This window comes from Oncorhynchus masou, chromosome 12 (assembly GCF_036934945.1).
Source record: "Oncorhynchus masou masou isolate Uvic2021 chromosome 12, UVic_Omas_1.1, whole genome shotgun sequence".
Classification (NCBI taxonomy): Eukaryota; Metazoa; Chordata; class Actinopteri; order Salmoniformes; family Salmonidae; genus Oncorhynchus; species Oncorhynchus masou.
In genome coordinates this window covers 80,721,510-80,793,598 of record NC_088223.1, presented here as the reverse complement: position 1 = coordinate 80,793,598, position 72,089 = coordinate 80,721,510, and the positions used below count along the sequence as shown (strand labels likewise).

Genomic DNA, 72,089 nt, shown 5'->3' with positions numbered 1-72,089 from the left:
CAAGCCGCAGAGTCGATAGAGCGCTTCCTTGGGGTAGCTTGCTACTCAATGTAATAAAGTAATGACTTTTCAAATAAGTTTCCTTACACGTTATGTTGGCTGACAATTTGTTAGCTACGCTGTCCGAACCACATAGCATATCATTACAGCAGTATGTACCGGTATGTTAGTTATCTACCTAACATTAGTAGTTATACATCAAACTTAACAGTATATTAACTGTAGGCAATCTAGCTACCCAACGTTTATTGACTTGATTATTCCTGTCATTCTTAGCTTAGCTAAATGGTATTGTCGTTGTGCATTCTCAATGGACATTCCGGTGCTTTCGTAAATTTGCTCTGGCTATCTACACCGATTTCAGAGCACTCTCATCTGAGTACCAGAGCGCAGAATAATTAATTTACGAGAGCTCAACACCCATTGAACATGGCCGTTGTCAGTAAACATCAGCAAAAAAACATAAATAAATTGTTTCCAACAGCACAGTTACAGTCACCAACGCTCTGGTTAACACAAAAACTGCCTAACCAGCTCTGCTAGGGCGAGTAAAATGGTCAGAGTGGTCTCATTTGTGTCTGGAAGTAGCTAGCCAGCTAGCCAACGTTAGCTTGGGTGCTTGACAGCCATTGTAGGGCCAGAACGCTCAAATCAACGCTACAAAATGGGAGCAAAACGGTCTGAATTTACAAACTGACAATCTGACAACGTTCTGAAATTATGAGAGTCATGTTGTACAGTGCCATGTTTTCTGTTCCATACTAAGAGAAACCCAGAGGGTTTTTTGTTTTTCATGGAATAGGAACACCATAATATTAATCAAATGAATTAAGCAAGTACCAGTCAAAAGTCTGGACACACCTACTCATTCCAGGATTTTTCTTTATTTTTACTATTTTCTACATTGTAGAATAGTAATGAAGACATCACAACTATGAAATAACACATATGGAATCAGTTAAGAACAAATTCTTATTTACAAGGACAGCCTACTCATTCCTCCCTGTCGGGGAATTGAACCCTGTCTCCCGCGTGACCTCCCCATCTCTGGTAATGCCAATATGGAAGACTATTAAATGCTTCTCAAAGATGCCCTCTGGTGGTCAAACTAGCACTAACTTGCAGTAACAGAAAAAATGGCTGACAATTAAATGACGTGCCACAGAATGCTGCAGCAGCACGCATGGTGTGCCGCAGTCTGACACAACATTTAAAGGAGGAACCACTGTAGCTGCTGCTTTTGCAACAGAAGGAAAAAAATACCCCCAAAAAACATTCAGTGAAAGTTATTCAAAAACCTCAAAATAACTTATAGTTTACATTCTCAGAGCGGAAAACTTTCAAGGAACCAAAGTAAAACGTTCTCAGAACCTCCCTACAACTTAAAATAAACATTTCCAGAACAGACATTTTTAATTTCTGTTCTCAGAACGTATGGCTTTGTTTCCAGAACCAATGGAAAACCAAATATGTACTTTCCCACAACTTCCAAGGTACCAAATGTGCTAGCTGGGGACAGCTTAGCATCACCTGTGAACCACCCTTGTCCATCTGATGGCCTGTGTGTGTGTGTGTGTGTGTATTAGGGTGGGGGATTGGATAAAATCAGAAGACACATTTCTATCTCTCATGGACTAATAAAGTATAGTATTTTAACTCATGGTGGAGAACTGGTTCATGATTATTCCATTCAAAGTGTTTTTTCCATCCACACATCATACATTAAAGCAATAATCTTTCTTCCTCATTTATTTATTCCTGCTCAGTAAAATTGGTATTCATGGTTCTCTTTTTCCTTCCAGGAGAATACGATGCATAAAAACAAGAAAGGGAAATGATCTTTAAAGATCAACTCGGCCCCTCTTACGTTGGAACCACACAACCCCTCATGGCCATTCATAACACCTGAATAGTATAAGAAGACCATTGAAACCTTCAGTCAAAACAAGGTAGGTTATCCAGAGTGTAGGTTTCACCTCAAAACCAGCAAAATGAACAACAACAAAGGTAGTCTACCCTCTTAAATGCTACAGAAATGACAACAAACCCAAAGTGACCTCAGAATCACACAAATGTGATTGCACATCCTCCTGAAGTACTTTGAATGACTCTCTGCGCTTTAAAGTGTTGTTGTCTGTTAACCCTCGCCACAACATCAAAACACAGACACCGCTGGAGAGTTTATAGATGTGTCACCTTGTAGTCCTTGAGAAGGAGAAAACATTTGTTAAAAAAGAGAACATCCTGTATGCTAACCATGACCTGTGTTTGTGTACCTTTTGTCTGCCGTGTGCTCCCCAGCTCTGCATGGCTGTGTGTTGCTACTACTCTGGCCCTTCCAAGGCACTACGGGGTCTATGGCAGAGTGTCAGGATCCTGGTAGCACTCACTGCACCATCTCCCTGGAGAAACTCCTGGACCGGGCCATCCAACATGCTGAGCTCATCTACCTGGTCTCAGAGAAGTCTCTCACCTTGTTTGTGAGTACACCCTACCATAAATGTATGTTAAACATGGGTTGGAAATGCAATAATTATGTTTTTTATTGTAGCACAAATTGAATTGTAACACGTAAAAAATGTATTCTACCTTTGCTTTCAAAAACACATGAAAAGCTGGTTTGGAGTGCATTTTTTGTTTCTAAATACATTTCAAATGTATTGTAAACAAATGATCAAGTAATTTTACATCTGTCATGGTCTGTCTTCTTTCATTCAAACCTTCTCTTCATTTTGATCGATTGTATCACTCCTTGGTATATGGATCGATCATGCAGAGAGAGCTCATGCCAAATTTCTTCATAACTTTATTCAAACTTGAATGTTCATAACTGTAGTATTTTCTGAGAAGTGCTGGATGTATAAACCTATTACTATTACTAATGCCTGAATCCAACTGCACGTCTTTCAAGATCCCAGTGAGAATTTGAAAAACTGTTTTATCCGGTGTAGAATGATATGAAGTGTGTGCACTTATAAAAAAAAGACTAACATATGTTGTTGCTGTTAAAATATCCTTTAAAACATCCTGTTTGGAAAGCTCAGTATGGTTTTTGGGGTAGGGAAGTGAGGTTTGTGAACTCTCTAGATGAAAACCGATCAGAACTCAAATGTGTTTCTTGTCAACAGATGGCTTATGCTGGAAGGATCTTGCTATGCGCCTGTCTCTGTTAGTGTTTTCTTCTTACTTTGTTCCATTTCTCCCTCTCTGGCTCCGTGTAGGAGGAGATGTTTATTCCCTTCCAAGTTCGAATTCCGTTGACTCAAACAGGGAACACATGCACCACCAGCACCTTATCCATCTCCACTTCCAGAAGTGAGGTCCAAGAAAACTCTGTAAGCAGGCATGGAACTGACAGAGAGGCAAATGCTGTGTTTATATTGCGAGATGTTGGTTTTACTTAAAAATAAAATTGTTCAATTCCTATTGCTCATAATATCCTCTGCATATGATGGGTTTTTGTGTTGACTGAATGAGCTTGATGCCATTGTTTCTCTATTTGGTCCTCTCTTGTTTCAGGACAAGTGGCTTTTGCACTCCATTCTGTTCCTAATCAAGTTCTGGATTGATCCCCTGGTCAAGCTGCAGACTTCGTTGGATCGCTATGACAATGCCCCCATGGCACTGATCAACAAAACCAAGTGGATATCAGACAAGCTGATGAATCTGGCGCAAGGAGTGACCATCCTCATCCAAAAGGCGAGTCATAGGTCATATCACTGTTTCAAACAGATGTGCATACAATACACTGCTTTCATGAGATATCGTGTCTCAACCACTTTTGGAAGTATTTTTGACAAAATACAGCAGTATAGTACAGTATTTTCTCTCTCTCCAAATCTAGCTGTTTTGGTTTGTTTTAAAGCTAATGAACGTTCCTTATCTTTTCTTGCAGATGCTGGGTGAGGGTGCTGTGATGCTGGAGCAGAACAACAAGAACCTGGCAGACTACCCTGTGCATTTTGACATGTTAGAATCGGTGCTCAGGGACTATAGCTTACTGGCCTGCTTCAAAAAAGACACTCACAAGATGGAGACCTTCCTCAAGCTGCTCAAGTGCCGGCAGAAAGGTGGCCTGGGCTGCTCTCTTTTATAGCAGAGTCCCTCCAGTATGGAGTAGCGTGAAGTTGCTCCTAGATGCTGACCTCGGGTCAGTTTTGAATTTCCTCACTAATGGCTAAGGTTAGGATTGGGTGAGGAGATCCTAGATCTGTACCTAGGGGGAACTTCTCTCGGAGCCTCCAGTAGATACAATCTGTCCTTTCAACCGACTATCTGAAATGAACACAGGCATTATTCCTCTCTTCCTCCAACAACTTCAGCTGCTTTCTGCAGTACCTATCAACATGCTAAAGTTAAATATGCCATGTATGTTCTTGCTGCCCTATCAAGCTTGCTTGAATACCTGTAATGGTAGCTATATATTTAGGAAGGCTTAAAATGAAATGTTATGTGAATACATGTCTATTTCAAATGTTTTCTTTTAGCAATTCGAACATGCGCTTATACAATCTATGCTAACATAGCATTTAGTATTTTATACACATTATGTTGACATAGCATTCAGCATAGGAGCTGCAGAAAATATGTCTACAATATGTTTCCATGTTTAAATAAAAAAAGCACCAGGAATGGGAGCTCGTGTTGCCTTTTTAAGAAGGCAAGAGAGAAGAGATAAGAACAGCAAATATAAGAACAGCAGACTGACATCTTTGTACAGAGGGGGAGGTATGACTCATTGCAATCCTCCTCATGTTAGAATAGAATAATATAGACAGGGCACAACTTTGGATTTAGAAGTGAGGGGGGGACATAAATTATCAGGGGGTTTCATTGGGGGGGCATCAGATTTTTTTGGGGGGGGGGCATCAAAAGCTTATTTCCTGCATTTCTACTAGGGCTGTCCCCAACAACAACAAAAATATTAGTCCACCAAGAGTTGTCTTTTCTTTGGACCAATCGATAGGTCTGAATTTTAAAAAGTGTATTTTTCCGTATATAGACACACCCTACGTGTTTTAATAAAATCAACTATGTGTCCTTAACTTGTCTGATGCTGTTTGATTAAATGAAGACACACAAATGACTCAAGAGGGAGCCAGAGATCAAGATAGCCTAGCCAGAATAATAAAACAAAAGTTTCCTACCCTCCTCCCACTGCTGCTGGCCTTCGCAGATTCTGCCCTTACAATTCTGAAGTAGCCAGTAATAGGCTATACCAGCAGTCACAAACTTTCCCATTTGTGACCGACCGGCTAGATTCGGTCTTACGTAGCAACATTTGAAATGATATTTCTTACATTGGATAAAAGTAGAGACTCAGAGCTAGAAAATGGCATATCATACACTATAGTTGAGGAACAATGGGAAAGTAATTCTGCTTTGAAAGTTGATAAACTTGTAAAATCACTTTTGAGAAAATGGCCCTCGAATGTTTTGGTACATATACTGGAGAGCTCTTCTTTGTCAACACCCATTCAGCATCATTCACACCCTCTTAAGCCTCTTTAAGAATTCAAATGCGGCCTCCCGGGTGGCACAGTGGTTAAGGGCGCTGTACTGCAGCACCAGCTGTGCCATCAGAGACCCTGGGTTCGCGCCCAGGCTCTGTCGTAACCGGCCGCGACTGGGATGTCCGTTGGGCGACGCACAATTGGCCTAGCGCCGTCCGGATTAGGGAAGGCTTGGTCGGTATGTCCTTGTCTCATCAGCGACTCCTATGGCGGGCAGGGCGCAGTGCGTGCTAACCAAGGTTGCCACGGTGTTTCGTCCGACATTGGTGCGCGCTGTGTTAAGAAGCAGTGTGGCTAGCTTGAGTTGTGTATCGGAGGACGCATGACTTTCAACCTTCGTCTCTCCCGAGCCCATACGGGAGTTATTTTGATGAGACAAGCTAGTAGCTAATACAACAATTGGACACTATGAAATTGGGTAGAAAAAGGGGTAAAATTCAAAACAAAAAAAAAGAATCAAGACAAAAGGCTGGTTTATACTAGGGGTGTGTTTGTAAATTTTATTTGGAGTGCCAGAGTGTTTTCTGGGCATTTGTAAGCATCATTGTGTCAAGAGATATAGTACTAAAACACTTGAGTGTCTCTTTTGATCCTAGGTCCGGGCAGAGTTGTGCAGACTCAGGACAACTGAGCTTTGAAGGAATACGCAGATTTAAAGAGGAGTCCGTAATTTGCTTTCTATTTAATCATGATATTTTCCTCAAAGAAGTTCATGAATATATTACTGCTGAAGTGAAAGCCATCCTCTCTTGGGGAATTAATCTTTTTAGTTAGCTTTGCGACAGTATCAAAAAGGAATTCCGGATTGTTCTTATTTTCCTCAATTAAGTTGGAAAAATAGGATTATCGAGCAGCAGTAAGGGCTCTTCGATACTGCACGGTACTGTCTTTCCAAGCTAGTCAGAAGACTTCCAGTTTGGTGTGGCACCATTTCCGTTCCAATTTTCTGAAAGCTTGCTTCAGAGCTCGGGTATTTTCTGTATACCAGGGAGCTAGTTTCTTATGAGAAATGTTTTTAGTTTTTAGGGGTGCAACTGCATCTAGGGTATTGCATCTAGGGTATTGTCTAACTGAGGTTAAATTGAGTTCCTCAGTTAGGTGGTGAACTGATTTTTGTCCTCTGGCATCCTTGGGTAGACAGAGGGAGTCTGGAAGGACATCAAGGAATCTTTGTGTTGTCTGAGAATTTATAGCCCAACTTTTGATTCTCCTTGGTTGGGGTCTGAGCAGATTATTTGTTGCGATTGCAAATGTAATAAAATGCTGGTCCGATAGTCCAGGAGTATGAGGAAAAACATTAAGATCCACATCATTTATTCCATGGGACAAAACTAGGTCCAGAGTATGACTGTGACTGTGAGTAGGTCAGAGACATGTTGGACAAAACCCACTGAGTCGATGATGGCTCCGAAATCCTTTTGGAGTGGGTCTGTGGCCTTACTTGTATCCGTAACAATGTCTATCTTTGATAAGCTACCCAGGAAATGGCTGAAAATAGCCCATATTAATATATGTAGCCATAGAAATAAGGTTCATGAAATCAATAACTTGCTACCATCAGATAACATTCATATATTAGCCATTTCTGAGACTCACTTAGATCATTTATTTGATGATACAGCAGTAGCAATACGCGGATATAACATCTATAGAAGAGACAGAAATGCTTATGGGGGAGGTGTTGCTGTATATATTCAGAGCCATATCACTGTAATGCTTAGAGAATATCTTATGTCAAGTGTTTTGAAGTTTTGTGGTTGCATGTTGGCACATCTTGGCACATCTAAAGCCTTTTCTGATGCTATAGGCCACCAAGTGCTAACAGTCAGTACCTAACTAATATGTGTGAAATGCTTGATAGTGTATGTGATGTAAACGGAGAGATCTACTTTCTTGGGGACCTGAATATTGACTGGTTTTCATCAAGCTGTCCACTCAAGAGGAAGCTTCTCACTATAAACAGTGCCTGTATCTGGTTCAGGTTATTAATCAACCTACCAGGGTGTTAACAAACATTACAGGAACAAGATCATCCACATGTATTGATCACATTTTTACTAATACTGCAGAACTTTGTTCTAAAGCTATATCCGTACCCATTGGAGGCAGTGATCACAATATAGTGGCTATATCTAGGAAAGTGTATTGAACACGATGGGAGAGATAGAGCTGGTTTCAAGCGCAGAGCGCAGCAGGTGTTTATTAGAGCTACAGTAGAGCTACAGTAGACCTTTATACAAACAAGCCATTTGCCACACGGGTCTGCCATCATTCACTTTGAACTGGAAACATTATGGAAACATAATTATGGAAACAATTATGGAAACATAATTTGAAACAGCATTTGCCACACGGGTCTGCCATCATTCACTTTGAACTGGACTGTGTGTGTTTACAGGCAGTAGCAACAGTGTGAATTTAAGTCATTAGAACGCATTTGCCAAAATCCACAAAATACAAAGGATTTTAAGAAAATATATAAACACCACAGGAGTCCTCTTACATTTAGGAAATTTACGGTCCCATTGATCAAACAACCATGAACAGGTAGTCTCTCTCTCTCTCCCTGAGTTATGCACATCAACAAGATCAACAATGAATGCTAGCAAGGGCAAGATGAGCTAAAAATCTAACGAAGGAACATTAGATAAACCCTCAAACTTGTTCAGCTAGTTGGCCATCAAAATTGCGCTGATAAACGATGGGGAATTGTAGCCTCCTCGTCCTTCTAAGGCTTGCCTATCAATGAAAGCTTGGGTGCTTGGTTGGGACAAGCAAACTGGCTAAAGTTGGCTAGCTTGCTAGCGAGATACTTCTAGACACAAATGAGAGAACACATCACTCTGACCATTTTACTTGCCATAGCAGAGCTGATTAGGCTGTTTACATGTTAACTAGAGTGTTCTTGACTAACTATTACTTTTTTGCCTATGTTTACTGACACTAGTCATATTCAGCAGGTTTTGTGCATTCGTAAATTCATTAGTTCTGCACTCTGGCACATTCAGATGAGCGTGCTCTGAAATCGGAGTAGATGGCCAGAGTGAATTTACGAATGCAAGAGAGACTGGGCATCCGGGAAGTATTCAGACCCCTTGACTTTTTCCCACATTTTGTTACAAAATAGCATTATTTTAAAATGGATTCAATAAAACATGTTCCTCATCAATCTACTCACAATACCCCAAAATGACAAAGTGAAAGCAGGTTTGTAGAGAATTTTGCAAATGTATTAAAAATAAAAAAAACAGAAACACCTTATTTGCATATGTATTCAGACCCTTTGCTATGACACTCAAAATTGAGCTCAGGTGCATCGTATTTCCATTGATCATCCTTGAGATGTTTCTACAATTTGATTGGAATCCACCTGTGGTAAATTAAATTGATTGGACACGATTTGGAAAGGCACACACCTGTCTATATAAGGTCCCACAGTTGACCGTGCATGTCAGAGCCAAAACCAAGTCATTGGGTCGAAGGAATTTTCCGTAGAGCTCCGAGACAGGATTGTGTCGAGGCACAGATCTGGGGATTTCTGCAGCATTGAAGTTCCCCAAGAACACAGTGGCCTCCATAATGTTTAAATGGAAGACGTTTGGAACCACCAAGACTCTTCCTAGAGCTAGCCGTTTGGCCAAACTGAGCAATTGGGGGAGAAGGGCTTTGATCAGGGAGGTGACCAAGAACCCAATGGTCACTCAGATCTCCAGAGTTCCTCTGTGGAGATGGGAGAACCTTCCAGAAGGACAACCATCTCTGCAGCACTCCATCAATCAGGTCTTTATGGTAGAGTTGCCAGACAGAAGCCACTCCTCCTCTGGCTGGGCCATTCAATGTCCTTGAATTGCCCAGCCAGAGCCATGACTTCAAACCGATCAAACATCTCTGGAGAGACCTGAAAATAGTTGTGCAGCGACTCTCCCCATCTAACCTGACAGAGCTTGAGAGGATTTGCCGAAAAGAATGGCAGAAACTCCCCAAATACAGGTGTGACAAACTTGTAGAGTCATACCCAAGAAGACTTGAGGCTGTAATGGCTGCCAAATGTGCTTCAACAAAGTACTGAGTAAAGGGTCTGAATACTTTTTTTTTTGCACAAATTTCTTAAAACCTGGTTTTGCTTTGTGATTATGGGGTATTGTGTGTAGATTGATGAGCAACATTTTTTCAAACCCATTTTAGAGTAAGGTTGTAACGTAACAAAATATGGAAAATGTCAAGGGGTCTGACTACTTTCCAAATGCACTGTACGCTAACTGTATAACAGTCGTTCAAGTTCTTACTAGTTAACCAAATTACCCCTGCATCTCTAGCTGTGTATAGCCAATGAAAAACAATATGTGGGAGAAAAGTCAGTCACTCCCCCACACCTGGCATGACATCCTCCTACCAGCTACATAGCTAGCTATCTAGGTAATGTTAGACTCTGTTTTTTTTAGCTTGCTACATAAATAGATACGCTAGCCTATTAGCTACGTTATGACTAACTTGTGATCATTACCCTTGCTAGTTTGATTGTATTTACATTCCAAGCCTTAGTTACATTCATTTGTTTTGTCCAGAATATTGAGTGATTGAAACCAAAACAGTGCATCCCGAATGAAGGTAGCAAATAACGTACTAGGCCAGCTGTGATTACAACCGGATAGCATTATTCTTTGGACTACCAAGAAATGTATTGGTGAATTATATTTCTCATGCATTGAACTGCATCCATCTATACTGCCAACAATGCTTTAGTGTACGTCATGGAACGTTGAGTCAAATATAACCTATTTTTAAAACCTCATATGAAGTTGGTTTTGTAGCATAAACTGGGCATTTGATATGTTTTACTGATATTATGATGGTCTGTTTGTTTCATATCTGCAAATTAGTGATGTCAGTTCCACTTTAAACTTCAGGTTACCGGTTACTTTTTGTGCTGAAAGTGATTTTTGTTTTGCAATGGGAAAGTAATAATTGTACATTTCAACTGGGAAATGCTAAATGGTTGTGTTTTTTATTCTTATAATTGGAACCTATTGGGTATTTATGTCAGAGTTTTTCCATCAGCCCTATGCAGTGGTGTGTAGTGGTGTCTGGAGAAGTGGGTATACTGTAATTTTTCTCAAATGGCCCAGCCAGCAAAGAAAAGTCATCCTGTGTGAAAAATCCAATGGTTTAAAAAAAATGAGTTTTCCTGTAGATTTTTCAGATTTTCACTCTCAAAATCACACATAATCTAAGTCCACAACAATGCTTAAACCACATCAATCTGATTTGGTGGGCCTGTCAGGGCCTGGTTCCCCAGTGGGTGGGCCTCTGTCCACCGAGAACCATCCATGTCTACGCCCCTGATGCAAACATCATATGATGACAATATTGAACATCACAAATAGCCTACTAACCAACACTTCAGACTAAATGTTTTCAATACCTGATTTGCATGCCCAGTTTTGCCTTAGTTAGCATTTACTTGTAGATACTGTATCATAAGTAGAAATGCATTTTCTTCCCTTCCTTCTACCGATGTCATACTTCTGTGAGCTACTCCATGCCAAAACCAGTGAAGAGCTGCACACATGCTGCCTGCAGATGATATTCCACTGAAACTAGGCTATACAGTATGTGTAGCACACACATGAATATACAGTACAAACCTGTCAAACACAGAATGCCTATAGGTTCGCCACTGCACAAACATGTCTGTAACAGATATAAAGGCTGTTAAGATATTCATTTTTCAAGAAAGGAGTGTATATATTCGGCCTGGCGTAGCGGCTTTATGCGCTGACTGAATGAAGACGATAACGACACATTTTTTACTCTGCTGGACTCGGGAAGAAATTACGAGTCCTCATTGTCCGAAACAGAGTCAGAGTTACCTCTGCTGCAGAGGATAAGTTCATTAGAGTTACCAGCCTCAGAAATTGCAGCCTAAGTAAATGCTTCACAGAGGTCAAGTAACAGACACATCTCAACATCAACTGTTCAGAGGAGACTGCGTGAAATCAGGCCTTCATGGTCAAATTGCTGCATAGAAACCACTACTAAAGGACACCAATAAGAAGAAGAGACTTGCCTGGGCCAAGAAACATGAGCAAGGGACATTAGACCGGTGGAAATCTGTACTTTGGTCTGATAAGTCCAAATTGGAGATTTTTGGTTCCAACTGCCGTGTCTTTGTGAGATGCAGAGTAGGTGAATGGATGATCTCTGCATGTGTAGTTCCCTCGGTGAAGCATGGAGGAGGAGGTGTGATGGTGCTTTGCTGGTGACACTGTCTGTGATTTATTTAGAATTCAAGGCACACTTAACCAGCATGGCTACAACAGCATTCTGCAGCAATATGCCATCTGGTTTGCGTTTGGTGCGATTATCGTTTATTTTTCAACTGGACAATGACCCAACACACCTCCAGGCTGTTTAATGGCTATTAGATCAAGAAGGAGAGTGATGTAGTGCTGCATCAGATGACCTGGCCTCCGCAATCACCCAACCTCAACCCAATTGAGATGGTTTGAGTTGGACAGCAGAGTGAAGGAAAAGCAGCCAACAGTTGCTCAGCATATGTGGGAACTCCTTCAAGACTGTTGGAAAAGCATTCCAGGTGAAGCTGATTGAGAGAATGCTAAGAGTGTGCAAAGCTTTCATCAGGGCAAAGGGCAGCTTCTTTAAAGAATCTAAAATATTAAATATATTTTGATTTGTTTAACACTATTTTGGTTACTACATGATTCCATACGTGATATTTCATAGTTTTGATGTCTTCGCTATTATTCTACAATGTAAAAATAAAGAAAAGCCCTTGAATGAGTAAGTGTCCAAACCTTTGACTGGCACTGTATATTTATATTCTGGACTCTGACATTGCTCGTTATTGGGATTTGCTTGTATTGTTAGGTATTACTGCACTGTACGAGCTACACCCGCGATAATATCATCAAAATATGTGTATGCCACCAATACAATTTGATTTGATTGTACAATGCAATACGATTGGCTGCATCACCGCTTGGTATGGCAACTGCTTGGCATCTGATGCGAAGGCGCTTCAGAGAGTTGTACGTACGGCCCAGTACATCACTGGGGCCCGAGCTCCCTGTAATCCATGACCTCTACACCATATGGTGTCAGATGAAGACTCTAAAAATGGTCAAAGACTCCAGCCACCCAAGTTCTATCTGATACCGCACAGTAAGCAGTACCGATGCAAAAAGTCTGGAACCATTAGGACCAAATAGTTATTCTGAGTATCTACTGGTTAACTGTTTAACTATCTGACTTGAACCTTTTTGCACTAACTCTTTTGACTCATCACATATACTGCTGGTACTATTCATTATGTGTCCTTTTGCCTAGTCACTTTATCCCTACCTATATGTACAGGGGACAGCAGGTAGGCTAGTGGTTAGAGTGTTGGACTTGTAACCGAAAGGTTTCAAGATTGAATCCCTGAGCTGATAAGGTAAAAATCTGTCGTTCTGCCCCTGAACAAGGCAGTTAACCCACTGTTCCTAGGCCGTCATTGAAAATAAGAATTTGTTCTTAACTGACTTACCTAGGTAAAAATATTATTATAATATCTACCTCAATTACCTCGTACCCCTGCACATCGACTCAGTACTGGTACCCGGTGTATATAGCCAAGTTATCATTTATTACTCATTGTGTATTTATTCCTCATAGTATACTTTTTCATTTTTTTCTCTCTCTTGCATTGTTGGAAAAGGGCCCGTAAGTAAGCATCTCACTGTTAGTCTACACCTGTTTATGCAGCATATGACAAATACATTTTGATTTGACATCTATGAGTGTGTGGAATGCTGATGCTGATAGGACTTTGACACAAGGTGGCAGTAAAGCCTCATTAAAGTATGAAGTCTGAACCCTGATCTACAACTGAAAAGATTGAACAAAACTTTGCCCTGTGGTAGAAAACATATCCACACTTGGATATTTGACAGATGTTCTTATCCAGATCGACATATAGTTGGTGCATTCAACCACGGTAAGACAACCACATATCACAGTAATTGAAAGTAAAACCTTCCTCAAAAAGTAGACATCAACCACACCAAGAACTCTATCTATACGTCACCACACAGCCACATACCTGCGTTTTGAGTGAGAGTAGATCAAGATGTTTGCTTTCGCATGGTACCCCAATCCAGATTAATCAAAAGAAGAAGGATCTCATTATAGCATGTGTAGTGTTGCAAAGGGAGGGCATTTTACCAGGACCTTTTACAATTTAACTTTCAACAGTTTGGCGAATTTGTAAAAGGTCTAGAATAATAAAAGAAGCATGTAAGATCAGTATTACACCTGCTTATGCTATAGTTGTTTTGCACATTGCACCACAGCCTTCCTCACTAAATCTCTGATGTCGCCCTGCAGTTAGAGACCTGCTGTTACGGCTTTCTAGGTGTGAAGGAGAGTCAGACCAAAATGCGGCGTGTAGATTGCGATCCATGTTTATTAAACTGAAGCAACACGAATCGAAATACAAACACTACAAAACAATAAACGTAACGAAAACCGAAACAGCCTAATACTGGTGCAAATAAACACAGAACAAGGACATCAGGACACTAAGGACAATCACCCACGAAACACTCAAAGAATATGGCTGCCTAAATATGGTTCCCAATCAGAGACAACGATAAACACCTGCCTCTGATTGAGAACCACTTCAGACAGCCATAGACTAAACTAGAACACCCCACTAAGCTACAATCCCCATACAAACACACCACATACAAAAGCCCATGCCACACCCTGGTCTGACCAAATAAATGAAGACAAACACAAAATACTTCGACCAGGGTGTGACAGAACCCCCCCCCCCAAGGTGCGGACTCCCGGACGCACACCAAAAACTATAGGGGAGGGTCCGGGTGGGCGTCTGACCATGGTGGCGGCTCCGGCGTGGGACGTGGACCCCACTCTATCAAAGTCTTAGTCCCTCCTCCTCGCGTCCTTGGATAGTCCACCCTCGCCGCCGACCATGGCCTAGTAGTCCTCACCCAGAACCCCACTGGACTGAGGGACAGCTCGGGACTGAGGGGGTAGCTCGGGACTGAGGGGGTAGCTCGGGACTGAGGGGGTAGCTCGGGACTGAGGGGGTAGCTCGGGACTGAGGGGGTAGCTCGGGACTGAGGGGGTAGCTCGGGACTGAGGGGGTAGCTCGGGACTGAGGAGGTAGCTCGGAGACTCAGCACTGAGAGGTAGCTCGGGACTGAGGGGTAGCTCAGGACTGGCGGTTCTCAGATCCTGGAACTGGCGGATCTGGAGCTGGCTCACTGAGATCTGGAAGCTCTGGACTGAGATCTGGAAGAGTCTCTGACTGGAGGATCTGGAAGGTAGGCTGACTGGAGGATCTGGAAGACTGGCTGGCCTGGAAGAGTCTGGGACTGAGCGGATCTGGCTGGGACTGACTTGGGACTGAGTCTGGACTGGAGGAAGCTGGCACTGAGGATCTGGAAGAGTCTGGCTACTGGCGGACTGGAAGCTCAGATCTGGAAGAGTCTGGGATCTGGAAGAGTCACTGGCGGATCTGGAAGAGTCTGGCTGACTGGCGGATCTGGAAGAGTCTGGCTGACTGGCGGATCTGGAAGAGTCTGGCTGACTGGCGGATCTGGAAGAGTCTGGCTGACTGGAATCTGGAAGAGTCTGGCTGACTGGCGGATCTGGAAGAGTCTGGCTGACTGGATCCTGGCTGATCTGGAAGAGTCTGGCTGACTGGCGGATCTGGAAGAGTCTGGCTGACTGGAGGATCTGGAAGAGTCTGGCTGACTGGCGGATCAGGAAGAGTCTGGCTGACTGGCAGATCTGGATCTGGAAGAGTCTGGCTGGCTGGCGGATCTGGAAGAGTCTGGCTGCTCTGCTGACTGGGATCTGGAAGAGTCTGGCTGACTGGCGGATCTGGAAGAGTCTGGCTGACTGGCAGATCTGGAAGAGTCTGGCTGACTGGCGGATCTGGAAGGGTCTGGCTGACTGGCGGATCTGGAAGGGTCTGGCTGACTGGCGGATCCTGGCAGACTGGCGGATCTGGAAGAGTCTGGCTGACTGGCGGATCTGGAAGAGTCTGGCTGACTGGCGGATCCTGGCTGACTGGCGGATCTGGAAGAGTCTGGCTGACTGGCGGATCCTGACTGATTGGCGGATCTGGAAGAGTCTGGCTGACTGGCGGATCTGGAAGAGTCTGGCTGACTGGCGGATCTGGAAGAGTCTGGCTGACTGGCAGATCTGGAAGGGTCTGGCTGGCTGGCAGATTTGGAAGGGTCTGGCTGGCTGGCGGATCCTGGCAGACTGACGGATCTGGCTGCTCCATGATGACTGGCGACTCTGGCTGCTCCATGCTGACTGGTGGCTCTGGCTGCTCCATGCTGACTGGTGGCTCTGGCTGCTCCATGCAGACTGGCAGCTCTAACGGCTTCTTGCAGACTGGCAGCTCTGACGGCTCCTTGCAGACTGGCAGCTCCTTGCAGACTGGCAGCTCCTTGCAGACTGGCAGCTCCTTGCAGACTGGCAGCTCTGGCTGCTCCATGCATACTGGCAGCTCTGGCTGCTCCATGCATACTGGCAGCTCTGGCTGCTCCATGCATACTGGCAGCTCTGGCTGCTCCATGCATACAGGCAGCTCTGGCTGCGCTGAACAGGCAGGAGACTCAGGCAGCGCTGTAGAGGCGGAACGCTCTAGCAGCACTGGACAGGCGGGAGACTCCGGTAGCGCAGGAGAGGAGGAAGGCTCTGACAGCGCTAAACAGGCGGGAGACTCTGACAGCACAGGAGAGGAGGAAGGCTCTGGCAGCACTGGAGAGGCGAGGCGCACTGTAGGCCTGATGCGTGGTGCTGTCACTGGTGGTATTGGGCCGAGGACACGCACAGGAAGCCTGGTGCGCGGAGCTGCCACCGGAGGGCTGGTGTGTGGAGGTGGCACAGGATGGGCTAGACCGTGAAGGCGTACTGGAGATCTTGAGAGCAGGGCTGGCACAGGACGTGCAAGGTTAGGGAGGTGCACAGGAGGCCTGACCTCAGGACGAGTATGAAGCGCTGACCAAGGTGCCATCAAATCCCCGACACGCTCCGTCAGGCGAATTCCATGCTTAAAGCACCAACACAGCAACTCCCTCATTTCTCTCTCCTCCAATTTCCCCATTAACTCCTTCACAGTCTCTGCTTCGCTCACCTCCAACACCGGCTCTGGTTCTGGTCTCCTCCTTAGCTCTTCACGATAAACAGGGGGAGTTGGCTCAGGTCTGACTCCTGACTCTGCCACACTCTCCCTGAGCCCCCCCCACCAAGAAATTTTTGGGGCTGACTCTCGGGCTTCCATCCGCGTCGCCGTGCTGCCTCTTCATACTAGCGCCTCTCCGCTTTCACCGCCTCCAGTTCTTCCTTGGGGCGGCGATATTCTCCAGGCTGTTCCCAGGGTCCTTCTCCGTCAAGGATCTCCTCCCAAGTCCATTTCTCCAAGTAATGCAGCCTCTCCCGCTGCTGTTGCTGCTGCTTCTGTTGCTTCTCCTGCTGTTGCTGCTGCTGCTGCTGCCTTTGTTGATTCTCCTGATTCCAGCACCTCTCCGCTTTCACCGCCTCCAGTTCTTCATTTGAGCGGCGATATTCTCCAGGCTTTGCCCAGGGTCCTTCTCCATTTAGGATTTCCTCCCAAGTCCAGAATTCCTTATTTCGTATCCCCTGCTGCCGCTGTTGCTTCTCCTGCTGCTCCTGCCTGTTGACACGCCGCTTGGTCCTGTTGTGGTGGGTGATTCTGTTACGGCTTTCTAGGTGTGAAGGAGAGTCGGACCAAAATGCGGTGTGTAGATTGCGATCCATGTTTATTAAACTGAAGCAACACGAATCTAAATACAAACACCACAAAACAATAAACGTAACGAAAACCGAAACAGCCTAATACTGGTGCAAATAAACACAGAACAAGGACATCAGGACACTAAGGACAATCACCCACGAAACACTCAAAGAATATGGCTGCCTAAATATGGTTCCCAATCAGAGACAACGATAAACACCTGCCTCTGATTGAGAACCACTTCAGACAGCCATAGACTTAACTAGAACACCCCACTAAGCTACAATCCCAATACAAACACACCACATACAAAAGCCCATGCCACACCCTGGCCTGACCAAATAAATGAAGACAAACACAAAATACTTCGACCAGGGCGTGACACCTGCTAATAAATGATGGAGAACAGTTATTATGGGCCTAATGATAAACTACTGTTGCATGGTGGGAATGAGCAGATGACAGAGTGCAAACACGTACACACGCACACACACACACAGCCATGTCTCACTGTGTGGTCTGTGGTTGTACTGTGTGTCTGTGTGTGTGCGTGCTTGTGTGCATCTGATCTCCCTAAGGAGTCCTCAGACTGGACTTGGTTAATGAGATTATAACTCATTGCTGTCACAATCTGGGAACTCCCAGCTCCAATCCAATTCTAAACCCATGTCATTACCACACGTAAGCATCAGTCTACCACAATGCAGTTAGGAATGTATGCTTGTTTATATACTGAACAAGAATAAACACTACATGCAACAATTTCAACAATTTTACTTAATTACAGTTCATATAAGGATGTCAGTCTCTCAAAATAAATAAATTAGGCCCTAATCTATGGATTTCACATGACTGGAAATACAGATATGCATCTGTTGGTCACCTTAACAAAAAAGATAGGGGCGTGGATCAGAAAACCAGTCAGTATCTGAAGTGACCACCATTTGTCTCATGCAGAGCAATACATCTCCTTCACATAGCGTTGATCAGGCTGTTGATTGAGGCCTGTGGAATGTTGACCCATTTCTCTTAAATTGCTTTGCGAAGTTGGATATTGGCAAGAACTGGAACACGCTGTAGATCCAGAGCATCCCAAACACGCTCAATTGGTGGTATGTCTGGTGTGTATGCAGGCCATGGAAGAACTTGGACATTTTCAGCTTCCAGGAATTGTGTACAGATCCTTTCAAAATGGGGCTGTGCATTATCATAATGAAACATGAGGTGATGGCGGTGGATAAATGGCACGACAATGGGCCTCAGGATCTCATCACAGTATCCCTGTGCATTCAAATTGACGTAGATAAAATACAATTGTGTTATTTAGCCATCTCTTTCAAAATAATTTTTGTTGTGAAACATTGTTTAAATCTTATTAAAATCTGTATCTATACAACCCCAGGAAGAATGACCGTTTAAATAAATTAAATTAAATCTGACAAGCTACCACTTGGTCATTTTCACTTTTTCATAAATTCTTACAATGTTTGGGAATTATGTATACTAAGGCATTTGTGAAAACACCATAACAATATAGAGTGGGACATTGGCCATGCGTTTGGACAATTAAGACAATTAAGGCAGTAAATAAAACCAAAAAAAAGACATTTGTCTTGTCCAGGGCAGGAGTCAACAAAGACCGGAATGCTATAGCCAAATCTGAGCTACAGTTGACTTTGAACTGGACTGTGTGTTTAAAGGCAGTTGCAACAGCATGACTTTAGATCATTAGAACGCATTCGCCAAAAGACACCCGAATGAATTTCTGCAAATATGTAAACACCACGGGAGTCATCTTACGTTTGGGAAACTTTACAGTCCTATTGATCAAACAACCATGGAAAACCAGGCTCTCTATACCTCAGTTATGCACTTTAAAAAATATATAACCTTTATTTAACTAGGCAAGTCATTTAGAGAACAAATTATTATTTACAATGACAGCCTACCGGGGAACAGTGGGTTAACTGCTTTGTTCAGGGGTAGAATGACAGAATTTTTACCTTGTCAGCTCAGGGATTCAAATTCCAGCAACTTTTTGTTTACTTAGCCAATGCTCCAACTGCTAGGCTACCCGCCAGCCAACAACAAGATCAACAACTAACGGTGGCTAGAGCGAGATGAGCTAAAATCTAAAGAAGGAACATTTCAGCTAGTTGGCCTATAAAATTGCACTGATAGGCATCCCGAGTGGCGCAGTGGTCTAAGGCACTGCAATCTCTGTGCCACTAGAGATTCTGGGTTCGAGTCCAGCCTCTGTCGCAACCGGGCGGCGCACAATTAGCATAGCGTTGTTAGGGAGGGTTTGGCCAGCAGGGATATCCTTGTCTCATTGTGCACTAGCGACTCCTGTGGCGGACCGGGCGCAGTACACGGCCGCCAGGTGTATGGTGTTTCCTCTTTGGTGTGGCTGGCTTCCAATTGGATGGACAGTGTGGCTTGGTTGGGTTGTGTTTCGGAGGACGCATGGTTCTCGACCTTTGCCTCTCCAGAGTCCGTATGGGAGTTACACGATGAGACAAGACTGTAATTACTACCAAATGGGGAGAAAAAAAGGGGTGGATTTTTTATTTATTTAAATGAAATTTGCACTGATAAACAATGAGGAATTGTAGCCTCCTCGTCCTTCTGAAGTTTGCCTGCCAATGCATGCTTGTCCCAACCAAGCACCCAAGTTAACTAGCTGAAGTTGGCTAGCTTGCTATCTAAACTTAGCAAAAAGAAACGACCCTGTTTTTCAAAGATCATTCGTAAAAATCAAAATAACTTTACAGATCTTCATTGTAAAGGGTATAAACACTGTTTCCCATGCTTGTTCAATGAACCGTAAACAATTAATGAACATGCACCTGTGGAACGGTCGTTAAGACACTAAGAGTGGAGCAATTAAGGGCACAGTTCTGAAAACTTAGGACACTAAAGAGGCCTTTCTACTGACTCTGAAAAACACCAAAAGAAAGATGCCCAGGGTCCCTGCTCATCTGCATGAACGTGCCTTAGTCATGCTGCAAATAGACATGAGGACTGCAGATTTGGCTAGAGCAATAAATTGCAATATCCGTACTGTGAGACGTCTAAGACAGTGCTACAGGGAGACAGGACGGACAGCTGATCGTCCTCGTAGTGGCAGACCACAGGTAACAACACCTGCACAGGATCGGTACATCCAAACATCACACCTGCAGGACAACAACTGCCTGAGTTACACCAGGGATGCACAATCCCTCCATCAGTGCTCAGACTGTCAACAATAGGCTGAGAGAGGCTGGCCTGAGGTCTTGTAGGCCTGTTGTAAGGCAGGTCCTCACCAGACATCACCAGGAACAATGTCGCCCATAGGCACAAACCCACCGTCACTGGACCAGACAGGACTGGCAAAAAGTGATATTCACTGAGTCGCAGTTTTGTTTCACCAGGGGTGATGGTCGGATTCACGTTTATCGTCGAAGGAATGAGCGTTATACCGAGGCCTGTACTCTGGAGAAGGATTGATTTGGAGGTGGAGGGTCCGTCATGGTCTGTGGCGGTGTGTCATAGCATCATCGTTCTGAGCTTGTTGTCATTGCAGGCAATCTCAACGCTGTGCGTTACAGGGAAGACATCCTCCTCCCTCATGTGGTACCCTTCCTGCAGGCTCATCCTGACATGACCCTCCAGTAGGACAACGCAACCAGCCATACTGCTCGTTCTGTGCGTGATTTCCTGCAAGACAGGAATGTCAGTATTCTGCCATGGCCAGCGAAGAGCCCGGACCTCAATCCCATTGAGCACGTCTGGGACCTGTTGGATCGGAGGGTGAGGGCTAGGGCTATTCCCCCCAGAAATGTCCAGGAACTTGCAGGTGCCTTGGTGGAATTGTGGGGTAACATCTCACAGCAAGAACTGGGAAATCTGGTACAGTCCACAAGGAGGAGATGCACTGCAGTGCTTAATGCAGCTGGTGGCCACACCAGATACTGACTGTTACTTTTGATTTTGACCCCATCCCCTTTGTTCAGGGACACATTATTCATTTTCTGTTAGTCATATGTCTGTGGAACTTGTTCAGTTTATGTCTCAGTTGTTGAATCATGTTATGCTCATATAAATATTTACACATGTTAAGTTTGCTGAAAATAAATGCAGTTGACAGTGAGAGGACGTTTCTTTTTTTGCTGAGTTTAGCTACACAAACGAGAGAACACCTCACTCTGATCATTTTACTCACCGAAGCAGAGCTGGTTAGGCTGTTTACATATTATCGAGAGCATTCTTGACTAATTTTTTATTTTTTTGCCTACGTTTAATGACATCGGCCTTATTCAGCAGGTGTTGCGCATTCGTAATGCGCATTAATCAGGTGAATCCAAGAGATATGCTAACTGTTGTCGTGTCTTTGGCTATGCCGGATTAAGTGATATGACATGCTATTCTACAAAATAATTTCTCCGTAATTAATATTACCTGATTGAGCTAATCATGTAAATGTAATTAACTAGAGAGTCGGGGCACCACGAAATAATATCTATAGAGCTGTTATCTTCCGAATAAACTCTTAAAGACCTAGTAATATTTTACATCAATAGCAGTCAATATCAATCGTCATCTTAATTCAGTCTCATCTGAAAGTTGTAAATTCTTGGTTATCTGCACGAACGCTGGCTAACAAGTTGAATTAGCAATACAAAATTGGGTTTAATTATTTATTTACTAAATACCTAACTAATCACACAGAATTACACATACACATAATTAAATCATAACATGATTACAAATTACGTCATAAAGGAAAACATCTCTAGCGGGCGGAACAGATATGACAGCTGGTTACACAAAAGAAAAGGGGCTGGGTTTGAGTGAAAGAGCGGGAAGACTGAAGAACAAAGGGCGAAGCTGTGCTATCGTAAATACAATATCTTATGCATTCTAAATTACCGCCCATTTGGAAAAGGAAAATGGAATAAATATTTACTCTGAGCTGCACTTCAGTAGGTTGGTGGTAGATGGAAGGCCGTGTTGCCAAACCGAGTCCTTTGTCCTTTGAAGAATGTCTCTGTTGGTCAATTGGATACATTGTAGTAACGTCCTTGTGTGGTAGACGGGATACTCTGTCTGTTTCTTCCTAACCTGCGTTTGCATCTGCTGTTGCTAACTCAACAGCTAGGAGGTATCACTTCTGTAGTGAATAAGAGTTCAAAGTTCATACCATTCGCAACCAAAGCTCACGCTGAAGTTGGCTTCGTTCTGTAGTTATTATCTGAACCATTCTGACATCGGACCGTCGTACTCACATCCTCAGAACAGGTTACATTGTCGTCAAGGCTTTATATAGGAAGGGAGAGGAGGGCGTGTTTGAAAGGTTTTATAGCCCATGTCCCTTCACAGGGGCGGGCCACTGATTGAGCCCTACCTTATGAAAACCCAAATCTCACATTTTAGAAGCTAAAATCACATTTCATCCCATCACGAATAATTTCATATTCAAACATTTAAATTTGAACAACAATTCCATGTGAATCCGATAACTCTGATGTGTAGACTTTCCATTGTAGAGTTTATGTCATCTTATCATTGATGAGAAGGTCTCAGATGACAACCGAACTGACCTCATATTCATTAAGTACCACCGCATATGTTCAATTGGTCGGATTACCAGAATATAGTTAATCTCCCCCCACCTTCTGATGTTCCCAGAATCTCTTTGTTAACCAAGGGGTTTGCAAATGTAACATCCGTAGGGTAGAGAGAGGAAAAAGGGGGGAGTAGGTATTTATGACTGTCATAAACCTTCCCCCAGGCCAACATCATGACACTGTATAACAGTCTTTCTACTTCTTGCTAGCTAACCGAATGACACTTGCATCTTTAGCTGTGTATAATCAAAGAAAAAAATGATATGAGGGGAAAAAGTCAGTCACTCACCCACGCCGTGTTTTTAGCTTGCTACATAAATAGATACGATATAGCCAGGTTTTGACTGACTTGTGATCATTGCCCTTGCCAGTTTGATTGTATTGACATTCCCAGCCTTAGTTACATTCGTCTGTTTTTGTCCAGAATATTGAGTCATTATAACTGAAACAGTGCAAATCGAGTGGAGGCAGCAAACAATGTTCCAGGGCAGCTGTGATTTACAATGGGATAGCAAAATGTTTTGGACAACCAAGAAATGTATTGATGAATTATATTAATCATGCATTGACCTGAATCCATCTATTCTGCCAACAATGATTTAGTGTATGTCATGGAATGTTGAGTCAAATATAACCTATTTTTAAACACTCTTATAAAGTTGGTTTTGTAGCATAAACTGGGAATTTGATATTTTGGACTGATATTATGATTATCTGTTTGTTTCATATCTGCAAAGTAGTTCAAATGCTGTCAGTTCCATTTTAAACTTTAGGTCACCAGTTGCTTTGTGTGCTAATGAACATTAAGTGTTTTTGGGAATGGGAAGTCATCATTTTGCCAAAAAGTTCCCAAACGGCCTGCCCAGCGAAGGAAAGGCACCCTGTGTGATGGTCTAAGTCTACAACAAGCCTTAACCCCTTCAATATGATTGGGTGGGCCTATCAGGGCCTTGCTCCTCAGTGGGTGGGCCTCTATCCACTCAAGTCCATCCATGTCTACCCCCCTGATGCAAACAGCGTGTGACGACAATTGCCCTTCACAAATAGCTTACTAACCAACACTTCAGACCAAACTTTTTCAATAGCTGGTTTGCATACTTGTTGTTGCCTTAGTTAGCATTTACTACATATCATACGATGATACGTCTCTCATACCTTATCGGCTACCAATGTCATTCTCCTGTGAGCTGTTCCATGCCAAAACCAGTTGAGAACTGAGAGAAGACTGAGAAACTCAATATATGGTTTTGAGACAGGACTCGAGACCAATCGTATATAATTTAACATAGTGGTGTCGCATACTCATTTGGAAAACAGACATCTGCATGGTGTCCATATTAGGACAACCTCAGTTTTTAGAATATTTTTTTTTATTGCTGTTTACTGTGGTGTGGAGTGGAACAGAAATATAAAATAGTTTTTTGGTGTCATAATGACCTGATGCAACCAATTAATGTATATGCACAGATCATACTTTCCCTGTCAGAAACCCCCTGGGATGTTTGTAGTTAAATGGAGTTGAGGTCATGGCCTGTGCAGTTTGTGGTTTGTGGCCTAACTGGGACCTTTCACCCTCATTGTGTTTATACGTGTTATTCAGAACATGATACTCTGACTTCAGTGCAATGGTACATCTTATTTAGTGTGTTACTGGTCTGACCTTGCCTGGTCCCAGATCTTGTTGTGCTCTTGCTAACTCCATTGCTGTCCTTGTCAAGCCAAACAATCAGTATGGAGGAAACACACCATGTGGAGGTGTGTCACTATTATAGTCCATATATAATTTTATTAGAAAATAACTACCCACACCCATAGTGAGAAAACAGGCTGCCTAAGTATGGTTCTCAATCAGAAACAACGATTTCCAGCTGCCTCTGATTGGGAACCATACCAGGCCAAACACATAGAAATAGAAAACATAGAACACAAAACAGAATGCCCACCCCAACTCACGCCCTGACCAAACTAAAATAGAGACATAAAATAGGAACTAAGGACAGGAAGTGACATAACTGACCCATCTGTATCCATTAAAGCAGAGTATTGAAACCAAAACTGCCGCTAATCTCCATGTATATTTATCAGACTCAAACATCGTGCTTTAAAAGCCTCTCAGATTTCTCCCCAGATGTCAGGGGGGCTGTGCATCAGAAGCATTGGGGATTATTTTAAAAGAAAAGTGCCTTTATCAGGTTATATCAAATTAATTAACTCAATGACCATATGACACCACATTGATATTCTGCTGTAACTCCTACCATTATCTAATTGACATTATGTATAAACAAAGGAGAAGAAAAGTATATTTTTGACTTATCAAAAGCCATGTGATTGCAGAACATCCACCTACCTACTACCTCAGAGTAAGGTGTAATACTGACAGCATTTTACCACATACCCTTCACTTGCCTAGCAACAAGCCCAAACAATGCAAAGGTTATTGGAAAGGGAGTACGCAGAGTGGAAGCAATTATCATCATTTTAGTTTGATGAGTAAGCGCAGAGCTGAGAAGAAGTTGTCACAACGTAAGGGCTTTCTGTGTTAGTAACCATGTGGAAGAAATCAATTGATTTAGAATTGGCTCTTTTGTACACAAAAATATAAACGCAACATGTAAAGTGTTGGTCCTATGTTTCATGAGCTGAAATAAAACCGCTCTCAAAATATTTCTATATGCACAAAAAATATTTATTTCTCTCAAACCGTGTGCACACATTTGTTTAAATTCCTGTTAGTGAGCATTTCTCCTTAGCCAAGATAATCCATCCACCTAAAAAGTGTGGCATATCAAGAAGCTGATTAAACAGCATGATCATTACACAGGTGCACCTTGTGCTTGGGGCAATAAAAGGCCACTTTAAAATGTGCAGTTTTGTCACACAACACAATGACGCAGATGTCTCTAGTTTTGCAATTTGCATGCTGACTGCAGGAATGTCCACCAGGAATGTTGCCAGATAATTGAAAGTTAATTTCTCTACCATAAGCTGCCTCCAACGTCGTTTTAGAGAATTTGGCAGTACTTCCAACCTGTCTCACAACCGCAGAAAACATGTAACCATGCCAGCCCACGACCTCCACATCCAGCTTCTTCACGTGTGGGACCATCTGAGACCACAGGTGGGGGTGGTGCTGAGGAGTATTTCTGTCTAATAAAGCCTTTTTTTTGTGTGGAACAATTCATTCTGATTGGTTGGGCCTGGCTCCCCAGTGGGTGGGCCTATGCCTTCCAAGGCCCACCTATGGCTGCACCCCTGCCCAGTCATGTGAAATCAATTGATTAGGGCCTAATTTATTTATTTAAATGGACTGATTCCGCTATATGAACTGTAACACAGTAAAACTTTGACATTTTTACATGTTACATTTATATTTTTGTTCAGTATAGTTGCAGTTATCATAGAGCACCAATAAGACACGTGTGAGCAGGCAATGTGTGACATCCACTTGAACATTATCAATTCAGGTTACCGCAAGAGAGATGTAAATCTTTGGTGTCTTTGTTGCCTCTCTGGTTAATGCCCTCCTTGCCGTGAGTTTTAGTGTGTGGCTCTCTCTTGGCAGGTTTGTTATGGTGCCATATTCTTGCCATTTTTTATTAATGGATTTAACTGTGCTCCATGGGATGTTAAAAGTTTCTGATATTTTTTAATAACCCAATCCTGATCTGTACTTCTCCACAACTTTGTCCCTGACCTGGTTGGTCTTCATGGTGCCGCTTGCTTAGTGGTGTTGCAGACTCTGGGGCCTTTCAGAACAGGTGTGTATATATATTGAGATCCTGTGACAGATCATGTGACACTTAGATTTCACACAGGTGGACTTTATTTAACTAATTATGTGACTTATGAAGGTAATTGGTTGCACCAGATTTTATTTAGGTGCTAAGCAAAGGGGGTGACTACAATCTAGAATTGGCTTCCTATTTCGCAACAAAGCATCCTTCACTCATGCTGCCAAACATACCCTTGTAAAACTGACCATCCTACCAATCTTCGACTTTGGCGATGTCATTTACAAAATAGCCTCCAATACCCTACTCAACAAATTGGATGCAGTCTATCACAGTGCAATCCGTTTTGTCACCAAAGCCCCATATACTACTCACCTTTGCGACCTGTATGCTCTCGTTGGCTGGCCCTCACTTCATACTCGTCGCCAAACCCACTGGCTCCATGTCATCTACAAGACCCTGCTAGGTAAAGTCCCCTTTTATCTCAGCTCGCTGGTCACCAAAGCATCTCCCACCTGTAGCACACGCTCCCGCAGCTATATCTCTCTAGTCACCCCCAAAACCAATTCTTTCTTTAGCCGCCTCTCCTTCCAGTTTTCTGCTGCCAATGACTGGAACGAACTACAAAAAGCACTGAAACTGGAAACACTTATCTCCCTCACTAGCTTTAAGCACCAACTGTCAGAGCAGCTCACAGATTACTGCACCTGTACATAGCCCACCTATATTTTAGGCCAAGCAACTACCTCTTTCCCTACTGTATTTAATTAATTTATTTGGCTCCTTTACACCCTATTATTTTTATTTCTACTTTGCACATTCTTCCATTGCAAATCTACCATTCCAGTGTTTTACTTGCTATATTGTATTTACTTTGCCACCATGGCCTTTTTTTGCCTTTACCTCACTTATCTCACCTCATTTGCTCACATCGTATATAGACTTGTTTATTGTTACGACGTTCTTCGTTTGTCGAAAGAAAGTCGGACCGAAATGCAGCGTGTTGGTTACTCATGTTTTTAATAGACAAATGACGATACATGAAATAACAAAAACAACAAACGGAACGTGAAAAACCTAAACAGCCTGTCTGGTGAACACTAACACAGAGACAGGAACAATCACCCACGAAATACAAAGCGAAACCCAGGCTACCTAAATACGGTTCCCAATCAGAGACAACGAGAATCACCTGACTCTGATTGAGAACCGCCTCAGGCAGCCAAACCTATGCAACACACACCACTAATCAGCCACAATCCCAATAACCCCACTAAGAATTACAACAAACAATAAACCCATGTCACACCCTGGCCTGACCAACTAATTAACTAAAACACAAAATACTAAGACCAAGGCGTGACAGAACCCCCCCCCCTAAGGTGCGGACTCCCGAACGCACCTCAAAACCATAGGGAGGGTCCAGGTGGGCGTCTGTCCATGGTGGCGGTTCCGGTTCGGGACGTGGACCCCACTCCATAAATGTCATAGTTCCTCCCCTTCGCGTCCTGGGATGATCCACCATCGCCGCCGACCATGGCCGAATAGTCCTCACCCAGAACCCCACTGAACTGAGGAGCAGCTCGTGACTGAGGGGCAGCTCGGGACTGAGGCAGCTCGGGACTGAGGGGCAGCTCGGGACTGAGGGGCAGCTCGGGACTGAGGGGCAGCCCGGGACTGAGGGGCAGCTCGGGACTGAGGGGCAGCTCGGGACTGAGAGGAAGCCCAGTACTGAGAAGAAGCCCAGTACAGAGATGAAGCCCAGCCAGGCAGTTGAATCCGGCAGATCCTGGTTGACTGGCGGATCCTGGCTGACTATCAGATCTGGCAGATCCTGGCTGACTGGCGGATCCTGGCTGACTGGCGGATCCTGGCTGACTGGCGGATCCTGGCTGACTGGCGGATCTGGAAGAGTCTGGTTGACTGGCAGATCTGGAAGATTCTGGTTGACTGGCAGATCTGGAAGAGTCTGGCTGACTGGCAGATCTGGAAGAGTCTGGCTGACTGGAAGAGTCTGGCTGACAGGCAGATCTGGAAAAGTCTGGCTGACTGGCAGATCTGGAAGAGTCTGGCTGACTGGCAGATCTGGAAGAGTCTGGCTGACTGGCAGATCTGGAAGAGTCTGGCAGACTGACGGCTCTGGCTGCTTCATGCTGACTGACGGCTCTGGCTGCTCCATGCTGACTGACGGCTCTGGCTGCTCCATGCTGACTGGCGGCTCTGGCTGCTCCATGCTGACTGGCGGCTCTGGCTGCTCCATGCTGACTGGCGGCTCTGGCTGCTCCATGCTGACTGACAGCTCTGGCGGCTTCTTGCAGACTGACAGCTCTGACTGTTCCATGCAGACTAACAGCTTTGGCAGCTCCTTGCCGACTGGCAGCTCCTTGCAGACTGACAGCTCCTTGCAGACTGACAGCTCCTTACAGACTGGCAGCTCCTTGCAGACTGGCAGCTCCTTGCAGACTGGCAGCTCCTTGCAGACTGGCAACTCCATGCAGACTGGCAACTCCATGCAGACTGGCAACTCTGGCTGCTCCAAGCAGACTGACAGCTCTGGCTGCCCCATGCAGACTGGCAGCTCTAGCTGCTCCATGCAGACTGGCAGCTCTAGCTGCTCCATGCAGACTGGCAGCTCTGGCTGCTCCAAGCAGACTGACAGCTCTGGCTGCCCCATGCAGACTGGCAGCTCTAGCTGCTCCATGCAGACTGGCAACTCTGGCTGCTCCATGCAGACTGGCAACTCTGGCTGCTCCATGCAGACTGGCAGCTCTGGCTGCTCCATGCAGACTGGCAGCTCTAGCTGCTCCATACAGGCAGGAGGCTCCGGCAGTGCTGTAGAGGAGGAAGGCTCTGGAAACGCTGAACAGGCGGGAGACTCCGACAGCGCATGAGAGGGAGAAAGCGCTGGCTGCGCTGAACAGGCGAGGCGCACTGAAGGCCTGATGCGTGGTGCTGGCACTGGTGGTATTGGGCCGAGGACACGCACAGGAAGCCTAGTGCGGGGAGCTGCTACCGGAGGGCTGGGGTGTGGAGGTGGTACTGGATAAAGGACACGCACAGGAAGCCTGGTGTGGGGAGCTACCATCGGAGGACTGGTGTGTGAAGGTGGCACAGGATGGACTGGACCGTGAAGGTGTACTGGAGAGCCTGAGAGCAGGACTGGCACAGGACGTGCAAGGCTAGGTAGGTACACAGGAGGCCTAGTGCGTGAGGCTGGCACATTTCTCACCAGCCGACTAACACGCACCTCAGGACTAGTATGGAGCGCTGAACCAGGTGCCATTAAATCCCCGACACGCTCCGTCGGACGAATATTGTACCTAAAGCACCAAACTAGCAACTCCCTCATTACTTTCTCCTCCAATTTCCCCATTAACTCCTTCACAGTCTCTGCTTTGCTCACCTCCAACACCGGTTCTGGTCTCCTCCTTGGCTCTTCACGATAAACAGGGAGAGTTTGCTCAGGTCTGTCTCCTGACTCAGCCACTCCCCCTCTGAGCCCCCCCCCCAAGAAATTTTTGGGGCTTCGCTCTGCGCCGCCGTCTCTTTCTTTTCGACTCCATTCTCCTATAGCCCTCTTCGCACTGCTCCAGCGAATCCCAGGCGGGCTCCGGTACTCTCTCTGGGTCGGCCGCCCACCTGTCTATTTCTTCCCATGTCGTATAGTCCATACTGTACTCCTCTTTGGGCTGCTCCTGTTTCCTCTTCTCCTGCTGCACCTTTGGGCGGCTACACTCCCCTGGTTTAGCCCAGGGTCCTCTCCCGTCAAGGATTTCCTCCCATGTCCAGAAATCCTTAATACGCAGCTCCTCTTTGGGCTGCTCCTGCCTGTTGACACGCTGCTCGGTCCGTGTGTGGTGGGTGATTCTGTTACGACGTTCTTCGTTTGTCGAAAGAGAGTCGGACCGAAATGCAGCGTGTTGGTTACTCATGTTTTTAATAGACAAATGACGATACATGAAATAACAAAAACAACAAACGGAACGTGAAAAACCTAAACAGCCTGTCTGGTGAACACTAACACAGAGACAGGAACAATCACCCACGAAATACAAAGCGAAACCCAGGCTACCTAAATACGGTTCCCAATCAGAGACAACGAGAATCACCTGACTCTGATTGAGAACCGCCTCAGGCAGCCAAACCTATGCAACACACACCCCTAATCAGCCACAATCCCAATAACTAAAAAACCCCACTAAGAATTACAACAAACAATAAACCCATGTCACACCCTGGCCTGACCAACTAATTAACTAAAACACAAAATACTAAGACCAAGGCGTGACATTTATACTGTATTATTAACTGTATGTTTGTTTTACTCCATATGTAACTCTGTGTCACTGTATGTGTCGAACTGCTTTGCTTTATCCTGGCCAGGTCGCAATTGTAAATGAGAACTTGTTCTCAACTTGCCTACCTGGTTAAATAAAGGTGAAATAAAAAAAATAAAAAATAAAAATATGCACACACCACTTTTCCATTTTTTATTTTTTCGAATTTTTTGGAACAAGTTTTTTTTCTTCATTTCACTTCACCAATTTGGACTATTTTGTTTATGTCCACTAAATTAAATCCCCCCAAAAAATCAATTTAAATTACAGGTTGTAATGCAACAAAATAGGAAAACGCCAAGGGGGATGAATACTTTTACAAGGCACTGAATACTCAATTGTCTGCCTTTATTCACTGTACTTTCAATGATTGGGACATTCTTGAATTGCGGTGGATTTGGGAAGGCCTTTTGGAAAAAATGAAGTACATTTTTCTATATGCTTTTATTTAAATATATTTGGGTACATCTTCCCATTCTAAATGAACTAATATGGCAGCTCAGTGACTTTAAATCATTTGTACCATTATTATCACATTGTGCCACAGGTAGGACTAGTAACACAAATGGCTTTAGGTTATTGAAGATTTTCTTAAATGGAGGCCACAGATGCTCAAATATAAGGTCATTAACTCTTTAAAAATGATTTACTAAAGCAATATGATTAATAATTTAGTTCACAATGTAATTTCCCTTTTATTAAATTGAGTAACATCAATGAGACTTTATTTAGACACACCAAATTATCAACCGAATCTGGACCAGCTGCAGCTTAACAAGGTCTTTCTTTGCAGCACTTGACCAAACTAGAGCCCACAGGACTTACTTGTGCAGTGTGGTATCAAAAAAGCTGAGCATCTCTTTATTCCAGCCAGACCTCTCTCCATATTTACAACCATTGAATCTATATGTTTTGACCATGACAGTTTACAATCTAAGGTAACACCAAGTAATTTAGTCTCCTCAACTTGCTCAACAGCCACACCATTCATTACCAGATTCAGCCGAGGTCTAGAACTTAGGCAATGATATGTAGCAAATACAATGCTCTTAGTTTTAGAGATGTTCAGGACCAGTTTATTACTGGCCACCTATTCCAAAACCGACTGCAACTCTGATGCGTATATGGTTGAAAAATCAGCATACATGGACCCTGAGATATACCACAATTTACATGTTTGACATTAGAGAAGCTTCCAATTAAAAAAAACTTGAGTTCTATTAAGAAGATTCTCATAACGTAGATTCAGAGCTGTTGAAAAGTTGTGGTCAATATCAAAGGCTGCACAGAAATCAAAGAGTATAGCTCCCACAATCAAATCAAATTGTATTTGTCACATACACATGGTTAGTAGATGTTAATGCGAGTGTAGCGAAATGCTTGTGCTTCTAGTTCCGACAATGCAGTAATAACCAATGAGTAATCTAACCTAACAATTCCACAACTACTACCTTATACACAAGTGTAAAGGGATAAAGAATATGTACATAAAGATATGAGTGAGTGATGGTACAGAACGACATAGGCAAGATACAGTAGATGGTATCGAGTACAGTATATACATATGAGATGAGTAATGTAGGGTATGTAAACATTATATTAAGTGGCATTGTTTAAAGTGGCTAGTGATACATCTTTTACATCAATTTCCATAATTAATGTGGCTGGAGTTGAGTCAGTGTGTTGGCAGCAGCCACTCAATGTTAGTGGTGGCTGTTTAACAGTCTGATGGCCTTGAGATAGAAGCTGTTTCAGTCTCTCGGTCCCTGCTTTGATGCACCTGTACTGACCTCACCTTCTGGATGAATGCGGGGTGAACAGGCAGTTGCTCGGGTGGTTGTTGTCCTTGATGATCTTTATGGCCTTCCTGTGACATCGGGTGGTAAAGGTGTCCTGGAGGGCAGGTAGTTTGCCCCCGGTGATGAGTTGTGCAGACCTCACTGCCCTCCTTTGTATGATCTCTTATACACTATTTTAGGCCCAGCTGTTAGAACTTTGGCTTTCCTGGATATAGCCACTATATTGTGATCACTACATCCAATGGGTACGGATACACCTTGAAAACATTTCTGAGTCTCAGAAATGGCTAATATATGAATGTTATCTGATTTTGGCAAGTTGATTTCATGAACTTTATTTCTAAGGCTACATATATTAATATGGGCTGTTTTCAGCCCTTTCCTGGGTAGCTTATCAGAGATAGACATAATACTGAAAAGAGCAAAAAAAAGCTAAATAATAAAATATAAATTCAGCAGTCCATTAATCAATTGGTGTGTGTGAAGCGACAAACCCATAGGCTTGGCTCTCTCATCCCTTCCAGCCTTCTGGGATGGAGGGTGGCAGCTTTCATGGCTGGGATCAGTTCTTTCCTCTTCTGGCGCACAGCTTCTGGATAGTCCTCGTTGAGGAAGATATACGTTTCTCTCAAGTTCTTGGCTCTTTCCAGAACAGCTACCTTGTCCTTGAACCTCAGAAACTTGACCACTATCGGCCTATCACCTGGGCCGGGGTTGTGTTTTCCAGTCCTGCGGGCGGGCTCCATCTCGATCTTCCTGTGGTCCATCTCAGAGATCATTTCCCTCACTTTTTCTTCAGATGCCTTCCAGGTCTCATGTGGAGATTCCGCCCACAACCATGTTCTGCCTTGATTGTCCCTCGAGATTTATCTGTCATTGTTATCATGGAGTAACACACACAACTAATGTCCTCTCTCAATGACTTAGATAGCTGTCATCTTGCCTTTCTCCTGTTTCAAGTCATCAAGCTGACCCTGGGAGAATGTTATACCTTAGGCCTAGTATGTCACATGGGCTAAGACAAGCATGTAATCCAGAGGGACAGGGGCAAAACAATGGACAATTCATCACTTATTTATTCACAGCGAAGTTTAACACATGTATCAGGTGGAATTTCCTGTCCAGCAGCCCCACGTTTGGCAATGATGTCGGTCTAGCCGCTACTCAACTGTGGCTATTTTTAGCTCTGTGTGTGTTACATGGGCATTTGTGTGTATGTGAGGAGTAAAAATAGGAGACCCACACAACAGTTAGTTTTGATTATACTGTTTGGTATACAACATTCTCATGTACAATCATAATAAAAGCTCTGCTCTTAATGTTCAGCGATAGGCCAGGCTCAGCCCAAGAAATCTTGTATATATAAAGCAAGAAAGAGGATACTGCCACCTTTTTTTTATCCTATATTCACAAAGTCTCAAACTAAGAGTGTTGATATAGGATCAGCCAACAAGCCCCTCTTTCAATGTAATCTTAATAACTTAAAAGGGAAAAACTGATCCTAGATCAGCACTCCTACTCAGGGACGCTTGATGAATATAGACCCACGCATAGAACCAGCTGTCTGTCATTTAAAAAAATAAAAAATAAAAACTTTAAAATTATACAAAACTTTGTTACATTATAAAAAAGAAACAAATGCTGTAAAATAATTTTGGAACTTCTATTTATAGAACTTGCGATAGCATTTGGTTGTAGGGTTTCGTTCCCTCAAATATGAGAGTACTTCACACCTTTCTAACCATATTCAATAGAGCACACTGCAACAACCTGTAGCAAAGTTTTGCAACACAAATTAGTTTCTTATTGGACAGGTTCAGGTAGTCCCTCCCGTTTCGGTCAGTTTTCTTAAATTTATTTCCTAGTGAATACAACCCAGGGTAACAGTCGAAATGTGAAAGCTCTTAAACACATTTAGGGGAACTCATGACAAAGCATGTTGAGACAGTGAATTATGGCTTGTGCAGTATAACAAATGTCTTTGGTCAGGGAAATATGACAAATTGGACATATTTTTGGCAGGTGGAAACATGACAGTGGTGGCATTGATAGATATATAGAGCACCTAGTGTTGCCCTCCATACCCTGGATGTCTGTAGCAGTCCTCAAACAAATCATTCATTAAAAAGGACTTCAGTAGCCCCTTGTGTAAGAGTAGAGAGTCATTGCTTTGAGACTGACACAAAATGCCCAATGCTTGGCTGCTAAAATGGCTGTGGACTGTGGTTTGTCAATGTGGTTTCCAGAGAACAATACTGAACACAGACAAACCCCAGTCTTAGGTCAAAAAGGGTACATTTCTTTTGCCATGTGCTCCATTTGAATAAAATGATCTAACCTCCTTGGGTGATGGCCATGTCCATTTCCAAGTAACTCGCTTCCATTGTCTTCAGCAACTTGACAGGAGTCTGATTGTATTTGCATTATGTATTTTTTGTGTGATTGTAAATGCTTTCATCATGATCTCCTACAACAGCGGTAGACAACTAGATTCAGCCTTGAGATGATTTTTGCCAGAACTTAATAATAAAAAGAGTATTTGAAAATAACAATTATTTCCTACTTTGATTACATTGAGACATAATCACATCTTTTTTTATGGAATTCTTGGGAACAGATTTCCTAAAGTCTCCTTTTTTCTGAATTCCTGGTGATTTTAGTCTTTCTTGACCAAAAACAAAAATTCCTCTAAAAACTCAACTTTGGGGAGCCCCCCCCCACAAAAGAAAAAATAATCACTTGAGGGCCGGTTTTGGCCCACAGGCAACCGGTTGGCAACCCCTGTCCTACACAAGCGTGTGTGTTACCTGGTGGTGCCAGACCACACCCACATCACTCTCCTGTGTCCGGCATCATGTCAAGCATGGCGTGAATCTCCTCTGCACTGTATCCCAGAAGGCCGTTCAGGTCGCAGACAAAGCGGTAGACATAACGCTTGCCAGATGTCTTGTGGATTATGTTCTTGTCGTAGTAGTAGCGCAGGCCGCGGCTCAGCTTTTCATAGTTCATCTTGGGCTTGTTCTTCCTCTGGCCCCAGCGCCTAGCCACCTGGAGGGGAGGAGTGAGGACGAAAGGTGGGAGAGAGCGGGAGAGGGTCAAATTATCTTGATCCACCTCATCCCCAATTTCCTATGGCAAGATCAAGCAAACATACTTTCAACTTTGTCTATTCCATTAGGTATTGTCAATGTGAATTAGTAGCTGGATATAGGATGACGTGATGATCAAATCAGGTGTTGCTTGACACTTCCCTGGTTGCCTAAGTGGAAGGGATGTTCTCACCTCATCGGGATTGGTCAATTTGAATTCCCAGCCATCTCCCGTCCAGCTGATGACCGACTGACAGGAAGTGTCGGTCAAGAGCTCCAACAGAAATTGCCACAGCTGGATCGGACCACTTCCTGTGGAAACACAACCAAGGAACATACAGTTTATTTACTTAAATTACTTGGTATTTAATTGAATCTCAAATCACCTTTTGAGGTAGTCAGCAAATATAGTCACCTACCAGGTAGTCAGCAATTGTTGTGCATTCTTGGGTTACATAAACACACACACACCTGTGTATCCCGCAAGAGCCGCTGCCGGTATGACAGACTTGTCTTTGGTCAGGTCCATGCGCTCCATCACATAGTCTTTGAAGGTGCCTTTGGCTGGGTGGCCACGCAGCGTGGCCGGGCAGTCGTCTGAGTCAAAGCTGTTGTAGGAGGGCACGCGCTGCAGACTGCAGAAGTGGGAGTGGCTGCCCCAGGACTGGGTGAGACGCTCACAAGCATCTAGGCTCTCCACACTCTCAAAGGATTCTTGGCCCCCAATTTTACCTGGGATGAAAGAGTGGAACACCACGGCCATGTTCAGTTGGGGAAAAACATTTTGAAACAAAGTGAAGCATGGGGGCACTACCTGAACCAAAATTCTAAAATATTCTGCTGAAAAATAGTCGCTACTGTGTGCAATACTGAACACCAACCAGGTATTTATAATGAGGATCATAAAACTGAATGTTCATTTGCATCACAGTGAATAATATCCATCCACACAATGTCCATAATGAGCTTGTTAATGATCTCCTTGCTTAATCTGATTCTACCAGGCTAAAATGTCATACATTCAATGTACGGGAGAATATTATATACAGCAGACAAACATTCTCCCATGATGTCTTCTATAGCATTTAAGGTGGAGGAGAATGTGGTTGAATTGGTAGAACATGGCGTTTGCAACATCAGGGTCGTGGGTTGATTTCCACTGAGGTCAATAAGATAAAATATGTATGCATGCATGGATAACTTTCATAAAACTGACCATCCTACTGATCCTCGACTTCGGCGATGTCATTTACGAAATAGCCTCCAACACTCTACTCAGCAAATTGGATGCAGTCTATCACAGTGCCATTCGTTTTGTCACCAAAGTCCCATACACTATCCAGCACTGTGACCTGTACGCTCTCGTTGGCTGGCCCTCGCGTCATACTCGTCGCCAAACTCACTGGCTCCAGGTCATCTACAAGTGTCTGCTAGGTAAAGCCCCGCCGTATCTCAGCTCACTGGTCACCATGGCAGCACCAACCCGTAGCACACGCTCCAACAGGTATATCTCACTTGTCACCCCCAAAGCCAATTCCTCTTTTGGCCGCCTCTCCTTCCAGTTCTCTGCTGTCAATGACTGGAACGAACTGTAAAAATCACTAAAGCTGGAGACTCTTATCTCTCTCACAGATCACTGAACCTGTACATAGCTCATCTATAAATAGCCCATCCAATCTACCTCATCCCCATTGCACATTTTTTATTTCTCTTGCTCCTTTGCACCACAGTATCTCTACTTTCACATTCATCTTCTGCACATTCTAACATTCCAGTGTTTAATTGCTACATTGTAATTACGTCATCACCATGGCTTATTTATTGCCTTACCTCTCTTATCCTACCTCATTTGCACAAGCTGTGTATATAGATTTTCTACTGTATGTTTGTTTATTCCATGTGTAATGCTGTTGTTGTGTGTCGAACTGCTTTGCTTTATCTTGGTCAGGTCGCAGTTGCAAATGAGAACTTGTTCTCAACTAGCCTACCTGGTTAAATAAAGGTGAAAAAAAACTACGCACGTAAATATCTTTGGGCAATAAGCATCTGCTAAATGGCATATGTTATTATATTACATGACTGTGGTCTTACCTCGAATGACGTGCCCCATGCACATGTTGTCATGGGAGACCACTTCCTGTTTGATGGTGAGGTAGTCCCCCTGCTTAGGACCCAGTGGGCCAGTAGAATGTCCGTTCTCAGTCTTGATTGACAGCAGGTCCTCACAGGTGGTTGGTAGAAGTGTCTGATTGGACTCTGTGATGAAGCCTGGCTCTGAGTTGTCCGATGGAAGGATGCACTGGGCACGTTCAGTTCCATAGTCTACGGAGAAGAATTGGGGGGAGAGACATTACATCTCTCCCAAAAAAGGGAGTAATGATATTTCTCTCCATTATAAAATGGACAGTATGATTTGGACAATAGTTGTCTCTTGTGTTTTGGGCAGAGGCAGAGAAGCTATACTCACTGGCAAAGTAGTCATAAGTGAACCGGGACTCCTGGAATGTGGGCTTCAAGCCATTGACAGGGAAATGCCTCACATCTTTACCAAGAAAGACATAGTTATGATGGTACCCCCCCTCCCCGCTTTAACACAAAAATATATATATACAGTGGGGCTTATTATATATTATATATATATACTTATTTTCCACCATCATTTGCAAATACATTCATTAAAAATCCCACAATGTGATTTTCTGGATGTTTTTTCTCATTTTGTCTGTCATAGTTGAAGTGTAAATATGATGAAAATGACAGGCCTCTCATTTTTTTAAGTGGGAGAACTTGCACAATTGGTGGCTGACTAAATACTTTTTTGCTCCACTGTATACCAACTAAACAATACCACAGTAAAGTATCAATGTTTGTGGGATAGGATGCCAACACATTTTATACAATAGGTTTTGATGTCCGTTAAAACTATTTTGCGCTGATGATAGCCGTAGTCTCTCAATAGCCTAGCAATTATGCTAATATACAGTGGGGAGAACAAGTGTTTGATACACTGCCGACTTTACAAGTTTTCCTACTTACAAATTACAGACCTCTACGTGCTTTGTGTCATAGGTACACTTCAAAATAAATAACATTGGGATGAGGTAGTTGGGTTTGCTATATACAAATTGGCTGTGTACAGGGATCGATAAGCTGTGTGGGATTTCCAACAAAACGAAAGAGGTTGAACAGGCTAGTAATAGGGGTCGCAACAACTGCGGTGGATCATTTTAGAAAGAGAGGGTGCAGATTGTCTAGCCCAGCTGATTTGTAGGGGTCTAGATTTTGCAGCTCTTTCAAAACATCAGCTATTTGGGTGCAAAGCTGTTGGCCGGGGTAGGGGTGGCCAGGTGGAAAGCATTGCCAGTCGTAGAAAAATGCTTATTGAAATGATTGATTATCTTAGTTTTTATCAGTGGTGACAGCGTTTCCTAGCCTCAGTGGAGTGGGCAGCTGGGAGGAGGTGCTCATTCTCCATGGACTTCAGTGTCCCAAAACTTATTGGAATTAGTGCTACAGGATGCATATTTAAGCTAGGCTTAGCTTTCCTAACTGACTGTTTATATTGGTTCCGGACTTCCCTGAAAAGTTGCATATTGCGGGGGCTATTCAATGCTAATGCAGTACGCCACAGGATGTTTTTGTGCCGATCAAGAGCAGTCAAGTCTGGAGTGAACCAAGGGCTATCTATATCTCTTCTTAGTTCTGTTTTTTGAATGGGGCATGCTTATTTAAGATGGTGAGGAAAGTACTTATACTTAGTACTCGTACTTAGTACTAACCAGGCATTCTCTACTAATGGAATGGAGGTCAATATGCTTCCAGGATACCCGGGCCAAGTCGATGAGAAAGGCCTGCTCGTTGAAGTGTTTTAGGGAGCATTTGACAGTGATGAGGGGTGGTCGTTTGACAACGGACGCAGGCAATGAGGCAGTGATTGCTGATATCCTGGTTGAAGACAGCAGAGGTGTATTTAGAGGGCAGGTTGGCCAGGATGATATCTAGGAGGGTGCCCATATTTACAGATTTATGGTTGTACCTGGTAGGGTCCTTGATAATTTGTGTGAGATTGAGGGCATCTAGTTTAGATTGTAGGATGGCCAGGGTGTTAAGCATATCCCAGTTTAGGTCACCTGACAGTACAAACTCTGAAGATAAGTGGGGAACATTCACAGCTGGAATTAACAGCTGGCGGCTGAAGGGGGTCTATAACAAGCAGCAACAGTGAGAGACTTATTTCTGGAAAGGTGGATTTTTAAAAGTAGAAGCTCAGACCTGGATAGCATGACAGAACTCTGCAGACTAACTCCACCCCCTTTGGCAGTTCTATCTTGGTGGAAAATGTTGTACTTGGGTATGGAAATTTCCGAATTTTTGGTGGCCTTCCTAAGCCCGAATTCAGACACTGCTACGACATCAGGGTTGGCGGAGTGTTGTAAAGCTGTAAATAAAACAAACTTAGGGAGGAAGCTTCTGATGTTAACATGCTTGAAACCAAGGCTTTTACGGTTACAGAAGTCAACAAATGATAGCGCCTGGGGAATGGAACTGGGGGGCTACAGGGCCTGGATTAACCTCTACATCACCAGAGGAAAAGAGGAGTATGATAAGGGTACGGCTAAAGGCTATAAGAACTGGTCGTCCAGTGCGTCGGGAACAGAGAATAAAAGGAGCAGATTTTTAGGCGTGGTAGAATAGATTCAGGGCATAATGTACAGACAATGGTATGGTAGGATGTGAGTACAGAGGAGGTAAACCTAGGCATTGATTGACAATGAGAAGTTGTCTCTGGAGGCACCAGTTATGTTAGGTGAGGTCTCCGCATGTGTGTGGGACAAAATAGCTATCCAAGGCATGTTGAGCGGAACAGTGCTCCGGGCAGCCGAGCGGAAATGGAGGAAAACTCGCCTCCCTGCGGACCTGGCATCCTTTCACTCCCTCCTCTCTACATTTTCCTCCTCTGTCTCTGCTGCTAAAGCCACTTTCTACCACTCTAAATTCCAAGCATCTGCCTCTAACCCTAGGAAGCTCTTTGCCACCTTCTCCTCCCTCCTGAATCCTCCCCCCCCCTCCTCCCTCTCTGCAGATGACTTCGTCAACCATTTTGAAAAGAAGGTCGACGACATCCGATCCTCGTTTGCTAAGTCAAACGACACCGCTGGTTCTGCTCACACTGCCCTACCCTGTGCTCTGACCTCTTTCTCCCCTCTCTCTCCAGATGAAATCTCGCTTCTTGTGACGGCCGGCCGCCCAACAACCTGCCCGCTTGACCCTATCCCCTCCTCTCTTCTCCAGACCATTTCCGGAGACCTTCTCCCTTACCTCACCTCGCTCATCAACTCATCCCTGACCGCTGGCTACGTCCCTTCCGTCTTCAAGAGAGCGAGAGTTGCACCCCTTCTGAAAAAACCTACACTCGATCCCTCTGATGTCAACAACTACAGACCAGTATCCCTTCTTTCTTTTCTCTCCAAAACTCTTGAACGTGCCGTCCTTGGCCAGCTCTCCCGCTATCTCTCTCAGAATGACCTTCTTGATCCAAATCAGTCAGGTTTCAAGACTAGTCATTCAACTGAGACTACTCTTCTCTGTATCACGGAGGTGCTCCGCACTGCTAAAGCTAACTCTCTCTCCTCTGCTCTCATCCTTCTAGACCTATCGGCTGCCTTCGATACTGTGAACCATCAGATCCTCCTCTCCACCCTCTCCGAGTTGGGCATCTCCGGCGCGGCCCACGCTTGGATTGCGTCCTACCTGACCGGTCGCTCCTACCAGGTAGCGTGGCGAGAATCTGTCTCCTCGCCACGCGCTCTCACCACTGGTGTCCCCCAGGGCTCTGTTCTAGGCCCTCTAATATTCTCGCTATACACCAAGTCACTTGGCTCTGTCATAACCTCACATGGTCTCTCCTATCATTGCTATGCAGACGACACACGATTAATCTTCTCCTTTCCCCCTTCTGATGACCAGGTGGCGAATCGCATCTCTGCATATCTGGCAGACATATCAGTGTGGATGACGGATCTCCACCTCAAGCTGAACCTCGGCAAGACGGAGCTGCTCTTCCTCCCGGGGAAGGACTGCCCGTTCCATGATCTCGCCATCACGGTTGACAACTCCATTGTGTCCTCCTCCCAGAGCGCTAAGAACCTTGGCGTGATCCTGGACAACACCCTGTCGTTCTCAACTAACATCAAGGCGGTGGCCCATTCCTGTAGGTTCATGCTCTACAACATCCGCAGAGTGTACGACCCTGCCTCACACAGGAAGCGGCGCAGGTCCTAATCCAGGCACTTGTCATCTCCCGTCTGGATTACTGCAACTCGCTGTTGGCTGGGCTCCCTGCCTGTGCCATTAAACCCCTACAACTCATCCAGAACGCCGCAGCCCGTCTGGTGTTCAACCTTCCCAAGTTCTCTCACGTCACCCCGCTCCTCCGCTCTCTCCACTGGCTTCCAGTTGAAGCTCGCATCCGCTACAAGACCATGGTGCTTGCCTACGGAGCTGTGAGAGGAACGGCACCGCAGTACCTCCAGGTTCTGATCAGGCCCTACACCCAAACAAGGGCACTGCGTTCATCCACCTCTGGCCTGCTCGCCTCCCTACCACTGAGGAGGTACAGTTCCCGCTCAGCCCAGTCAAAACTGTTCGCTGCTCTGGCCCCCCAATGGTGGAACAAACTCCCTCACGACGCCAGGACAGCGGAGTCAATCATCACCTTCCGGAGACACCTGAAACCCCACCTCTTCAAGGAATACCTAGGATAGGATAAAGTAATCCTTCTCACCCCCCTTAAATGATTTAGATGCACTATTGTAAAGTGGCTGTTCCACTGGATGTCAGAAGGTGAATTCACCAATTTGTAAGTCGCTCTGGATAAGAGCGTCTGCTAAATGACTTAAATGTAAATGTAATATGACTGAGGGCTCTACAGTGAAATAAAACAATAAGAACTAGCCGAGACAGCAGTAGACAAGGCATATTGACATTAGAGGCATAAAGCAATCACAGGTGTTGATCGGGAGAGCTAAGACAAAAATGGGTAAATGGCGATGAATGTCATCTAATATTTTAAATTATATTTAACCACCCTAATGTTGCAGGACCCCAGGAAGTTTAGCTGCTGCCCAGGTGATATTTATTTATAACAACATTTCAACCCTTAGGTCTTCATTAGGCATGGAGCAGCAGTGAGGTGTTTTCCATGAGTTTGCGCCAGCACCTGCGGAAAGTACCTGGATGTGCATATGTTCTTCAGCTTTTGACCCTTAATAAATAGTAATCCAGGAAGGTTATGTGCACCATGTTGCTGGGTTAGCAGTGATGCTAATAGCCTTACTAGAAGTTGCTGGGTTAACAATGAAGTTAATAGCCTTAATAGATGTCGGCCTAACATTGATACTAGAAGCCATAGGCTACTACTGTATGTTGCTGGTCTAGTAATGATGCTAATAGAAATGTAAAAAGCCATCTGTTGCTATCCTAGCGATGACACAGGTGCTACCTACCTCTCTGCATCATCTCCAGGTGTTCCCACAGGATGTCCCCCACAAAGTCAGGTGCCAGGTCCAAGAAGCACTCCTTCCCCAGGGCACAGAGACTTACCCCGGCCATATTGAAGCAGTGCAGGTCCACGCTCTTCAGGCTGAACTCGTTCACTGTCCACAGCAGCCACTGGCCCACCTGGCTCTCTGACCAGTGTCTGGGGTCTGGACACAGAGGAGGAAGGGGTGTAACATCAAAAACAGTCTTCCTTAGTGTGATCCCTGTGTATTCACTGACTATCTGGATCATATGTCATGGTGTATGCAGATACGTTGGTTACTTAACAGTGACGCTCTACAGTGTTGGATCAATACAGTATTTCTGCCAAGGGCCAAAACATAGAGCAAGAGGCTGGGACAGTCACAAAATAAAATGTATTTTGCTATTATTCATGATAAATTGTGCATCATTCATGACAATGCATTATCTGTGGTGCAATACTGTACATCCAGCTTTAAACTTGAAATAGCACTTTTTGTACAACACACTAACATCAACAGTTTGACACTGGGAGCAGGTCAACCTTAATCTGAAATCACCATAAGTGAAACATTGCCAGCACATGTTTTTGTTGGAGAAACAGGCATCCAGCATTGTGGAAAAAACTATTTGCAGTACATACCTGGTTAAATAAAGGTTAAATAAAAAAACGGTTTTGTTTGAACTAACTTTGTTGCTGTAATATCCTAAACGCATGTAGCCGTTTCACAAATAGGGATTCCGGATTTAAGTCAGTGGGACCTTATCCAAAAAATAAAATGTTTTCTCAAAACTGTTTGAGGAGCATCATATACACTTGTGTATAGTGTGGTGTTTAGCAGTTATAACCCTCTCGCACCGAATCCCAATCCTTAGACATTTTGGCAGATAAAGTTAAAACTCCCTGCACCAAAATTCCTCAGCAACTGCCGAGACTCCTAGGCGCTTATTAACAGACACCCCCTAGACAGAGTGACTCACTGTCTATCCACGCCTCACACGTTTGTTTACTCTTAACAGGCTGCTCCTCCAACTCTCCCACCAGGTCACATGGTCTCATGCCTACTCTAAAGAGTGAATGGGTTGTCATGTCGAGGTATATTGCAAGTTGGTTTAACAACCAACCAGTGGTGGAAAAAGTACCCATTGTCCTACTTGAGTAAAAGTAAAGATACTTTAATAGAAAATGACAAGTAAACATGAGTCATCTAGTAAAATACTTATTGAGTAAAAGTCTTGGTTTTAAATATACTGAAGTATCAAAAGTAAATGTAATTGCTAAAATATACTTAAGTATCAAGAGTAAAAGTACAAGTATAAATAATTTAAAATTCCTTACATTAAGCAAAGCAGAGACACATTTTCTAGTTTATTTTAAATCCAATCCAACACTAAAATACATCCTTTACAAATGAAGTATGTCTTTAGTGAGTCCACCAGATCAGAGGCAGTAGGGATGACCAGGGATGTTCTCTTGATAAGTGTATGAATTAGAACATTTCCTGTACTGCTAAGCATTCAAAATGTAACGAGTACTTTTGGGTGTCAGGGAAAATGTATGAAATAAAAAGTAGATCATTTTCTTTAGGAATGTAGTAAAGTAAAAGTTGTCAAAAATATAAATAGTAAAGTACAGACCACAAAAAACTTAAGTAGTACTTGAAAGTATTTTTACTTAAGTACTTTACACCACTGCAACCAACTTGGCTTTGACAGACAGCTCATGTTGTAAACACTGTTGAGGCAGCACATTCCTGCTGGGTCAAAAAATTTGCCTCGGAGAAAAATAAATAAGGCAGGCTCCGTTTCATCAATCAATAACTTGGATTGACCTGTGTGTGTGTAAAATGTGCAAAACATTTCAGATAGAAATTTATACAATTTACACGATTCACATACAGTCCCTTCAGAAAGTATTCAGACCCCTTGACTTGCCACATTTTGTTACATTAACCACTCTAAAATTGATTTTATTTTAATTATTCAAAAACTCAATCTACACAGAATACCCCATAATGACAAAGACACATTTAGAAATGTCTGCAAATTTATAAAAAATAATTAACAGAAATACCTTATTTACATCGGTATTCAGACCCTTTGCTATGAGATTCAAAATTGAGCACAGGTGCATCTTGTTTCCATTGATCATCCTTGAGATGTTTCTACAACTTGGAGTCCAAGAATTCAATTGGTTGGACATGATTTGGAACCGCACACACAGGTCTATATAAGGTCCCACAACTAACAGTGCATGTCAGAGCAAAAACAAAGCCATGAGGTCAGAGGAATTGTCCGTAGAGCTCCGAAACAGGATTGTGTCGAGGCACAGATCTGAGGAAGGGTACCAAAAAATGTCTGCAGCATTGAAGGTCCCCAAGAACACAGTGGTCTCCATCAATCTTAAAATGGAAGAAGTGTGGAACCACCAAGACTCTGCCTAGAGCTGGCTGCCTGGCCAAACTGAGCAATTGAGGGAGAAGGGCCTTGGTCAGGGAGGTGACCAAAAACCAGATGGTCACTGACAGAGCTCCAGAGTCCCTCTGTGGAGATGGGAAAACCTTCCAGAAGGACAACCATCTCTTCAGCACTCCACCAATCAGGCCTTTACGGTAGTGGCCAGACGAAAGCCACTCCTCAGTAAAAGGCACATGACAGCCCACTTGGAGTTTGCCAAAATGCACCTAAAGACTCGCAGACCATGAGAAACAAGATTCTCTGGTCTGATGAAACCAAGATTGAACTTTGTCCTGAATGCAAAGCCTCACATCTTGAGGAAACCGGATACAATCCCTACAGTGAAGCATGGTGGCAGCATCATGCTGTGGGGATGTTTTTCAGCGGCAGGTACTAGGAGACTAGTCAGCATCGAAGCAAAGATGAACGGATCAAGGAAAGATCATTGATGAAAACCTGCTCCAAAGCACCAAGAACCTCAGACTGGGGCAAAGTTTCCCCATCCAACAGGACAACAACCCTAAGCACATAGCCAAGACAACGCAGGAGTGATCGAACATCTCTGGAGAGACTTGAAAATAGCTGTGCAGCGACGCTCCCCATCCAACCTGACAGAGCTTGAGGATCTGCAAAGAATGGGAGAAACTCCGCCAAAGAAGGGGAGAAGACACGGTGATGTAATCACTGCCAAAGTACTAAGTAAAGGGCCTGAATAGTTATATAAATGTGATGCTTCCATTTTTTTATTTGTAATAAAATAGCAAACATTTATAAACCTGTTTTTGCTTTGGCATTATGGAGTATGGTGTGTAGAATGATGAGGGAAAAAACTTCAACTTTAGATTAAGGCTGTAACAAAATGTGGAAAAGGTCAAGGGGTCGGAATACTTTCCAAAGGCACTGTACTTCATGTACAGACATCTATTCTACACAATTCATTTCTATCTGGGCCCATATTCTTAAAGCGTCTCAAAATAGCAGTGATTTTAGATGCAAACTGATCCGAGATAAGCAATCTAACTCTGAGATGCTTCTTGAATTTGGGCCCTGATCATTTAACATTGTAATGCTCTCCAAAACAGGGCCTTGTTTTATTGGTTTCCACAGGCAGTGCGTTTCTGAATGCTGTGCAGAGGAAGGGGGGGGTGGACTTACCTCTGGGCATGCCCAGTCTCTGTTGCTCCTTGGTGAAGCCGCTAAACGTGGCCCTCAGGGCCTGTGACATCATCTCCCTGCTACCCGGGGTGAGCAGGGGCACATCGCTGAAGTCCACATCTGCCAATATGAACAAAAAAAGACAACTCAGCCGCAATGCTAGTACCCTTGGTCACCAATCTGATACCATACTGTAAACTGGGTTCCAGGCAACATTAGTATGCATTGACGGTTCTACTTGTTTAGTATGTCACACAACTTCCCAAGTCTCCTGCCCACTCCAAACAGTGGTTTATACCACAAACAGCATCAAAAGGGACCTTGCCCTGATCACTGGGCCTGACCCCCCCCCCCCAAACCAAAGAGACAGAAGCCCTGTGCCTGTCCACCTCCCGAAACCAGAGAGACAGAAGCACTGTGCCTGTGTCCCCCCCCAAAAACCTTGGAGTCAGAAGCACCAACTTGGATATATTTAAATGTTGAAGTAATTAAGGGAATATGTACATGTAGGTAAAGTGACTAAGCATAGATAATAAACAGAGTAGCAAGCAGGAATCAGGAGGATAGAGTTATGGTCAGATTAGCCAAATGGAGGGCGAGGGAGAGCTTTGTACGCGTCAGTGTGTGGAGTAAGGTTTTTTTATACTCTGGTTGCATATGTAACATGCTGACCACTAGGAGCACCACTTCTGGATGAGCATTTTCTTGTTTGTTTATGGCCTTATACAGCTCGTTGAGTGCGGTCTTAGTGCCAACATCGGTTTGAGGTGGTAAATAGACAGCTACGAAAAATATAGTTAAACACTTGGTAAATAGTGTGGTCTACAGCTTTTCATGAGATACTCTACCTCAGGCAAGCAAAACCTAGAGAGTTCCTTAATATTAGATTTCGTGCACCAGCTGTAATTGTCAAATAGACAGACTGCCACTCCTTGTCTTACCAGAGGCAGCTGTTCTATCTTGCCGATGCACGGAAAACCCACCCAGCTGTAGGTTATCCATATCGTCGTTCAGCCACGACTCTGAAATATAAGATATTACAGTTTTTAATGTCCCGTTGGGAGTCTTGATTGGAGCTCATCCAGTTTATTATCCAATGATTGCACGTTGGCTAATAGGACTGATGGTAGAGGCAGATTTTACCCACTCGCCATCGGATCCTTACAAGAACCTTGTCTGGTGTCTGAAGTAAATCCTTTGCGTTCGAATAAAAAATCATTTTTGTCCAGTACGAGGTGAGTAATCACTGTCCTGATATCCAGAAGCTATTTTCGCTCAAAAAGAGACAATGGCAGAAATACCACATATAAAATAAAAAAGTTACAAATAATGCGAGAAAAAAAAACACAATAGCACAATTGGTTAGGAGCCCGTAAAACGGCAGCCATCTCCTCCGGTGCTATTGCAACTAATGTCAGTAAAGATAGAAATGCACCAGAGACCGTCCTTAAAACCAGTCAGACTGATGAGTGTCAGACTGACCATAGCCAGTGAGTCTATCTAGAGTCATCAAGAGAAAACATGAACATAATTAACAGTTTCCATTTTGAACATACCAGGGGTCAGGGGGTGTGAAATCTCATTCTGTGGCTTGCCAACAGAAGATCACATGGTTGGTTCCTGAAGGGGTAGGGTTGAGGAGAGGAGAAGAATTGCACTGAGAACTTCTGATTTTTCCCCTCAGTATCAAGTTTGTGAGCAGGTTGATTTGTTTCATTGTACTCTCAGCACACTTTATTGTCCTGCCTGATACAGAAAATCCCAATTAAAGTGAATACGACTAAAACACCCACTATCCAATCCCTCCCTTAATAACTTCCTGTTCTAAAACATGATTAAAAAAAGGGCAGCCATCACAAAGCCAGACATGTCACTGGCAAACACTCCAGTCTAGCCTACGATATTCTTTCAGAGAGTTGTGGAAATTTCCTGGAATCTGTGGCAAGGAGAGACAGGGAATGGGAACCACATGTTGGATATCCTGCTATGATGTCTCTGGGATAGTCTGGCCGCCCCTGTTTGCCAACAACGACCCGGGAAGTCACAAGGGCCCAAGTGGGAACCTCAAGTTATGGTGTACAACACAGTCCAGGTCAGAGTTGTTGGAACATTCCCACTGCACTGTCTGCATAACCCGGAAAACATTAACAACAATGACCTAATAAGCAGATAGCAACTTTTTGGCAATTGAAACTAACTTCATTTAGTTGGTGTGTATTTTTAATTTTGAATGCTACCAGAGATGGTTACTGCTAAAAACATGGTGGCAAGGAGACAAAACAAGAAGCAGATTTAACTTTTTAAAAAACAGCCTTCATGTTGGAAACAAACTTCATTATATTGTCATCCAGAGTCACATTTATTTACCAAGCTATTGCACACAATATTTTACATACAGGTATTTAAAGGACCAAAGAGTTAGGTCTGCGTCATGTTCTTTTTTGCCCCAAATTGTATTTTTTTTTTTTTTTTTGACAAAATAATTGGGATACTGGCATTGTCACAGCCCTAGTTTATGTAAGTTTGTCTCACTACTGACACATTCAAACATGCTGTTAATTTGAATCGCCAACTAGCCTAAAGCTTGTGACTTTTGTTCTCTTTGTATGTGTCAAAGAAGTTGGGCGATATATCATCCAGTTTTAGATTATTTAGCCGAGAAACATAATTTCTGTTTTAAAATACTGATGTCTGTTTGGATACTGATGAAGACATAACAGTCAAACACATTTTTTAGAGTCAGGGGCATCAAACAACAAAGGTAATGTACTACATTTTGATTAAACATTTCATATAAAAACATTACTTGGGGTCAAAATCTAGTTTCTAAAGATATCCACCTTTTCCTCGGGGCATTCTGGGGGAAAAAACTCAAATGAAACAGATCCAAAAGTGCATGAATAAGTGATTAGGGAGATGGAAAAAGTAAAAATCACTGAATTAGTTTGACACCCTATGACATTGCTGGATTTCGTGGACCACAAAGACTGACTCACACGTGTGTCATGTGCTGGAGAGGGAAACGAGAACACACCCTCACAAAATATATGGGCTGAGCAATGATCTCCCATTGCGAGTATTGCTTGAGGAGACACCCTCCACCACGCACACAGCCATGTTACCCCGGTGGTCTGGTTAAAAGATCACACAGAACCATTATGCAGGTTACCAGTCAGCTTGGGTTTCTGTGATTATTCTAAACCCTAATCATTCTCTGGCATGGCTGTCATTCAGCACTGATAATAGATGTCAGATTAGGAGTGTGGCTACATCCCAAATGGTACCCTATATATTGCAAAGAACCCATAGGGCTTCAGTCAAAAGTAGTGCCCTTTATAGAGATGTGGGTGCTAATTTGGGACACACACTGTGTTTTATGACTAAGCGTTACAAGGCGGGATGAGGCAGTCCAGTCAGTCCACTGGCATGCCAAGAGAGCTGCACTGTTTAGAGAAAGCACACCAAGGCCAGGGTGTAAGAGAATGGAATGGAATGCGGCCCCCCTCTTCCACACATGACACGTGAATGGCTCACCTAGCCACCCTTGTCGGACAATGCCTCAACCTCCTTCCTGGAACTTCACATCAAAGTGTGAATATTATTTTTTTGTATAAAAATATTTTTTTTACATTATTTAAATCAAGTCACTCTCAGTATAATTAACTAGGTCACATGACGTAATCCTACACATTTTTAAATATTTAAAAAAAACATTCCCCCGGCCCCCCTGAACCTTTTGACTCTAGCATTCATTACGATACCCAAAGCTGTAGAGGCATGGCCATATTTAACTGCCACCTAACACAGTAAAACAGACGCCTTACGTGTTCTTACCACAAGAGGAGTTACGCGACTGTCCTAGAATCGCTATACAAGCACTACGGAAAGCCCCATGAAGTAAACAATACATTGAACACACGTAGGAAAACCTAAAAACAACCTAAAATAGCTCACTTCAATTCTTGCAATAATATCACTCAAGAAGATCTTGTGTTTGACTTTGAATTAAACATTTCCAGATCATGTAAAAATGTATCTGATCATTTAGCCATATGTACATTGGATGGTGCCCTCATTGATCGTGTCCTCGTTTATAAATATCCGGTAATTTGGATTGACGAGTTACTTAAGAAAATTTAATTAGAGCCAATACCAGTATCGCGATACTCATTAGTATCGTGGCACGGAAACAAAACACGAAGCAGATTTAACTTCCTTAGGAAAATAGCCCTAATGTTGGAAACAAACATTATGTTGTCATCCAAAGTCACATTTATTTATTTTCCAAGATATAGTAAATAATATTTTACATACAGCAGGTTTTTAAAAGGACCAAGTGTTTTCATTTTTGCCATGGAAAAAAAGATTGCGATACTGGTATTTTTATTTACTTAACTAGGCAAGTCAGTTAAGAACAAAATCTTATTTACAATGACGGCCTACCGGGAAATAGTGGGTTAGGGGGGCAGGATGACATTTTTACTTTGTCAGCCCGGGGATTCAATCCAGCAACCTTTTGGTTTACTGGCCCAACGCTCTAACCACTAGACTACCTACAGCACCTTGTTGTCCCAGTCATAATTAAAATTGTCTTCTTTACAAGAATAAGTCATACCTTTCCTTAAATAGCAGAAAAAAATATTCAGTCGACATTCATAAGCATTACACAGATGTAGTATCTTAATTTGAACCAGTTTGCTACAGCAGGAAATAATTTTGCAGCGACAGGAAATGTGATTTATAATTCATGGACATTTTTTGTAGGGGTTGATACATTTTTCATTAGTCCAAATCAAGTCTCACATTTTAAAGTGGAAATAAAAATGTAGAACCCTTTTTAAAGCTTGAATGAAATACAGGTTTGGATTTCTTGCACAAATTCTCAGCAACAAAAGTGATCAAATTAAGATCCTAGAGCTGTCAACTATGGCAATATTATCTATAAGAGTGCAGCTGCCACCGTTTTGAAAAGTAGGCTGGTTCTCTGAAGTTTCGTAGATCGACGCATTGCATTATTTGTGTCTATAAAGCCCTCCTGGCATAAACTTCCACTGTAACTTACTTAATTGTTTACTTACAGATGTACAAGATTCCAGACCCAGTCTCAGGTCTGCACTGAGTTAGGTAAATCTGCTTTTAGTTTTTCTGTACCTTACTTGTGGAATGATATCAAAGGCTCTCTAAAGTTGTATTAACTGCTGCCTCTAGGGCAATTCAAAAGGCTGATTAAGGAACTTTTTGGTGAAGAATGTGTTTACTTTTCTGTGATTTTGTTTTTCTTTTCATATATTGATGTGAATAATGGTGTATGTTGATTAGTATAGTGTATAATAATGCGTATACAGGGATCATCTGTGATAGAGACCTTGGTCTCAGCATGAACCCATTATTTAAACAATTGTATCATAACATTCTAATCATTTTTGCTGTTGATTCAGGGGCATCCTGACCAAAAAGGTATCTCCACAGGTGTGGCCTGTCCCCTATCCACTGTAGCAGGCTTTATTTTGACAGCTAATGTTTCAGTCATCATGTACCTGGCTGATCGGCTTACTTCAAGCAAAGACATTCTCTAGAAGTCTAGTGATCACAGGCAGTGATCAGATGGGGACACAGATTCCTATCAGTGACTAGTGTACATATCCTAAGTGAGACATCTCCAGGACCGGAGAGGTAACGTGTGTCACTTCAATGCAAAATGGTGGAAAAGGCTGCTCTCTCTAGATGTCCAACACCTGCCAGAACCTCACCAGCCCAACACGCCTTTGAAAGATGTGACAGACTAAACCCATCACAACAAACATCATTAGACATTTAGGGCTTATAGACATAACATTCAACCTCTAACTCATTTAATAGCGCTATTTTACAATACCATTGTCACTGAGCACAAGTGTAATAAAATAAGTTTACGACCAAAGTATCATGGTTGTGTTACTCAGTGTGGTAGCTCTCCCCCTTGAGTGAAGAGGCTGGTTGTTGGGAGAGTTGGCAGGATGGTGCAAGCTTGTGCAGACAATGCTGTAACTATCAGCACTTTCACACTCTGCTGATCACATGAACATTGTGTGTGTGTGTGTGGTACTCTGTTTTCGCACTTGGATCTTAGTTTAATGTGGTTGACGAATGTGTGAATAGCCTAGTTTCCATGACATTTTATGTCATCTGCATTGACACAGCAAGTCTTGAGCAAAAACATCTGAGAAACCATATAGTTTGAATCATATCAATGAAAGTAGAATATGAAACAAATATAAAAAGGGAGCAAGCTACATAATCTGATATTTAAGCATTGGCAACCTATTGACAACAGTCTATGGGTGACAAATAGGAAAACGATGGCAATGTGAGATATATCATAACACTGATGAGAGAAAACTAACAAGAACATCTAAAAACAGGTAAGAACGTGTAGACAAATCAGTAACCTATGGTATCTGAGCCAATAGACGACTTTAGCTAGTGAGGGGATTCGATTATCCGACCCGAGTTGCCCCGGTGGAAGAAGTTTATGTCGTCGGACATGTGATAACATTCGTTTTGGAACGAATGCTCCGCCACTTGCGCGTGAGCAAGGTGAGCTCTGGCCAACAGCAAAGTCGGCTCAAAACAAAAGTGGCATAGGTTAAGCACGGGGTAATGAGTAGGATTCTGTGTTTTCACATGCAAAAATTATTGCTTTTTGATAAAAACGCTTTATCTGCATTCCCAATGAAAACTAATTTGAACATATATTTTATAGAAAAGAGTTATATTTCTGAACGATGCACCATGATGCCTTGTTAACAACCTGACCGAACAGCGCAGATTATACAGTTCGATTTGAGGTCACTCACAGGGATAAACCGGTGCACCGATTAATCTTAATAAGTGCTGCCATTAAATAATGGATTTTTTTCTCACAATTTTTTATTTTACCTTTATTTAACCAGGTAGGCTAATTGAGAACAAGTGCTCATTTACAGCTGCGACCTGGCCAAGATAAAGCATAGCAGTGTGAACAGACAACAGCACAGAGTTACACATGGAGTAAACAAGTCAATAACACAGTAAAAAAAAGTCTATATACATTGTGTGCAAAAGGCATGAGGAGGTAGGCGAATAATTACAATTTAGCAGATTAACACTGGAGTGATAAATGATCAGATGGTCGTGTGCAGGTAGAGATACTGGTGTGCAAAAGAGCAGAAAAGTACATAAATAAAAAACAGTATGGGGATGAGGTAGGTAAATTGGGTGGGCTATTTACCGATGTTAACAAAAGGTGTGCACAATTACTGATGCGCGCCTAAATCATCACTTATCTGCATAGCTAGAATACAATTTTGCGTTATCATACATGCATAAAAAAATTTTATAACACAATCGTGTTCTCCATCATTTACATAGACTTAGGCTAAATGGAATAAACGCTATCAAATGAAACGGCATTTTGATGCTACACATCATATTTATGGCACTCAACATAAATATAGTCTGCAATAGGGTTAATATTGGTAGTTGTCTGACTGTGTAAACTCAAAGTATGCCTAGATGTCATATCAGTAATACAAATAATAATTAGACAAAGCTACTTACAATCCAATTTTTCGGACTTCGTCAGAGTTAACGCTGGTTTGATATCAAGAACGGCCGTCATCTCGGCAGCTTTTTCACAACGTTGATCCAATTATCACTTTTGAGACCCCGCCGCTGCCGATTGATGCGTTATTCAATTGATTGATTTGTAGGCTATTTGAGCTCTGGGCGAATCTTGATTGCGATCCCTTTATTGTCAACTTCGAATTGTATTATTCCCCATAGTTTTTCTTAAGACATAAAAGTGTGTAACAAGTCCCTCTGAAATGACGTATACGCCACAGAAAGCTACAACAAACACTCATGATGATTATGTTGTACGCTCTTCGCTGAAAGGGGCAGGGTTTGACACATGACGCGTATTAGAGGAGAGGCCACAAACTCTACAGATGCCTGTCCGATTACTAATCATAAACAGAGCAATTTTAGGTAAATAAAACCGTTAAATGGTTTACAATGAGTGTGAGTCCATGCCAAGGTGAGTCATGCACCAATAACTATATGTGTTCTACAAATAGCATTACATTCATGTTAATTTCCCTTCTCAAGCTTGAAAAAGGAGGATGCATTAGTTGAACTTCATAGTAGTTGGTTTGGTTTATGACTGATTAATAACATTGAATAGATGGAGTATCCCAGGGTGAAAACACCTATGTGGATTCCATAGCCTGAGTGAATGCAGACAGATGATCTAATAATTGATTTATTCTGGAAGTCAGTCAAATTCAACTTGTCCATCATCCAGTCAAGGAATGACGCAACATGTGTGTAGAAAATGTTGCACTGTGTCGTTATAGTTTGTTTTTTTGCCGTTAATGCTATCCTTCTATGAGTAGATTGAATGTACCCCTAAGCGCTGATATTGGGTCAGTTTGGCAATTTCCCCACTAATGGTTAAGTAATAGGATTGGGGGAAAGGAAGCTGGTCCTACATCTGTACCTAGGGGAAAATTCACTCTGAAGCCTGATTGATTGTTCCATATTAATGAGACCCAGTTAGCATTTCCAGTCAGTGGAGAGACACCATGTCACATTGATTGGAATGTTTCCTTTTTTTTTGACTGATTCTAACCACAAAGCACAAACACACACATACACCTTGTCACTTGCTTGCTCATTGACTCACTCATTCACTCAAGGACGCACACGTGCCTGCTCGTTCGCACTACGCACACACATGCACACACATGCATGCGCACACGCACGCAGACAGACAGACACACACCCTGTCACACACAATGCATCTTGTGTCCTCGGGGCCTTGCCTATCCCAGTCTCCTCTACATGTGGTCTGTGGTCTGTGGGGACTGTGTGGAGAGGCAGAGGAGACAGTGTAGTGTGGTCTGTGGGGACTGTGTGGAGAGGCAGAGGGGACTGTGTAGTGTGGTCTGTGGGGACTGTGTGGAGAGGCAGAGGGAACTGTGTACTGTGGTCTGTGGGGACTCTGTGGAGAGGCAGAGGGGACAGTGTAGTGTGGTCTGTGGGGACTGTGTGGAGAGGCAGAGGAGACAGTGTAGTGTGGTCTGTGGGGACTGTGTGGAGAGGCAGAGGGGACTGTGTAGTGTGGTCTGTGGGGACTGTGTGGAGAGGCAGAGGGGACAGTGTACTGTGGTCTGTGGGGACTCTGTGGAGAGGCAGAGGGGACAGTGTAGTGTGGTCTGTGGGGACTGTGTGGAGAGGCAGAGGGGACTGTGTAGTGTGGTCTGTGGGGACTGTGTGGAGAGGCAGAGGGGACTGTGTAGTGTGGTCTGTGGGGACTGTGTGGAGAGGCAGAGGGGACTGTGTAGTGTGGTCTGTGGAGACTGTGTGGAGAGACAGAGGAGACAGTGTAGTGTGGTCTGTGGGGACTGTGTGGAGAGGCAGAGGGGACTGTGTAGTGTGGTCTGTGGGGACTGTGTGGAGAGGCAGAGGAGACAGTGTAGTGTGGTCTATGGGGACTGTGTGGAGAGGCAGAGGAGACAGTGTAGTGTGGTCTGTGGGGACTGTGTGGAGAGGCAGAGGAGACAGTGTAGTGTGGTCTGTGGGGACTCTGTGGAGAGGCAGAGGGGACTGTGTAGTGTGGTCTGTGGGGACTGTGTGGAGAGGCAGAGGGGACAGTGTACTGTGGTCTGTGGGGACTCTGTGGAGAGGCAGAGGGGACAGTGTAGTGTGGTCTGTGGGGACTGTGTGGAGAGGCAGAGGGGACTGTGTAGTGTGGTCTGTGGGGACTGTGTGGAGAGGCAGAGGGGACTGTGTAGTGTGGTCTGTGGGGACTGTGTGGAGAGGCAGAGGGGACTGTGTAGTGTGGTCTGTGGAGACTGTGTGGAGAGGCAGAGGAGACAGTGTAGTGTGGTCTGTGGGGACTGTGTGGAGAGGCAGAGGGGACTGTGTAGTGTGGTCTGTGGGGACTGTGTGGAGAGGCAGAGGAGACAGTGTAGTGTGGTCTATGGGGACTGTGTGGAGAGGCAGAGGAGACAGTGTAGTGTGGTCTGTGGGGACTATGTGGAGAGACAGAGGAGACAGTGTAGTGTGGTCTGTGGGACTGACAGAGGAGACAGTGTGTGTGGTCTAGGGGAGGCAGAGGGGACAGTGTAGTGTGGTCTGTGGGGACTGTGTGGAGAGGCAGAGGAGACAGTGTAGTGTGGTCTGTGGGGACTGTGTGGAGAGGCAGAGGTGACTGTGTAGTGTGGTCTGTGGGGACTGTGTGGAGAGGCAGAGGAGACAGTGTAGTGTGGTCTGTGGGGACTGTGTGGAGAGGCAGAGGAGACAGTGTAGTGTGGTCTGTGCGGACTGTGTGGAGAGGCAGAGGAGACAGTGTAGTGTGGTCTGTGGGGACTGTGTGGAGAGGCAGAGGGGACAGTGTACTGTGGTCTGTGGGGACTGTGGAGAGGCAGAGGAGACAGTGTAGTGTGGTCTGTGGGGACTGTGTGGAGAGGCAAAGGGGACAGTGTAGTGTGGTCTGTGGGGACTGTGTGGAGAGGCAGAGGGGACAGTGTAGTGTGGTCTGTGGGGACTGTGTGGAGAGGCAGAGGGGACTGTGTAGTGTGGTCTGTGGGGACTGTGTGGAGAGGCAGAGGGGACTGTGTAGTGTGGTCTGTGGGGACTGTGTGGAGAGGCAAAGGGGACTGTGTAGTGTGGTCTGTGGGGACTGTGTGGAGAGGCAGAGGGGACTGTGTAGTGTGGTCTGTAGGGCAAGGGTCCAGCAGGGTCTCCCTGTTGGGAAGGAGGGACAGACAAGGGGTCAGAGTGAACAAAGCTTTGGCTCATTCCGACCAATTAGCACAGTCAAAGAGTCAGCTCATCCCGTTACTGGCATCATGTGCCCTCCATCAAATCATAGTGGTCGTAAGTCCATTATCTCTCCCCCCCAGCCTCTCTTAGCGCTGTCTCCCCCACTCAATCACATATGGTATAGTGCGTACCAAATGGCAACCTATTCCCTATATAGTGCACTACTTTTGACCAGGGCTCATAGGGCCTCTCTTAACATTGTCTCCCCCACTCAATCACATAGGGTGCATCCCAAATGGCACCCTATTCCCCATATAGTACACTACTTTTGATCAGGGCCCTATGTAGGGAAAAGGGTACCATTTTGGACGCATTCGTTGTCTAGCCTACTGACTGACCAAACGTCTGAGGAGGAATGCACATTCAGGAATGACTTAATTAGTACACACAGTGAATGAAGCATTGTGTGGCACAGACAAAGAAGACCAATTATTATTACGATATCAATCTTGCTACCAACACATGTATTTTACTGATTCAGAGGGGTTGGATTAAATGTGGAAGACACATTTCAGTTGAAGTCGCTCTGGATAAGAGCGTCTGCTAAATGACTTAAATGTAAATGTAAATGTTGAATGCGATCAGTTGTACAACTGACTAGGTATCCCCCTTTCCCTTTCCCATTAAGGGGTGAATCCTAACATCCACTTAAGTAAAATGTTCACTTATTGACATCAATGCATTACAAAGGGAAAATTCCATTTAAGTGGAAGTTAGTATTCACCCCTAAGTGTCACGCTTTGGTCTTAGTATTTTGTGTTTTTAGTTAATTAGTTGGTCAGGCCAGGGTGTTTTTGTAGGCATTGGGATTGTGGTTGATTAGGGGTGTGTTTAGTTTAGGTTTGGCTGCCTGAGGCGGTTCTCAATCAGAGTCAGGTGATTCTTGTTGTCTCTGATGGGGAACCGTATTTAGGTAGCCTGGGTTTCACTGTGTATTTCGTGGGTGATTGTTCCTGTCTCTGTGTAGTTTCACCAGATAGGCTGTAACTAGGTTTCACGGTCCGTTTTGTTATTTTGTATTAGTTATTTCATGTACCGCGATTCATTCATTAAAAACATGAGTAACCACCACGCTGCATTTCGGTCCGACTTTCTTACGACAAATGAAGAATGCCATTACACTAAGTTAGCGGGTCTTTGGGCTCAATACAACATACACGTTTATGACGCATTCAGATTAAATGGAAGAGATGGTGCTTTGCCAATGTTAACTTGGCTAATTGAGAAAGTGAGGTCTTCTATCTCAGTGGTTTATGACAGGAATAAATGTGTTATGAAGCTGATTAGTTTCCTCTTTTCCCAATGCCCCACCTTGTTCACATCTGTTTACATAGAAGAGAAAAGGAAACATGGCTGTACCCCTCACCCAATTCACAAAGTGTCCTTCTGACATCCTCTCACACTAGGCCTGGGATGTGTTCTGTAGAGCACATATTAGTTAAACGCTTTGCAACATCCTGGGACAATTAGTGTTCTTATTGGACAAGTGTAAGTAGTAGCTCCCAGTTTCACTCCACCATTTTTTCTCCCTGCTGTTTTCTTCCTGTCGTTTAAGTCGTTATAGCGTTGGGCCAGTAACCAAAAGGTTGCTGGATTGAATCCCTGAGCTGACAAGGTACAAATCTGTCATTCTGCCCCTGAAGAAGACAGTTAATCCACTGTTCCCCAGAAGACCATCATTATAAATAAGAATTTGTTCGTAACTGACTTGTCTAGTTAAATAAAAAATTAACGAAAACAACATTAGGTTTCCTCTACTGCAACACCCTATGGCCACAACCCAAACATGTATTTTATTTCTCCATATCTACTTTTATGTACAGCTATGAGTTAATTTATGTTCATAGAAGTACATATGCAGTCCATATGTGTGACTGACTCTCTCAGTGTATTAATTCCTGTGTGCTTTTATGAGTTTGAAAGTATGAATGCGAGTGGGAGTTGTGCGACAAACAAAGGCACACGTCATAGACAGAAGAAGGCAGCAGTCTTTTCAAGCTATTCACACACATCTTTGGTGTTGAGGAGGAAACAATCATGCCCACAGGGTATGTGTCGCCCTCTAAATCAAATCAAATCCAATTTTATTTGTCACATACACATGGTTAGCAGATGTCAATGCGAGTGTAGCGAAATGCTTGTGCTTCTAGTTCCGACAATGCAGTAATAACCAACGAGTAATCTAACTAACAATTCCAAAACTACTACCTTATACACACAAGTGTAAAGGGATAAAGAATATGTACATAAAGATATATGAATGAGTGATGGTGCAGAGCGGCATAGGCAAGATGCAGCAGATGGTATTGAGTACAGTATATACATATGAGATGAGTATGTAAACAAAGTGGCATAGTTTAAAGTGGCTAGTGATACATGTATTACATAAAGATGCAGTAGATGATATAGAGTACAGTATATACGTATGAGATAAATAATGTAGGGTATGACGAAGGTTGAAAGTCATGCATCCTCCGATACATAACCCAACCAAGCCGCACTGCTTCTTAACACAGCGCTCATCCAGCCCGGGAGCCAGCCACACCAATGTGTCGGAAGAAACACTGTGCACCTGGCAACCTTGGTTAGCACGCACTGCGCCCGGCCCGCCACAGGAGTCGCTGGTGCGCGATGAGACAAGGATAACCCTATTGGCCAAGCCCTCCCTAACCCAGACGACACTAGGCCAATTGTGCGTCGCCCCACGGACCTCCCGGTCGCGGCCGGTTACGACAGAGCCTGGGCGCAAACCCAGAGTCTCTGGTGGCACAGCTGGCGCTGCAGTACAGCGCCCTTAACCACTGCGCCACCCGGGAGGCCAAATCACACACTCTTATCCAGAGTTACTCAAGGTCAGTGGATTCAACTAAGGTAGGTAAGACAACCACATGTTAGTCATTGGCTGCAAGTAAAACCTTTCCACAATACAGTAGCTATCAGCGACAAGACAAGTGTGAGTGTTAGTGCATAAAAGGCAAGTACAATAGTAAGTCTTTTTTGGGGGGGGCAATGTGATTCATGGGCAAGGGAGGTCAATATAGGAAGGAGTAAAGACCCAAATATGCAGGGTATGCAGCCACAGCTGGCAGAAATGATGAGGCATCTGGAGAGAGATTCATTCTGCACACACACACACACACACACACACACACACACACACACACACACACACACACACACACACACACACACACACACACACACACACACACACACACACACACACACACACACACACACACACACACACACACACACACACACACGCAGTCAAAGGTGACAATAACATGTCATTAACAGTCAGCCCTGTACACTCAACATATATCCTTATCACAAGTACAGCCGTAAAGAGAAGCTCACTCTCAAAAAATTGCACCTACTCACACCACTTCCACATCCACACATGCACTGCCATGGCCATCCCCCTGGGTGGTGCCCAAAGTGCAGTTTTGTAGTCGCAGAATGTGTTTGATAAAGCAGATCAAGGGCCTCTCACATGTATGTGAAGATGTTTGTGGACACAATGGCCAAAACCTGCACTAAAGTCCACTGGGCAAAAACTGGTTGAATCAACATTGTTTCCACCTCATTTCAACCAAATAATTCAATGTGATGACGTTGAATCAATGTAGAAAACTGATTGGATTTGAAAAAGGTAATCAATGAAGTCCTCAAATTTAAATCTAAATCCAATGACATGGTGACAATTTTTGTTGAATTCACCTTAGTTGACAACTCAACCAAATCAAAACTAGACGTTGAACTGATGTCTGTGCCCATTGGGAGGGCTCCTTCAGTAACGAAGATAAATAGCTACAGTAAAAGATGGCTCTGTTGGCATTCTGCTGACAGAGAAATGTCAGAGTACATGTGTCCAGAATGTATACAGAAGGTTATAATGTATGCGCCAGCCCCTGCAGGTTTTTTTTATTTTATTTTACTAGGCAATTCAGTTAAGAACAAATTCTTATTTTCAATGATGCCCTAGGAACAGTGGGTTAACTGCCTGTTCAGGGGCAGAACAACAGATTTGTACCTTGTCAGCTCAGGGATTCAAATTTGCAACCTTTCAGTTACTAGTCCAACACTCTAACCACTAGGCTACCCTGCCGCCCCAGGTTGCAGACATGCAATATTGGAGTGTTGACCTTTTCTGCTTTATGGATAGAAAAACTAAACTATATTTCTATCTATCCGATTGTCGCTCTGTATAACAAAGTTCACTTATCCGTTTTAACACAAATTTGGGTCGGTGAGGATCACAGGCAGCCGGTAGCACCTTAATATGGGAGGACAGGCTCAGAGTAATGGCTGAAATGGAATGAATTAATCTGAACTAAATCCCATCTGAATTAATGGAACTAATTTAATCTGAACCCATACGTGTAGTACACGAGTACGCCGCCAGGAGTTCTTCTATTTCAACAGTCATCCAGAGAAACATCACTCTCACTCTCATCTTCACCACAGGAGGCTGCTGAGTGGAGGATGGCTCATAATAATGGCTGGAGTAACTGGAGTGGAATCTAATTCATTGAGATTAATTTCGTTTTATAGTCAGTCAATTCAGGAAGTGAGATGAAAATGTGCAATTCATGACCTGAAATGACAACTGGATTCAGGAAGTAAATGAATGGACTGAATTGAAAACTGAATTAACCCAAACTCTGAATTATGAATCCTGATTTTGACCAGGTCTTGGATGGTAGTGAGAGGTATGGGAGTGAGAATTACTGATTTGGGAGTGAGAATTACTGATTTGATTCACATTATGCCTGTTAGAAACAATGGGACATTTATTCATTCTGTCCATATTAATATTTTCATTCTAAAACGATACATATCCATTTTCAGAAATGTTGGTAAATAATGTTTTATTGTTTAAATAAATTATGAAAGAGATTGGTGTGATCTTTTCACTATCTGATCATGGCATGGGTTTGTTGTTCATTGACAGATGTATTTGTTTAAAATCACTTGGTAGTTTAATTTCAGAGATACAAATAATCATGATTTTTTGCTAAATGCTATATACTCTGTCTGCTTCACTCGGAAAAATACAGTACCAGTCAAAAGTTTCTACACACCTACTTATTCAAGGGTTTTGCTTAATTTTTACTATTTTCTAAATTCTACAGTAATAGTGAAGACATCAAAACTATGAAATAAAACAACGGAATCAAGTAGTAACCAAAAAGTGTTAAACAAATCAAAATATATTTTATTATTTTGATTCTCCAAAGTAGCCACCCTTTGCCTTGATGACCTTGATGACTTTGTAAGCTTTTGGCATTCTCTCAACCAGCTTCACCTGGAACGCTTTTCCAACAGTCTTGAAGGAGTTCCCACATATGCTGATCACTTGTTGGCTGCTTTTCCTTAACTCTGCGGTCCAACTCATTGCAATCCATCTTATTCGGGTTGAGGTCGAGTGATTGTGGAGGCCAGTTCATCTCATGCAGCATTCCATCACTCTTCTTCTTGGTCAAATAGACCTTACAAAGCCTGGAGGTGAGTTGGGTTATTTTCCTGTTGAAATACCGGGAACACCGGGAATTATTTTCCTGAGTTACACCGGGAATGCACAATCCCTCCATCGGTGCTCAGACTGTCCGCAATAGGCTGAGAGAGGCTGGACGGAGGGCTTGTAGGCCTGTTGTAAGGCAGGTCCTCACCAGACATCACTGGCAACAACATCGCCTATGGGCACAAACCCATCGTCGCTGGACCAGACAGGACTGGCAAAAAGTGCTCTTCACTGACGAGTCTCAGTTTTGTTTCACCAGGGGTGATGGTCGGATTCATGTTTATTGTCGAAGGAATGAGCTTTACACCGAGGCCTGTACTCTGAAGCGGGATCGATTTGGAGATGGAGGGTCCGTCATGGTCTGGGGCGGTGTGTCACAGCATCATCGGACTGAGCTTGATGTCATTGCAGGCAATCTCAACACTGTGCGTTACAGGGACGACATCCTCCTCCCTCATGTGGTACCCTTCCTGCAGGCTCATTCTGACATGACCCTCCAGCATGACAATGCCACCAGCAATACTGCTTGTTCTGTGCGTGATTGTCAGTGTTCTGCCATGGCCAGCGAAGAGCCCGGATCTCAATCCCATTGAGCAATTCTGGGACCTGTTGGATTGGAGGGTGAGGGCTAGGGCCATTCCCCCCCAGAAATGTCCAGGACCTTGCAGGTGCCTTGGTGGAAGAGTGGGGTAACATCTCACAGCAAGAACTGGCAAATCTGGTGCAGTCCATGTGTAGTGGAGATGTACCAGATACTGACTGTTACTTTTGATTTTGACCCCCCCCCCCCTCCCCCATTGTTCAGGGACCCGTTATTCCATTTCTGTTAGTCAAATTGTTTTTAATGAACTTTTTTGCTCTTTTGCACACCTGTATTTCTACTTGCACATCATTTTTGCACATCAGCCTCTGCACATCTATCACTCCAGTGTTAATTTGCTAAATTGTAATTACTTCGCTAATGTGGCCTATTTATTGCCTTACCTCCTAACGCCATTTGAACACACTGTATATAGATTTTTCTATTGTGTTATTGACTGTACTTTTGTTTATCCCATGTGTAACTGTGTTGTTATTTGTCGCACTGCTTTGCTTTATCTTGGTCAGGTCGCAGTTGTAAATGAGAACTTGTTCTCATCTGGCCAACCTGGTTAAATAAAGGTGAAATAAAAGTCACATCTCTGTGAAACTTGTTTAGTGTATGTCTCCATTGTTGAATCTTGTTATGTTCATACAAATATTTACACATGTTAAGTTTGCTGAAAATAAACGCAGTTGACAGTGAGAGGACGTTTCTTTTTCTGCTGCGTTTACTTATGTAAATGTGATATCTGTTTTATTTTATTAATTAGCAAACATTTCCAAAAACCTGTTTTTGATTTGTCATTATGTCGTATTGTTTGTAGATTGACGAGGAAAAATAGCAATTTAATGAATTTTATAATAAGACTAACGTAACAAAATGTGGAAAAAGTCTGGTCTGAATACTTTCTGACGGCACATTTGATATTTTAGTCATTTAGCAGATAATCTTCTCCAGAGCGACTTACAGTAAGCGCATTTGTCCTAAGATACCTAAGTGGGACAACCACATATCACTGTCAAATATACAGGATACCAACATTTCATTCCAGCTAAACAATGGATATATAGTGTCAAGCAAATAAAAAAATAAAAAATCATACACATAAAATCTATTACTTAACAGTCATTAACAAATTCATAAAATCTATTAATTAACAATCATATTGTACACACATGAAGGTACCCATAAGCAATTATTTCTAATGAAAAAACACAAATGGGAAAAATTGGGTGGATATAGCATTTTGGAAATAAACTCTTCATATGCACCTGCTATTGCCTTATTACATGCTCGACGGGGTCTTGGCTCACTGTCAAAGCTGTCGGCCATGATGTATTTGCATGGGCTTCTAATTGTACCATCCTAACATATGATCCAGCATATGTTGGAAGGTAATGGTATTTAGACGAGCTTAGTCTCCAGCACAGAAGCATATGAAAATGACATTAAAGCTTTAAGAGCTTATAGAAGAAGAACCACACAGATTCAATCCATCCATATAAGCGTGCCTCAATGAAACTCGGGACAAATCTAATTACACAGGTAAAAATGTAGTAAATGGTACAATACCGGAATACACAATGCTCATGATGACTTCTCTAAAGCAGACATTAACTAGCATTTAAGCATACTCACAACAATAGATTTGTTAATTATATGGTGCCCAAGGTGTTATGTATCCAATCTAATGGTTTTTAAACCATATGTGGGCAATGTTACACTGAGAAACAGTGTCTCTTTCTAAACAATAACAAATCTCCAGGCGCATCCGTCCTACATAATTATTAGAACAGTAGATGGACCGTGTATTGGTAATTATGATGGAGTTGACTTCCTGCCTCTCCAGACTGTCACATGTGTATTAGTAAGGTGTTTACTTCCTGTCTCGCCAGGCTCTTACATGTGTGTTATTACAGTAGCTGTGATAGTTTTGACTTCCTGTCTCTCTCTGTCTACAGGCTCAGGGCAGATCCTGCTGGAGCTCCTGTCAGATAACCTGGGTGCCAGTCTGTTTCTGCTCTCTTGCCAACTTTTTATCATTCATTGTCACGCCAAATGTAGTTTTCATGACAAAGAGTGACAAGGAGTAGACATAATCGTGCAAAAAGAACTGGGGCAAGGCTACATGTCAGACAGTTCCAATTTCAGCTTTATCATCTGGGATGCTGCATCCCCGTTCAGGTTGGTCCTCTTGAGTTCAAGAGGACCAACCTGAACGCAGCCTGGGAGGCTGAATCACCATCTTTGAATATCAAATATTTAATTATTGTAATTAATCATATATTACTGTTGCTCCTCCAGTGAATTAACTTTGGACTCATGAGAAACCTACCAAAATAAATGTAAATAATCTATTTAATAGTATATGTTCTTTAAATCGTTATTTATTTGATATTACTTGTATCTATCCCACTACCTGGGATAAAAGTCAAGAAATATAGGATAAAAATGTCATCATTGCCCTCTTGTCAACATTGCCCTCTTGTGGCAATATCATTATTAAACACCATTCAGTCCAAGGACATGTGTCAGAAAGGAAATTACTCAAGGCATTGTCAAAAAAAACAGTTCCAGGAATGCTGCTTTTCCTAAGAACAAGTAACAAAATAATACATCTACACAATGTAGATTAGTCACATTAATATTTCCAGTCACTGCAATTAGCAGCTATTCAAAGAATTATGAATTAAGTCATGATGTATCTGTTATGGCACATAAGATGTACTTTGTAATTTCAGTTAAGAAAAACACATGTATTTGTATGTATTATGGATCCCCATTAGCTGCTGCCAATACAATTTTAAAAACATTACAATACAATCATTACAGAATTCACAACACACTAAGTGTGTGACCCTCAGGCCCATACTCCTCAACCACATATTGACAACACAAAACCCATGTGTACGTGTGTGTATAGTGCATATGTTATCATGTTTGTGTATGCATCTGTCTGTGCCTATGTTTGTTGCTTCACAGTCCCCACTGTTCCATTAGGTATATTTTTCCCCACAAACCTATTTAGGTGAGATGCTGGCTTGTGTCTCTCTCTCTCTCTCTCTCTCTCTCTCTCTCTCTCTCTCTCTCTCTCTCTCTCTCTCTCTCTCTCTCTCTCTCTCTCTCTCTCTCTCTCTCTCTCTCTCTCTCTCTCTCTCTCTCTCTCGCGCCACTGTGCTTCTACACCTGAAATGCTTGCTGTGTGGGGTTTCTGTACAGCACTTTGTGACATCAGCTGATGTAAGAAGGGCTTTATAAATACATATGATTGATTGTAATGAGCTGTTTTTACCAACACCTTAGCTCCTACCGTGGCTACCTGCTCATCGTCTATCACTCAGTATGAGCCTGACCACAAAATTTGCTTTCCGGACTGACAATCTATAGACAGGACCTGACTACTGTCATAAACAAGAGTTTAACCCACATTTTCCTCCCTGATCCATGTCCCACATCGTGGGGGCTGCTGTCTGTCTGTGGTTTACACTGGTACATTTCCTCCAGCTCACATTTTTGTCCGGGGTTGTCAATACCCAGCTTCTTGTGGTGGTTGTTTTGGTTACTGTTGCTGTTGCATTGGCCTAAATTACTCTGAAAGTAGTGGACAGTGTGGGGTAGTCATCGGCACGGTTCTGGAGAAGTTGGAAAAGTCCACGCGGTACTTGCCCATCTTGTCGCGGGAGATAATGGGCAGGAAGCTGTATCCCCATCCTGGGGGATGAAGGAGGTCCATACCTGGCAGGGGGAGCTGGTGGACTCAGCCGTCCCATCCAGAAAGACCACCAGCTCAAAGTTCTGCTGCTGGAGGGAGTCTGCTGTCATGCCGTAGAACGGACTGGCCTTGTCAATGACATGGTACAATGTCAACGGGCAGACAAAAAACAGGTTGTCCTGGCCAGCGTCCACTGCAAAGTCAATGCCTACCTGGTCCAGAATTATAGTTTCACTGTCCGTGACAGTTGTCCTAAGCAACTTGCCGTAGATTTGGCTCCCGGTGAGTAGGGTCTTACGGAGGTTGGCCACTCGAATCACCAGGCACAGGCGGTCCTTGTTCAGGCAGATGACCGCTGCATCACTGAAATGTACTGTCGTTTCCCTCTTCTTGGGAAGAGAGATCTTGGCCAGGATCACCCCACACATGAAGCAGTTGATAAAGACCGCAATGAGGGATTGGACGACGATGATGGCCACGGTGCCAGGGCAGTGCCCGGTGAGTGCCCATCCACCATAACCAATGGTGGTCTGGGTCTCTAAGGAGTACAGGAAAGACATGGTGAGATCATTAACATTGACTATACAGTGGGCATGACTGGCTGTGAAGTTCTGTCCAATTAGATCCCCATTGCTCTTGGCGATCCAGTGCCATAGAAGGCTGAAGATGAACCAGCTGCCTGTGAAGGAGGCAATGAAGAGGAGGACGGAATACCAGCGGATCTCCACCAGGAAGGCAAAGTGGTTGTGGTACTTGATGTTGCCAAACTTAATGTTGCAGTGGCCATATTTGGTCACCAGCTGGGTCCGGCGGATTCTGCGCTCTGTCAGGTAGTCGTGGATGGGCCTCTGGATGAACTGAAACATCCTAAGCTCTGGGGAAAAAACAATAACAATTGGTGGTCAAAGGGGTCAATTAGCTGACAGACTAGTTTTATTTGATATGGAAAATGAACATCAATAAAAATGAATGTAGAAAAAAGAATAAGAACTTGAGTGTTGTTTATCTCAGATAAGCTTTTGAAAAAACTTATCCCCCATTTATATTGTTCACTAACCTTGTTCATAAAACAGCTCGTCAACAATAGATTTGAAATGTGTCTTTGATATTCTACAAATGTTTCTTCCCGTAACAGGACATATTTTATTTGCCTTAGATACAGGAGATAAACACAACATGTTGTGTTCTATTATGTTTTCAGGGCCTTAGGAGATGAAATAGTTGATAAAAGTTACATTTGATATTTCAAGGTTACCCACCCTACAAAGTGGCATGAGTACATTTGTGGTTCGAATTGTTCCCCTGTTATGTAATTGACTAAACAAATCCCTGGCAGCAGTTCCACTGAAGGGAAACTAGACAACAGTGATGCCCTTGCACTTTACGATCTCTGTCTTAAATAACTATGGCAACCTCTCCCCAAGTAACCGTTTAACATAAGTCACTCGTCCTCTAATGAAACTCAATGAGGCAACACTATTTCGTCCCTTAAAAAGACAACAGCCTTTTTTCACAATTTCCTATTCAGCAAACATACACACAAAACTTTGCACTTATAAACATGTCAATACCACTTAAGAAATAGATCACTGTCACATTGTTGGTCTGTCTATCTAAACAGTGGAAAATACACTTCACGTACCTGCTAAGTGAAACCATGAGCCAAACTGCAGAGACAGGGTCAATTCGGGAACTCCTTCTCTGAGCAAGTTGCCATGAAGGCGTTGCAAAGGTTTTAATCTACAGTGAAATGTCCTAATCCCAGCCACATGCCATGGTGTACACAGCCCTCAAACAGACAATCAAGAGAGGCAGGTTGGAATATTCCAGACAGTGCATCGCTATTTTAGCCTTACTAGACCCCTGTCAACACCCCACCACACTCCTCCGGAGTCCCTAGTACAGCCAATCACTCCATCCCAGCCAGGGTGTCTTGGTTGGCTGTGGCTCTCCCTGACATGGTGGCCCATTGCACATGTCTCCATCACCACCATATGTGAAGCCTCAATTCCAGAAATGAAATATTCTGGATTCAGTGTCCGCACAGTTTGCCACACAAGACCTACGACAGGCAGGAGGTGCACCTATTGAAGATGGGACAACGTGACCACTGCAGCATCCATGCTGTTCTGATTTTCAACTGAAACCATTAGTCAATGAAATAGGGAGAAACAAATACAAAGACATGGCTTATTGATGTCTTTTCTTCTCAATTGTTCTTTAAATACAGTAGACGCTTCTGGGAAGGTGCAGTATCATTGGTTTTAGGGACCCTATTCAATCCAACACTTGTTTCCTATGATTGTAGCTGTACCACCAAGTGTATGGTACTGTCTTATATCATTTTGATGTCGATTTTTAGATCTGTGTTTAAATACATGTTCAAAACACTTTCATTTTCATAAAATTGGGGCACGTAACCTCAGTTCGCAGATTTACTCAACAATTTAGCCAGACCACACGCACCTGTTTCTTTGGTTTACAGAACTATTACTGAGAAAATGCCCTAGATAATTTATTTCTTTGCTTTTACCAAATAGATAAAACATGATACTGCCCTGTAAAAGTCTGTATTTTGCAAACAGATTTGAGTGTACATTAAATATAATGTCTTACAAGTACACCATGCTTGTATTGGCAATATCAGAGAGGTAGGCTTGTCGTGTAAATCAAATGATACAACCCCCCCCCCCAAAAAAAGTATTTTAAATCAAGATTGTAAGGCAACAAAATAGGAAAAATGCCAGGGGGTAAATACTTTCGCAAGCCACTGTACTAGCAACACGCATAACCACCAAACCAGACGGGCAAAGAATGGAGAAAGTCAATGGAGTAGAGAGGGAAAAAAATACAAAAACATGACTTATTGATATAATTTCTTCTGTTCTTTAAATACAGCAGACACTTCTAGGAAGGTACAGTAGCATTCGGTTTAGTGACCATATTCAATCCAACTCTTGTTTCCTATGATTGTAGCTGTACCATCCAGTGCAGGGTACTGTAGAATTTTAGATCTGTGTTCAAATAACTTTCATTTTCATAAAATTGGGGTATGTAACCTCGCGCATTTGCAGATTTACTCAACAATTTAGCCTGACCACATATACATTTTTGTTGGGGTTTACAGAAGCATTACTGAGAAATGCCCTAGATAATTTATTTATTTGCTTTTACCAAATAGATTTAAACATGATACTGCCCTGTAAAAGTCTGAATTTTGTGAAAAGATTTGAGTGTACATTAAATAAAATGTCTTACAATTACACCATAGTTCATATTGAAACAGTTCACCAGGAATCTTTTTCTTCTTTATCACATTTTCATTTAAACAAATTTGATCCCTTCATATGATAGAAACTTGATAATATGATGTTTGCTTAAAGTTTGCTGAATGACATGAAAATACACGTTTCATTATACTATTAAAACCTGGCTGGCTGTGTTAAGTCTATTTTAATTGAACTATTATTTTTATGAGCCGTTATAAGCTATAATGCCGAATACATCTCAAGGACAGTTTTGGTACATGAATAAAATGACTTATGTTAATATATGAAATACAATTCTGATTGAATGCGCCATGATAAACAATGACATCATAAGTATATAATAACGTACTCTTAAAATTTAGTTAGGCAAAACTAAATGGCTACACTGAATTATCGGCCTATGATGTCGACGAAATTCTCAAATTATTTTTCTGTAATTAATAATAACTCAATTGGGACAACCAAATTATGAACTTACCTCTTTCTGATGAAGAACTTGTTGAAACTACAGAGACCAAGGCAGCTCTGCCCAAAGATATATATTACCAGTCAAAAGTTTGGACACACCTACTCATTCAAGGGTTTTTATTTATTTGTACTATTGTCTACATTGTAGAAAAAAATGTGAATACATGAAATAACACATATGGAATCATGTAGTAACCAAATAAGTGTTAAACAAATCAAAATATATTACTTCAAAGTAGCCACCCTTTGCCTTGATGACATCTTTGCACACTCATGGCATTCTCTTAACCAGCATCATGAGGTAGTCACCTGGAATGCATTTCAATTAACTGGTGTGTCTTGTTAAAAATTAATATGTGGAATTCTTTCCTTCTTAATGTGTTTGAGCCAATCAGTTGTTGTGACAAGGTAGGGGTGGTATACAGAAGATAGCCCTATTTGGTAAAATACCAAGTCCATATTATGGCAAGAACAGCTTAAATAACCAAAGAGAAACGATTAGTCCATCATTACTTTAAAATAAGACATGAAGGTCAGTCAATCCGGAAAATGTCAAGAATTTTGAAATTTTGAAAGTTTCTTTAAGCCTCTTACCAGCCTCTGAAACTGTACGTATCAAGCGCTATGATGAAACCGTCTCTCATATCGACCGCCACGGGAAAAGA

The 72,089-nt window shown here is 43.3% G+C and overlaps 3 protein-coding genes across 7 annotated transcripts; 1 reads left to right on the top strand and 2 right to left on the bottom strand.

Annotated features, from left to right (window-relative positions):
- Positions 1-1,955: 1,955 nt before the first annotated feature.
- Positions 1,956-5,045, top strand: smtlb (somatolactin beta). Of its 2 annotated transcripts, none has more exons than XM_064982164.1 (5): positions 1,956-2,002; positions 2,300-2,480; positions 3,222-3,335; positions 3,520-3,699; positions 3,896-5,045. In XM_064982164.1, exons 1-5 carry the CDS (start codon positions 1,992-1,994, stop codon positions 4,094-4,096), a joined length of 687 nt encoding a protein of 228 aa, XP_064838236.1. In that variant the 5' UTR covers positions 1,956-1,991; the 3' UTR covers positions 4,097-5,045. The 2 variants fall into 2 exon arrangements, with proteins under 2 accessions (XP_064838236.1, XP_064838235.1); XM_064982163.1 differs by having other exon boundaries at positions 1,960-2,007; positions 2,302-2,480.
- Positions 5,046-33,853: 28,808 nt separating this feature from the next.
- Positions 33,854-54,904, bottom strand: LOC135550920 (protein c-ets-1-B-like). Of its 4 annotated transcripts, none has more exons than XM_064982159.1 (9): positions 54,596-54,904; positions 47,959-48,039; positions 47,018-47,137; positions 43,390-43,590; positions 38,352-38,426; positions 37,976-38,206; positions 36,356-36,616; positions 36,078-36,196; positions 33,854-35,843 (listed from the first exon to the last, which is right to left on the bottom strand). In XM_064982159.1, the coding sequence occupies exons 2-9, from the start codon at positions 48,017-48,019 to the stop codon at positions 35,628-35,630; spliced, it is 1,284 nt and encodes a 427-aa protein (XP_064838231.1). In that variant the 5' UTR covers positions 48,020-48,039; positions 54,596-54,904; the 3' UTR covers positions 33,854-35,627. The 4 variants fall into 4 exon arrangements, with proteins under 4 accessions (XP_064838231.1, XP_064838232.1, XP_064838234.1 ...); XM_064982160.1 differs by lacking the exon at positions 54,596-54,904 and adding an exon at positions 48,574-48,637; XM_064982162.1 differs by lacking the exon at positions 38,352-38,426.
- Positions 54,905-67,508: 12,604 nt separating this feature from the next.
- kcnj1b (potassium inwardly rectifying channel subfamily J member 1b) lies at positions 67,509-68,553 on the bottom strand. Its single transcript, XM_064979256.1, is given in 2 exon segments — positions 67,509-67,686; positions 67,689-68,553. Coding segments are annotated over 2 exon segments (990 nt in total). The 3' UTR covers positions 67,509-67,561.
- Between the last annotated feature and the right edge of the window lie 3,536 nt (positions 68,554-72,089).

What these genes read in the sequence shown, in the direction of transcription:
- smtlb (XM_064982163.1), top strand. An exon ending in AGAAGTCTCTCACCTTGTTT is followed by an intron (nt 2,481 to 3,221) that starts GTGAGTACACCC and finishes GGCTCCGTGTAG; the next exon opens with GAGGAGATGTTTATTCCCTT. An exon ending in GTGAGGTCCAAGAAAACTCT is followed by an intron (nt 3,336 to 3,519) that starts GTAAGCAGGCAT and finishes CTCTTGTTTCAG; the next exon opens with GACAAGTGGCTTTTGCACTC.
- LOC135550920 (XM_064982159.1), bottom strand. Translation starts at nt 48,019, where the DNA reads ATGGATAACCTACAGCTGGGTGGGTTTTCCGTGCATCGGCAAGATAGA. An exon ending in AGATAGAACAGCTGCCTCTG is followed by an intron (nt 47,138 to 47,958) that starts GTAAGACAAGGA and finishes TCATATTGGCAG; the next exon opens with ATGTGGACTTCAGCGATGTG. An exon ending in CATGGGGCACGTCATTCGAG is followed by an intron (nt 36,617 to 37,975) that starts GTAAGACCACAG and finishes CTTTCATCCCAG; the next exon opens with GTAAAATTGGGGGCCAAGAA.